Here is a 71934-nt window from a genome sequence, read left to right on the forward strand (position 1 = left end):
GCCCAGTGACAGTGCGGTGGGGTGGCAACAGCATGAGAAGTGAACACAGTGGCCCAGTCACAGAGTGGTGAGGGTGGCAACAGCATTAGGAGTGAACACAGTGACACAGTCATAGAGTTTCGAGGGTGGCAACAGCATAAGTAGTCAACACAGTGGCCCACTGACAGAGTGGTGAGGTGGCAACAGCATGAGCAGTCAACACAGTGGCCCAGTCACAGAGTCAAGTGGGTGTCACCTTCATGAGGTGTCAACACATTTTCCCAGTGGCGGATTGGTAAGGGTGGCAACAGCATAAGGAAACAACACAGTGGCCCAGTCACACAGTGGTGAGGGTGGGAATCGCATGAGGAATCACATGAGGAGTCAACACAGTGGCTCAGTCACAGAGTGGTGAGAGTGGCAACAGCATGAGGAGTCAATGCAGTGACCCAGTGACAGAAGGGTGAGGGTGACAACAGCATGAGGCGCAACACAGTAAGGAGTCAACACACTGACCCAATGACAGAGTGGTGAGGTTGGCAACAGCATGGCACAGTGACCCAGTTACAGAGGGATGTGGTGGCAATGGTATGTGGAGTCAACACAGTGGCCCAGTCATAGAGTAGTAAGGTGGCAACAGCATGAAGAGTCAACACAGTGACGAAGTCACAGAGTGGTGAGGGTGGCGACAGCATGAGGAGTCAACACATTGGCCCAGTGACAGAGTGGGGAGGTGGGGGGCAAAAGTAGTGGCAGTAACAACACAAGATGGTGGGTGGAAGTAAGAGCACATGGCAGCAGGTGTGTGGCATCAGGCAGGTGGCAGCATCTGAATAGTGGCTGAAGCAGGTGGCCAGAAGAGACTGCTGGTACCTGGGGGAAACCCAGGAATGGGGAGGGAAGGGCAGAACCAGACCCTCAGGCCCCTTTGCTCATCAACTCGTCGAATAACCACACGGACACAATCTTTAACTTAATCAACTCTTTACTGGGTGATGATTGGCCACAGCTACAGATTACACGGCAATAATCGTCATACCACCCTCCCCCACCAATCATTTCTCCGCTGCGGTGTGCCAACCTCTGCTCCCAGAGTGCACGTACGCCCAATATCACTTCTTCCGAACCGTTTTGTTATAACCTTGCCGCCAGCTGTGACTTCAAAAACCGTCCGAAGCCCTCGAACCTCAATAAAAGAAAGAGAACATGAACAACAAAGTACAACAACCACAATCCCGGTATACAAAGGGAGGGTGGGCGGGGCCAGCACTTCCCATGCCGTCGAGAGGAAGTACAGAGGGAAGGAAGGGGGTATATATCCACTACTTCCCCCTCCCCTTCCTGTCCCTCGGCCCTCCCTCCACAGCCTCTTTTCCGTCACCCACTGCTTGCACTATTACCCCTTTAGCCCCCACTATCCACCTGCTGCCACATTAACCCTTCCTGCAACACGGAAACCCGGAAAAAAGGGGGCCCTAAACTACCCCATAAAAGATAGGGGGGGGAACAAAGGGGAGGGGGTGGGGGGAAACCATCAGTCCCTCATCCCCCTCCCTATACGGTCGGGGGCTCTCCAAAAAGGTTTGTTTTGACAAAGTTTAGGTGTGTCACGCAATACCGAAGAAAACTGGAACTTGGTAAAAGGAGACCCATCACAATACACAAAAAAGTTCTCCGCCACCGGCCACACCATCAAGTATTCCGACACCAGCTGGACTGGGCAAGCTACACCCGAAACTGGCTGGATAGGCAGCCAAACACCGTTCCCAAACTGATTCGTTTTGGACCGATGAATCCGAACCTGGAGCGCATTATTACCGACCACTACGTCAGAACCAAGCAAACCCCCCGCCTTCCTGCTAGAAGGCGCCAAAAGCTCCCCTACGCGCAAAGCCCCGAAAAAAGCAACACTAAAACTGGCCGCCACCAAGGCCCGCTTGAACGCCGAGGAACACACCCCTTCACAATGATGCACAAGTCGGCACAACAAAGCGAAGGAAATGGGACGTCTACTATCCTGAACCACATAACCTCTCAACCAACCCCGCATCGCTAAAAACTCCTTAGTGACATCCGCCCAACCACAGAGTTTAAAATAAAAGGCAACCCCCGCCAAGCGCTTACGAGCCACCGGTGCTGAAACCCCTTGAGCCCGCAACCTCAAAAGCCACTCGATAGTGACCTCAAGGTGCAGATCTTCCCGCCGGGCAACATCCCTGGAACCCCTTACTGACAACCAATCCCCCCATGCCTTACCATGAGCATTCCACATAGCCGGGGACACAGAGGAACTCACGAGAGACATCAGCTGTTGTCCATCAGACGCCACAGGTATCCACCTCCGCCTCCGGAAGGAGCTCCCAGAAAACCTGCCAGTTGAAACGAGAAAGAGCGTCAGCGATTCTATTGTCAACCCCAGGCACATGTCGGGCCCTAAAATAAATATTACGTTCCAAGCACCGAAGCACCAGGTGCCGAAGAAGGGACAAAACCGGAAGGGAAGAGGATGAAAGAGAATTAATACACTGAAGTTAGACAACTTATCCGAAGGGAGGCGAAAAACCATTTCAACTGTATCAATCTCTATCCCCAGGAAGGAAAGCCTCGTAACCGGGCCCTCCGTCTTCTCGGCTGAAATGGGAACAACAAAAACCGACATCAAATGCAAAAAGGTGGAAAGGAGAACCCCCCCCCCCCTTCGCCCCGAGAAACAAAATAAGGAAATCGTCTAAATAATGGATTCTGGCTGATGATCCCGTCTCAAAACGCACCGCCCATTCGAGGAAGGAACTAAACATTTCAAAATAATGGCAGGAGATAGAGCACCCCATCGGCAAGCACGTATCATAATAGAACAACCCCTCAAAACATCCCCCCAGGAGGTGAAAACAATCCGGGTGAATAGGAAGAAGCCGAAAAGCAGGCTCAATATCGTATTTTGCCAAGAGAGCCCCGCGACCCGAATCCCGCACTAAGATCACCGCCCTATTAAACGACACGTATGAGACAGAAGCCTCCTCTGGCAAGATGGCATCATTAACAGACGATCCCCGCGGGTAGGACAGGTGATGGATTAAGCAAAACTTCCCCGGCTCTTTCTTAGGAACGACCCCCCCACGGGGAAACCCTTAAGTTAGGGAAGGGCAACGAAACAAAAGGACCGACAATCCTGCCCACCGACACCTCTTTCAGCAGTTTCGACCTAAGCACCTCAGGGTGTTCCCGCACCGATTTCAGGTTGTCAGAAAAAAACGGAGACCGATTCAAAACAAAAGGGATGAAAAAACCCTCAACAAAACTACAACGTAAAGCAGACGCAGCTTCCCTATTGGGGTACCGATCTAGCCACGGGCCCATCCCTTCCATGCTGACCGGCGTCCTTCTGTTCTCCGGGAGTGGAGCCTTTGGCGGGCCTAACTTTGTGTCTGGTACAACGACCTGCAGGATGAGGACCTCCACAAGCCGAGCACTCGTGCTTGTACTTGCACAGCCTGGCGTATTTACAATGCCCCTCGTTAAACAGCCAGCAAGCTTCAGGGCGGCGGGCGGCCACTGGGACCTGGGCTCCGGTGACCCCAGTCCCAGCGGCCGCCCCTTAAAAGGGAGGGGACCGAGGCGACGTCATTAAACGCAACCAAACATCAGTTGCCTTGACCCCCCAACCCCTTATGGATACCCGCCAGTATCGGAGTGGGCCTAACCGCAGGTGAACTAACTTCCCCGGATCCCGACACCGGAGTGGAAGGGGGCAACCCTGCCGAAGGGGTCAACCGGTCTCTAAAGTAAAGCCTCAACGCCAGTAGTGGGCCCACCCCCTCCCCAGCATATTGGTACTCACCAGTCGTTATTGTAGCCGGCATCCCCATCGCAGTTACAGGCATGCCCTCCCCGTGAACTGCTGCAGGAACCAGGCTGGAGGCCCTGGGAACTTCACTCGGCTGAAGTCGCTCCCGTCTTGAACGCGGTGTCTGCACAGACTCCTCCGATCAGCCAGAAGACCCGTCTGAGGACGACGGGGAGCACCATCTGGAGGATCTGGACCGCCGGCTGTATCTGGACGACCTGGACCGACGATTGGATCGACGTCTGTGGCGGCTCCGTCGGCTCCGGCTCCTCCCCTCCACCGACGAGGACGGGGACATGGACCACTCCCTGCTCCTGCTGTGGTGGGAAGCGGCTTCCGTGTGAGGGGGGGTGGGGGGATTGGGAGCAAAGGCAAAGGGGGTTCCAAAGCAGGCCCATCCAGGGGTCCCTCTTCTAGCTGTGCCACATCAGTAGTGGGGGCAGACACAGAAAGGGGAGTGTCTATATGAGACAGCTGGGGGACTAACACATCCCCTGGAGGGGAAAACATGGGGGGCTGTGAAGGTGGGGGGGGGTCAGAGGGCGGTCCTCCGCCTCCACTGTACTAATGCTGGCACCCATACTAATATTTAAACACGGCCACACTGCTCTGAGTGCAGCGGCCGGGAGCTGCGGAGGAAGGGGCGGGGCTATCGTCTGTGGAGGAGGAAGGGGCGAGGCTACTGCCCGTGGAGGAGGCCGGGCCGCAGGCCTGCCAGAAGCGGCCCTATTCCTGCGGATCCTCGGCTCTACCGACACAAGAGAAACAGGAGGGGGACTATGGCCCAAGCAGGAGGGAGGGCGGTGAGGACGTCGGGACCGCCGCTCCCCCCGCACTGCCGCAGCACCACCAGGCTCCTGCGGACCCACGGAAGGGACCACAACTGCAAGCAGAGGAGGAAGAGGAGGAGGGGGGTGCTCAAGCTGCCGAGGAAGGAACGCAGCCACCCTTCACCCTCCTACTGAAATCTTGCAAGCAGCACCCAACAAAGCTCTGCGTCTGCCATTCTTGGAGGGTCAGGAAGCGGTAAGTGACACCAGCACTTCCTACGCCGTCAAGAGGAAGTACCGAGGGAAGGAAAGGGGTATATATCCACTACTCCTCCCTCCCCTTCCTGTCCCTCGGCCCTCCCTCCACAGCCTCTCTTCCGTCTCCCACTGCTTGCACTATTAACCCTTTAGCCCCCACTATCCACCTGCTGCCACATTAACCCTTCCTGCAACACGGAAACCCGGAAAAAAGGGGGCCCTAAACTACCCCATAAAAGAGAGGGGGGGGGAACAAAAGGGGAGGCGGTGAGGGAAAACCATCAGTCCCTCATCCCCCTCCCTATACGGTCGGGGGCTCTCCAAAAAGGTTTGTTTTGACAAAGTTTAGGTGTGTCACCCTAAATTATCTAGTCTGATGCATCAGGCACTGGCTTGTGGAAATCCTGGCTGATCCATGCCTGATTCATTTTCCAAAAGGTCAGTCTCTCAATATTTTGGGTTGATAGGCGATTTCTCCTTGGGGTAACTATGCCCCCAGCTGCACTAAACACCGTCTCTGATGCCACACTACTGGACGGCAGGAATGCTTGTCCAGAGAAAACTTGGCCAGTTGCGGCTACAAATCATGTTTGGCTGCCCAGTTGTCCTGGGGATCTTCGAGGTGGGGTGGCAGGGTGCAGTCCAAGTATGCCACCACCTGCTTGTTAAGGTTCTGCTCCATGTCTTGCTGCTGCTGGTGGTTTGTTTCTTCACTAGGCTACTTAAGTTGCTGCTGATGAAGCTGGTACTGCTCCTGCCCCCCACCCCCCTCCACAGGCCATGGCAGTGGAATGTGAGTGCAGATGCCCCCCCCCCCCACTCATACCTTCGTGAGGATGGGCGATGGTGCACATAGGCAGCGGTCAACTGACTATAGGATGTCTCGATAATAGTTCAGTTTATCCTCCCTCTAAGCGGGTGGAACAAAAGCCCCCATTTTGAACCGGTAGCGAGGGTCTAACATGGTGGAGACCCAGTAGTCATCCCTCTGCTGAATAGTGACAATTCGACTGTCACTACGCAAGCAACTGAGCATGCATCAGGCCATTTGCGCAAGGGACTCGGAGGGACTACCTGCTTCCATCTCCACTGCATACTGCCACAGTGTGTTGGGGTCATCTGCCTGGTCTACACATTACCCTCTAGTTTCTCCTGCTCCTCCGCTCCTGTCACTTGTGCAGAAAAAACACCCATTTCTTTATAAATTGCTTGTTCGGGAATGTCCTCTCCCTCCACCAGTTCAGCCCCCACAGGGCTCAGGTGGCCGTGAGATATAGGCGCCACATCTCCTGTCCCATGGCCAGCCAGATTTAGCAGCATCTGTTCCAGGACATGACGCAGTGGAATGACATTGTTCATCCCTTATTCTTGGCAACTGACAAATAAAGTGGCCTCCTCAAAGTACCTGAGAAAATGGCAGGTGTCACGCATAAGCTGCTACTGGCTAACGTCAAAGTTACACAGGGGAATGCTTCTGTCAGGTAAGATATATGGAGTTCGGACCGCGCTTCTGATCCAGGTCAGTATATAAGTTCTTATTCTTTCTTCCTTCTTCCTTTACCAAGAGAGCTGAGGGCTGCAAATATCCTTTGGATGGATATCCTGCAACTAATAAGGATTATAATAGTGTGAGTCCGTATGAAAAAGTAACCTGCACTGCACAGATTATACTCACACAACGTTGTAAAAGACAAGGCGTGAATACGGTCCCTCCGTAGCAAGTTGTTCCTGTTCTATCAGAACAGCCACGTTCTCATGCAATCCAGCAGGATCCCCACACGGACTCAGATAAGGTATACCTCAGACGAATCTACAGTTATTGCCCGGGCAAAAAGCAGCAGACGCTGGGAGTTTTAATGCTTTTTTAAAAAAGTTGTCTTGTAAGTATGGACAAATAAAAACTTTTAAACAAATATCAACGGAGCTTCACTATTGCAGAAGCCACTCTTGTTCACAGAAATATCTAGGAATCCGAAGAAAATAACTGTAGATTCGTCTGAGGTATACCTTATCTGAGTTCGTGTGGGGATCCTGCTGGATTGCATGAGAACGTGGCTGTTCTGATAGAACAGGAACAACTTGCTACGGAGGGACCGTATTCACGCCTTGTCTTTTACAACGTTGTGTGAGTATAATCTGTGCAGTGCAGGTTACTTTTTCATACGGACTCACACTATTATAATCCTTATTAGTTGCAGGATATCCATCCAAAGGATATTTGCAGCCCTCGGCTCTCTTGGTAAAGGAAGAAGGAAGAAAGAATAAGAACTTATATACTGACCTGGATCAGAAGCGCGGTCCGAACTCCATATATCTTACCTGTTTAAAGTGTGATTGATCCCACATCACTTTTCGGACCTGCTGCATAACATTACTGCGGACTGGTGACAAATTTATTTTAGAATGCTCCTGTCAGCTTGCATCATCAAGAAATCGTTTATGGGCTTCCTCTGCTAATATAGTCAGTCCAACATTTGGAGGGTGGAGTTCCAACAGGTGGAAACGTTGCATATGAGCCGGTGTTGGGGAATGCCATTCTGCCTTTGCAGCTCAAGAAGCGTGTGCTTTACAGTGTAAGAGTGGCTTAAGTGCATTCACAGTTTCCTGGTCATTTTCAAGATGTCTTGCAGATGGGTGGAAGACTTCAGAAACCGCTTTACAACCAGATTGAACAAGTGCACCATGCAGGGCGCATGGCTCAGCCCTCTGTGACGCAGCACCGACATGATGTTCTTCCCATTGTGGGTGACCATGGTTCCAATTTTCAGTTGGCGAGGAGACAGCCAGGATTCAATTTCTTGATGGAGGACGCAGAGCAGTTCCTCCCTTGTGTGATTCCATTTTCCCAGGCAAACTATGTGCAGGACAGCGTGACACCACCGTGCCCTGAACATGTGGTATGCTGGAGGAGCACTCTGAATTATGCCTGCAGTGGAGGCTGAAGACAAGGTGGAGGATGAGGAGGACATTGGCGCAGGACCCAAATCTTGATAACATGGAGGCGGCAGTGCTGTCACCTGGTCAAGTTGCTGGTGTGACTGGGCAGGAACCACATTTATCCAGTGGGCCAAAAAGCACATATATTGTGCTTGCCCGGAGTTACAGCTCCACACATCAGCCCTGCCGTGCACTTTATCAGACACCAACAGGCTCAAGGACTGGCCCACCTTCTGTTCCACATAAGTGTGCAGGGCTGGTACTGCCTTTTTTAGGAAGTAATGACGGCTTGGGATGCTCCACCTTGGCTCGGCACAAGCCATCAGTTCTCTGAAAGGTGCAGAGTCAACCATATGGAAAGGGAGGGACTATATTACCAGCAACTTGGTCAGGAACACGTTCACCTTCTGCGCTGTTGGATGAGTGCACGCGTACTGTTATCTATTTGCAATTGCTTTGGTGATCGATTGCTGATGAAATGAGCGATGGGGAGTAGGAGGAGCAGGAGTATCAGGACCAGTAGATGATGGGAAGGAAACACTCCCTTCTGCTGAGGTGGTGGAGCCTTGACTGTAGGTAAAGGGGTTCGGGCCACTGGGTGATGCAGCAGTTGCTGCATCAGGCTGTACCACTAAATTTGCGCCATGGTTTTCCCAGGCCACTTTGTGGTGATGCTGCATGTGTTGACACAAGCAACCTTGGCCATGCTTCATCTTCTGCCCAAAGAGTCTGCCAATAGCCATGCTGACCTCCTCAGGCGGCTTGATTAAAAATTGCCACACCACCGAATATGGAATTTTACCCCCACCACTCCATGCTGACTGCCTGCTACCGCTGCCTCCATGAACCCCTGCACCGCTACTTCTTTCCGAACAGGTAGGCTTCTGCGAAGCGGGCGGTCTACCCCGGGCGTGTTTGGCCCCCGACCTCCCACTGCTGCCACCCTCTTCTCCTGATCATGATGAAGCCCCCTTTTCACCCGGCTCCCACATGTGATCGGCCACATCATCATCATCATCGGCTACTGTCTGCACGTCACTGATGTCACCCTCACCAGTCTCAGGGCCATGTGCCGGACCACTCGCAACACCAGCTCCCACTCGACTCTTATCGCCGCTACTTGCCTGCCTACCGGAGGAAGCAGCGGATCTCTCCTCCAGATCTTAGCTGGGCAGTAGCTGCTGATGTCCTCTAGAATCTCGTCCTCACTGCAAAATGGAGCAGAGCTGACGGCATACAATACTTCTCGAGCTGAGGGAACAGAAAATGACAGAGGCAGGTTCAGGACAGTTGGGGGCACAGGGCCTACTCCCGGGCCATGCCAGCTAAGCGTGGTGTCAGAGGAACCCACCGATTCCTGGCTGGAGGTGTCTTATGTCACTTGAGATGATGTTGAAGACAAAGTCAACCATTCAAGGACCGCTGGGTTGCTGGTCAAGACATGACCGCTAGATGACACTGGCAGCTCAGGCCTATTGCTGCGACTTCTGCTGCCATCCCTCCTTCTTCTGCTACTTCTTCTGCCTGCGCCTGAAACATTTTGGCCACTGCCACTCACTAAGATCTTGCATTGATGATGATAGAGCCTGACCGCTGCACAAAGTCTTCTCCAGCACATCCCAAAGATTCTCAATCGGGTTAAGGTCTGGACTCTGTGGTGGGTGGTGGCCAATCCATGTGTAAAAATGATGTCTCATGCTCCGTGAACCACTCTTTTACAATTTGAGCCCAATAAATCCCGGCATTGTTATCTTGAAATATGCCCGTGCCATCAGGGAAGAACAAATCTATTGATGGAATAACCTGGTCCTTCAGTATGTTCAGGTAGTCGCTGACCTCATTATTGGAGCACATACTGTTGATGAACCTAGACCTGACCAACTTCAGCAACCCCAGATTGTAGCACTGCCCCCACTGGCTTGTACAGGAGGCACTAGGCATGATGGGGGCATCACTCCATCTGCCTCTCTTCTTACCCTGATGCGCCCATCACTCTGGAACAGGGTAAATCCAGACTTATCAGACCACATCACCTTCTTCCATTGCTCCAGAGTCTAATCTTTATGCTCCCTAGAAAAGTGAAGCCTTTTTTCTGGTTGTCCTCACTGATTAGTGCTTTTCTTACGGCTACACAGCTGTTCAGTCCCAATCCCTTGAGTTCCCTTCGCATTGTGCGTGTGGAAATGCTCTTACTTTCACTATTAAACATAGCCCTGAGTTCTACTGTTGTTTTTCTTCAATTTAATTTCACCAAACGTTTAAGTGATCGCCGCTCACGATCATTCAGGATTTTTTCCCCCACCACATTTCTTCCTCGAATACGATGGGTCCCCACTATCCTTCCAGATTTTATTAATGCGTTGGACAGTTCTTAACCCAATTTTAGTGGTTTCTGCAATCTCCTTAGATGTTTTCTCTGCTTGATGCCAATGATGTGACCCTTCTCAAACAGACTAACATCTTCTCCACGACCACGAGATGTGTCTTTCGACATGGTTGTTTAAGAAATGAGAAGCAACTCATTGCACCAGTCGGGGTTAAATAACTTGTTGCCAGCTGAAAGATAATCGCGCCCCGTGCAGTAATTATCCAATAGGAGGATCAGAACTATCTGCTTAGTTACATCCAGGTGGCGACTTTTTTTGGGGATAGACAGTGTATCATAGAATGCAAACAACCTAAAATCTGTAGGAATAGAGCACTTTTAGTAACCCCAATTAGTGCAGCAAGGTGGAGTAGAATTGCTCCTATTACCCAAGCTGTACACTCCCCTATTGGTTCCTGCTCTCTCCCTATAGAGTGGATAATGCCTCCATATTAGGGATGAGCGGACCTGTGGATGTTCGGGTTTGGCCGAACTTTGGATCAAAGTTTGGGTTCGGGACCCGAACTTGACCCGAACCCCATTGAAGTCAATCGGGACCCGAACTTTGGTGCACTAAAATGGTGTCAGGGAAGGTGTACAGAAAACTAGAAGACACAAAATGAAGATCCGACTGACTGGATCCAAAACTAAGGAACCAAAGGGTTAGCCCTGCAACAGACCTGGCTTTCTCCCTAACTGCTCAGCCTATGCAAAAATCTCAATGGTAGATGATCGCATATCCTCGTACCTCGACTGTATAACACCTGAACACCCTATAATAGTGAGGGGACACAACCAGCGGCTCCCTACACTTGATACGGAGGGAGTCAGGGTCACCTGGGATCCAGCAAACAGGAAAACACAAATGAATGAACAAAACTTATCTGTAGAAGACACAGTAGTAGCATCCAGCATGCACACACTCCAGGAAGTTGTATAAACTGCAAAGTGATGCAGTATGGGAAAGGATTTAAAGGGATGCAATCAGTGCAACTACATGACAGCTGAGAGAGGCTAACGAGATGAGAAAACGAAAGCAAAACAAAAGGAACCTCAAGGAGGAGGTTGTGAAGAACGTCTGTCAGAGCTTCTCAGATGTCTGGTGGTGACAGTACCCCTCCTTCTACGAGTGGACTCCAGACACTCAGAGCCCACCTTCTCAGGATGGGACCTATGGAAAGCCCTGATGAGACGAGTGGCCTTAATGTCCGTCACTGGGACCCACATCCTCTCCTCAGGACCATAACCCTCCCAATGAATGAGGTACTGGAGAAAACCATGGACAACACGAGAATCCACAATCCTAGAGACCTGAAATTCAAGATTACCATCAACCACAATCGGAGGAGGAGGCAAAGACGAGGGTACAATGGGTTGGACATAAGGTTTTAATAAGGACTTATGAAAAACATTATGGATCTTCCAAGTCTGAGGAAGATCAAGACGGTAGGCAACAGGATTGATGACGGACAAGATTTTGTAAGACCCAATAAACTTAGGACCCAACTTCCAGGAGGGAACCTTCAATTTGATATTCTTAGTAGACAACCACACCAGATCACCAACATTCAGGTCTGGACCAGGCACACGTCTCTTATCCGCCACACGCTTATATCTCTCACTCATGCTCTTTAGATTATCCTGAATCTTTTGCCAAAGAGATGACAAAGACGAGGAGAATCTGTCCTCATCAGGTAAACCAGAAGACCTCTCTCCAGAGAATGTCCCAAACTGCGGATGAAACCCATATGCACCAAAAAATGGTGACTTATCAGAGGACTCCTGACGACGGTTATTTAAAGCAAACTCAGCAAGGGACAAGAAAGAACGTCAATCCTCCTGTTCTCCGCCACAAAACAGCGCAGATATGTCTCCGGGATTCTGATTGACGCGCTCTGTCTGACCATTCGACTGCGGGTGGAAAGCAGAAGAGAATGACAACCGAACCCCCAAGCGAGAACAGAAAGCCTTCCAGAATATGGAAACAAACTGTGTGCCCCTATCAGAGACTATGTCTGAAGGAATACCATGCAATTTGACAATGTGATCAATAAATGCCTGCGCCAGCGTCTTAGCATTGGGCAAGCCAGGAAAAGGAATGAAATGCACCATTTTGCTAAAACGGTCCACCACCACCAGAATCACAGTCTTCCCCGAGGAACGAGACAGGTCCGTAATGAAGTCCATGGACAGATGTGTCCAAGGACGGGAAGGAATGGGTAACGGAAGGAGAGGACCTGATGGCCGTGAATGAGGGACTTTGGCACGAGCGCAGGTCTCGCAGGCTGCCACAAAACCCTCAACCGACTTACGAAGCGCCGGCCACCAGAATCTCCGAGCGATGAGATCCACTGTGGCTCTTGCCCCCGGGTGCCCAGCAAGGACAGTATCGTGGTGCTCCTTAAAAATCTTGTGCCTCTGACTGGGCTACCTGAAACTCTGCCTCCAATTCAGGATAAAGAGCAGAGACCACCACACCTTCAGCCAAAATGGGACCCGGGTCTTCAAAATTCCCACCTCCCGGAAAACAATGAAACAGGGCATCCGCCTTCACATTCTTAACCCCAGGGGCGGAACGTGACAACAAAATTAAACCTTGAAAAGAACAAAGACAATCTGGCCTGTCTCGGGTTCAGACGCTAGGCTGACTCCAAGTAGGCCAGATTCTTATGGTCAGTAAAAACTGTAATAGGGTGTCTGGCTCCCTCTAGCCAATGGCGCCATTCCTCAAAAGCTAACTTGATGGCTAACAACTCCCTATCTTCCACATCGTAATTTCTCTCTGCGGAGGAGAGTTTCTTCGAGAAAAAAGCACACGGTCGCCATTTGGCAGGAGAGGGACCCTGAGACAAGACCGCACCCACACCCCCCTCAGAAGCATTAACCTCAACTATGAAGGGTAGAGAAATATCAGGTTGTACCAAGATGGGAGCGGAAGCAAAACTCTCCTTGATATTAGAAAAGGCCTTACACGCCTCTACCGACCAGGAGGAAAAATCTACCCCCTTTCTAGTCATATCAGTGAGTGGTTTAACAACAGAGGAATAATTCAAAATAAACTTCCTGTAATAATTGGCAAAACCCAAAAAACGCATCATCGCCTTCTTATTCTCAGGAAGCTCCCACTCAAGCACAGCGCGGACCTTCTCGGGGTCCATGCGAAAACCAGAAGCGGAGAGAAGAAACACCAGAAATTGAATTTCTGGAACCGCAAACACACATTTTTCCAGTTTAGCGTACAATTTATTCTCCCGCAGGATGAGCAAGACCTGACGTAAGTGTTCCTTATGAGTTTTGAAATCAGGAGAAAAAATATAAATGTCATCTAGATACACTAATACAAATTTCCCCATCAAATGATAAAAAATGCTGTTTACAAAATGCTGAAAGACGGCTGGAGCATTCATCAAACCAAAAGGCATGACCAAATTCTGAAAATGGCCCTCAGGGGTATTGAAGGCCGTCTTCCATTCGTCTCCTTCTCTGACCCTGACCAGGTTGTATGCCCCTCTTAGATCCAACTTGGAAAAAACTTTAGAGCCCACAATCTGGTAAAACAGGTCCGGGATCAGAGGAAGCAGATAAGGGTCACGAATTGTGATACTGTTCAGCTCCCTGAAATCCAGACATGGTCTTAAAGAACCATATTTTTTCTTAACAAAGAAAAAAACTGCGGCAACAGGTGACTTCGAGGGTCGTATGTGTCCCTTTCTCAGACTCTTAGAGATATAAGCACTCATAGCGACCCTTTCAGGTTGGGAGAGATTGTATAAACGAGATTTAGGCAGCTTGGCGCCTGGGGTGAGATTAATAGGGCAATCGTACTCCCTGTGAGGGGGCAAGTCCTGAACACCACTCTCAGAAAACACATCCGAAAATTCAGAGAGAAAAGATGGTACAGTCTTAGTAGAAACCTCTGAAACAGATGTCGTGAGGCAATTCTCTCTGCAAAAGTCACTCCAACCATTTATTTGCCTCGCTTGCCAATCAATGGTGGCGTTATGTTTAGTGAGCCAGGGTAACCCCAACACTAGAGGAGTAGGCAACCCGCTTAGGACGAAACATGACACATCCTCAACATGAGTATCACTCACAATCAAACGGATATTGTGAACTATGCCCTTTAACGATTTCTGAGAAAGTGGAACGGAATCAATAGCAAAAACAGGTATATCCTTTCCCAAAGTGCATACCTGGAAACCATGAGTTATAGCAAATTGATTATCAATGAGATTGACAGCTGCTCCAGTATCTACAAAAATATCACAAAAAATGTTCTTGCTCTCTAGCGCCACCCTGGCAGTTAGGACAAAACGGGAACTACAAGCAAACGGAAAACCTTCAATTTCCGCATCAACATTGCCAATAGTAACAGATGGAACATTTTTAGAGGATTTTTTTCTTTTTGTTTCTTTATTACTCTCAAAAAAACTGCCTGAATCTCCTAGAGGGACAAACATTTGCCAAATGATTTATACCTCCACAACAGAAACAAACCTTCTTATGAGAGCTGAATCTTCTATTGTCAGAGGCAAGCAAACCCAGCTGCATGGGCCCCTGCTCAGAAGGGATTGAGAGCGACTGAGACCCCTGTGCACTGAATGAGACCGCCGCACTGTCCTTGGACTGAGTATGACAGGAAGAAGTGAACTCTCCTCTCTCTCTAAGACGCCTGTCAATACGAATGGCCCGAGACATGGCAGAGTCCAAGGAGGTAGGTCTCTCATGAAAGGCAAATGCATCTTTCAATCCCTCTGAAAGACCATGGCAAAATTGACTTCGGAGTGCAGCATCATTCCAACCAGTATCAGCTGCCCATCTCCGAAATTCTGAACAGTATATCTCTGCGGACTGTTTACCCTGGCATAAAAGATGTAGTCTAGACTCAGCCAGAGCAATACGATCCGGATCATCATATATCTGACCCAGGGCTAAAAAAATTCATCCGCTGAACAGAGGGGCCGTGCCCCCACCGGCAGAGAAAAGGCCCAGGACTGAGCGTTATCCCTGAGCAGCGAGATGATGATCCCCACCCTCCGCTCCTCATCACCAGAGGAATGGGGAAGTAGGCAAAAATGGAGTTTGCAAGCCTCTCTAAAACGAACAAAATTCTCACTACCCCCGGAGAACGTATCCGGAAGTGAGATTTTAGGCTCCCGACTGACTGGATCCAAAACTAAGGAACCAAAGGGTAAGCCCTGCAACAGACCTGGCTCTCTCCCTAACTGCTCAGCCTATGCAAAAATCTCAATGGTAGATGATTGCATATCCTCGTTCCTCGACTGTATAACACCTGAACACCCTATAATAGTGAGGGGACATGACCACCGGCTCCCTACACTTGATACGGAGGGAGTCAGGGTCACCTGGGATCCAGCAAACAGGAAAACACAAATGAATGAACAAAACTTATCTGTAGAAGACTCAGTAGTAGCATCCAGCATGCACACACTCCAGGAAGTTGTATAAACCGCAAAGTGATGCAGTATGGGAAAGGATTTAAAGGGATGCAATCAATGCAACTACATGACAGCTGAGAGAGGCTAACGAGATGAGAAAACGAAAGCAAAACAAAAGGAACCTCAAGGAGGAGGTTCTGAAGAACGTCTGTCAGAGCTTCTCAGATGTCTGGTGGTGACAAATGGCTGTAAAATAGTCATAGTAAGGGCTAGAGGGCTGCAAAAGGAAGCAAAATGGGGGTAAGAGAACAATTGCCCTGCAAACAAATGTGGATAGTTAAATGAGTTTAGTATATAAAAAAATTAAAAATAATCATCTTAAACTAGGAGGCGGAGGTCAAAGTGGAGTATGGGGTTGAGGAGGCGGTGTAGGTGGAAGCATCAGTGGTGGAGGAGGAGATAGCCAAGACTGTTTTAGTTTTTTTTTGTTTTTTTCTCCTTCATTTCTTTATTTATTTTTTATAAATTTGGGAAGGCCCCAAAACATTGGGAAATGGAAAAGAGAACGCAAAGAGCAATTGCGCTGTAGTATAACAATGGCTGGTTAGTGCCGGTATACATGTCTATTCTGCACAAGGTACGGACAAGTCCTGTGGGGTCCATGCCTGGTTCATTTTATTGAACGTGACATTGTCCACATTGGCTGTAGACAGGCGGCTGCGCTTGTCTGTGATAACGCCTCCTGCCGTGCTAAACACACGTTCAGATAATACACTGGCTGCGGGGCAGGCCAGCACCTCCAAGGCGTAAAGGGCAAGCTCAGGCCATGTGCCCAATTTGGAGACCCAGATATTGAAGGGGGCAGACCCGTCATTCAGTACGTGTAGGCGTGTGCACACTTACTGCTCCACCATGTTGGTGAAATGTTGCCTCCTGCTAAGACGTTCCATATCAGCTGGTGGTGCTGGTTGTTGTGGCGTGCTGACAAAGCTTTTCCACATTTCGGCCATGCTAACCCTGCCTTTTGAGGTGCTGGTGGTGCCCCAGCTGCATTGGCGACCTCTTCCTCCTTCTCCTCTACCTTAGCCTTGTGCTTCCACTGTGCCCCCGCTGTCAGGTGGGAATGTCATCAGCAGCGCGTCGACCAGCGTGCGCTTGTACTCGTGCATATTCCGATCACGCTCCAGTGACGGAAATATGGATGGCACATTGTCCTTGTAGCGGGGACCCAGAAGCGTGGCCACCCAGTAATCAGCACTGGTTAGAATGTGGGCAACTCGGCGGTCGTTCCGGAGACACTGCAGCATGTAATCGCTCATGTGTGCCAGGCTGCCCAGAGGCAACGAAAAGCTGTCCTCTGTGGGAGGTGTATCGTCTGTGTCCTCTGTATCCCCCCAGCCACACACCAGTGATGCCCATGAGCTGCTTTGGGTGCCACCCTGCTGTGAACATGGTTCCTTCTCATCATCATCCTCCTCATCCTCCAGAACTGTGTCCTGGCTGGACAGTTGTGTTCCTGGCCTCTGTTGGTGCAGGAACCCACCCTCTGAGTCACTTGTGAATGACTGGGCTGATAACCGTGGAAATGATCCCTCTTCCTCCTCCTCTTCCTCCTGTGCCACATCCCCTTCCATCATCACCCGAAGTGTTTTTTTCAAGTAGACATAGAAGTGGGATAGTAACGCTGAGGACGGCGTTATTGGCACTGGCCATGTTGGTGGAGTACTTGAAACAGCGCAACAGGGCACACAGGTCTCGCATGGAGGCCCAGTCATTGGTGGTGAAGTGGTGCTGTTCCGCAGTGCGACTGACCCGTGCGTGCTGCAGCTGAAACTCCACTATGGCCTGCTGCTGCTCGCACAGTCTGTCCAGCATGTGCAAGGTGGAGTTCCACCTGGTGGGCACGTCGTAACACAGGCCTGGCTGTTACTAATAGCCGGGCCCCTGTTGCATCCGCCGGCATTGCTGTAAGATGCTGACAGTTCAATTCAGTACAATACATTTTTTTGTCACTTAACATCAATAAAAGTGCAAGACCAAGCAATCAAAAAGGCACATGCCCCCCAAAATAGTACCAATTTACCGTCACCTAAACCCGCAAAAAAGTGACCTCCTACCTAAGACAATCGCCCCAATTTTTTTTTTTACTATTGCTCTCAGACTATGGAGACACTAAAACATGATATTCTTTTTGTTTAAAAAATGCTTTTATTGTGTTAAATGTAAAAATAAAATAAAAAAGTAGACATATTAGGTATCACCACGTCCATAAAAACCTGCTCTATAAAAATACAACATGACCTAGGTGAACACTGTAAAAAAAAACAAAAAAAACGTGTCAATAAAGCCATTTTTTGTCACCTTAAATCACAAAAAGTGTAATAGCAAGCGATCAAAAAGTCATATGCCTCCCAAAATAGTACCAATCTAACCATCACCTAAACCCGCAAAAAATGAGACCCTACCTAAGACAATTGCATAAAAAAAAAAAACTATGGCTCTTAAAATATAGAGACACTAAAACATGATTTTTTGTTTCAAAAATGCTGTTATTGTGTAAAACTTAAAGTATACATGTTAGGTATCGCCGCGTCCGTAAGAACCTGCTGTATAAAAATATCACATGACCTAACCCCTCAGATGAACACCGTAAAAAAAAAAGTGTGTAAAAAAAAGCTATTTTTTGTCACCTTACATCACAAAAAGTGTAATACCAAGCGATCAAAAATTCATATGCACCCTAAAATAGTACCAATCAAACCATCATCTCATACAGAAAAAAATTAGCCCCTACAAAAGACAGTCGCCCAAAAAAATAAAATAAACTATGGCTTTCAAAATATGGAGACACTAAAACAATAATTTTTTTTCCAAAAGTAGTCATATTTGGTAATGTCGCATCCGTAACAACCTGCTTTATTAAAATACCACATAATCTAACCCAGTGTTTTCCAACCAGTGTGCCTCCAGGTGTTGCAAAACTACAACTCCCAGCATGCCTGCAAAGCCAAAGGCTGTCCGGGCATGCTGGGAGTTGTGGTTTTGCAACAGCTGGAGGCACGCTGGTTGGGAAACACTGATCTAACCTGTCAGATGAACATTGTAAATAAGAAATAAAAACGGTGCCAAAACAGCAACTTTTTTGTTACCTTGCCTCACAAAAAGTGTAATATAGAGCAACCAAAAATCATATGTACCCTAAAATAATACCAACAAACTGCAAACTTATCCCGTAGTTTCCAAAATGTGGTCTTTTTTTGGAGTTTCTACTCTAGGGGTGCATAAGGGGTTCTTCAAATGTGACATGGCAACTTAAAATTATCCCAGTGAAATCTGCCTTCCAAAAACCATATGGCATTCCTTTCCTTCTGCACCCCGCCGTGTGCCCGTACAGCAGTTTACGACCACATATGGGGTATTTCTATAAACTCAGAATCAGGGTAATGAATATTGAGTTTTGTTGGGCTGTTAACCCTTGCTTTGTTACTGGAAAAAATGGATTAAAATGGAAAATCTGCCAAAATAGTGAAATTCTGAAATTTCATCTACATTTTCCTTTAATTCTTGTGGAACACCTAAAGGGTTACCAAAGTTTGTAAAATAAGTTTTGAATACCTTGAGGGGTGTATTTTCCAAAATAGGGTCACTTTTTGTGGAGTTTCTACTCTAGGGGTGCATCAGGGGGGCTTCAAATGTGATATGGCAACTTAAAATTATCCCAGTGGAATCCGCCCTCCAAAAGCCATATGGCGTTCCTTTCCTTCTGCACCGTGCCGTGTGCCCGTACAGCAGTTTACGACCACATAGGGGGTGTTTATGTAAACTACAGAATCAGGGTAATAAATATTGAGTTTTGTTTGGCTGTTAACCCTTGCTTTGTTAATGGAAAAATTTATTAAAATTGAAAATCTGCCAAAAAAGTGAAATTCTGAAATTTCATCTTCATTTTCCTTTAATTGTCGTGGAACACCTAAAGGGTTACCAAAGTTTGTAAAATCTGTTTTGAATACCTTAAGGGGTGTAGTTTCTAAAATAGGGCCATTCATGGGTGGTTTCTATTATGTAAGCCTCACAAAGTGACTTCAGACCTGAACTAGTCCTTAAAAAGAGGGTTTTGGAAATGTTATGAAAAATTTTAAGATTTGCTTCTAAACTTCTAACGTCCCAAAAAAGAGAAAATGTAATTTACAAACTGATCCAAACATGAAGTAGACTTATGGGAAATATAAAGTAATAACAATTTTAGGAGGTATCACTATCTGTTTTAAAAGCAGAGAAATTGAAATTTTGAAAATTGCAAATTTTTCAAAATTTTTGGTAAATTTGGTATTTTTTTATAAAAAAAATAAAACTGTTTAACTCAAAATTACACTGTCATGAAGTACAATATGTGACAAGAAAACATTCCCAGAATGGCTTGGATAAGTAAAAGCGTTTTAAAGTTATCACCACATAAAGTGACACGTGTCAGATTTGCAAAAAATGGCCGGGTCCTTAAGGTGAAAAATGGCAGGGTCCTGAAGGGGTTAACTATATTAATTTCCCTATCACGGATGCAGTGCAGGTGTACTTCACACCAAAAATGGGTATATGTCACCCACCGATCTAACAGAGAGATTAACTATTATATTTTTGTGTCAGGGGTACAAAGATAGTGCATTGCACCCACAAAAAGATCGCTATAGGTCACCCACAGATTAATAGCCAGATGAGATTCCTAACCCTCTCCCTCACTTCAGCTGCCTGCTTCCTGTCCCTGCACTACCCAGAGCTGATGGGCGGTGCTACATGTGATCCAGCTTGTATAGAGGCTGGGTCACATGATGGACCGGCCAATCACAGCCATGCCATTACTAGGCATGGATGTGATGGCTTCTAAGTGCCCAGAGCTTAAAAGCTTGTTGATTGGCTGTCCTGCAGACTTTCAACAAGCTTTATTACATACCCGAACACCGAACCCGAACTTTTGCAGCAAAGTTCGGGTTCGGGTCCGGGTACTTGAACTCACAAATTTCGGTACGGACCCAAACTTTGCAGTTCAGGTTCGCTCAACGCTACTCCTTATCCTTTCCCTACACTATAAATGATCTTTCCATTAACTGCTAAATAGTTTTTTTGTGTGAATAAAGTCTATCATGATCACAGTCCCTAGCGCCTGTCACGTCTCTCTCTGCACTAAGTTCACTGGAAAATGGCAGACACCGAGCAGGCTGAGACTTTTTATAGGGCTGGGACATCACAGGGCTGGCTGGCTGCTGATTGGCTGCATGCATGGCATTGTGGGTGGTCCCTCGTTCCCAGAGTTCTTACTTCCTCGTTCTAACATGTGCAGCAGCCATTTTAGAAAAAATGGGATTCATTACCACGAAGCGTGAGGAAATTAGACTTCGGGACAAATCAAATTTTTCCTGAAATCCGGATCGAATTCCACTTTGTCAACTTCGATTCACTCATCTCTATTAATGACCAATCCTGAGGAAAACCCCTTTGGAGCAACATTGAGGTCAAAGTCGAAGAGCAACCCTGAAGAAAAGTCTGAAGATCAACCCTGAAGGAAAGTCTGAAGAGCAACCCTGAAGGAAAGTCTGAAGAGCAACCCTGAAGGAAAGTCTGAAGAGCAACCCTGAAGGAAAGTCTGAAGAGCAACCCTGAAGGAAAGTCTGAAGAGCAACCCTGAAGGAAAGTCTGAAGAGCAACCCTGAAGGAAAGTCTGAAGAGCAACCCTGAAGGAAAGTCTGAAGAGCAACCCTGAAAGAAAGTCTGAAGAGCAACCCTGAGGTAAAGGGCTCATGCACAATTTGCGGTCCAGAATGCATGGGCAAAATCCGTACGGATTCTGCAGACGGATCAACTTGAATGGGTCCGTGATCTGTCCGCACTGCCAAAAATAGAACATGTTTTTTTGAGGTGCGTAGGCACGGAGAGAAACCCCACAGAAGCACTCAGTAATGCATCCGTGATGTTCCGTGCCTCCGTTACGCACCACTCCTTGCGGACCAACTCAAGTGAAAGGGTCTGCATCCGTGATATGGTGAGCACACGGCCAGTGCCCGCATATTGTGGACCCGCTGTTTGTGGGCCGCAATACAGGCACGGCCGGGCAACGGCTATGTGCATGAGCCCAAACGCTGAGGAGCAACGCTGAAGTAAAGGCTGAGGAGCAACCCTGAGGTAAGAACTGAAGAGCCACACTGAAAAATCGCATTCCAAGAGCTATAACCTTTTAGTTTTTTCATCAATGTACCTGTATGAGGGCTTATTTTTTGCAGGACAAGTTACAGTTTTTAATGCACCATTTTGGGTACATGTAACAATTGATTAAGGCCAGCTGTCTAGCTTACACCCCTATGTTTACGTCAGTAAAAAGGTGTTTTAGTGGCCACTTAGGGTCCATTCACACGTCTGCAAAATGGGTCCGCATCCGTTCCGCAATTTTGCGGAACAGGTGCGGACCCATTTGTTTTCCATGGGGCCGGAATGTGCTGTCCGCATCCGCATTTGCGGATCCACACTTCCGTTCTGCAAAAAAAATAGAACATATCCTATTCTTGTGCGCAATTGCGGACAAGAAAAGGCATTTTCTATGAGAGTGCGGGCAAAATTTGGAACGCACATTGCCGGTGTCAGTGTTTTGCGGATCCGCAAAACACATATGGACGTCTGAATGGACCCTAAGGAGTTAAAGAACAACCATAAAGTAAAGGCTGAAGAGCAACTGCAAGATAAAAGCTGAAGAGCAACCCTGAACTAAAGGCTGAAGAGCAACCTCGAAGTAATAGCTGAAGAGCAACCCTGAAGTAAAGGCTGAAGAGCAAACCCTGAAGTAAAGGCTGAAGAGCAACCCCGAAGTAATAGCTAAAGAGCAACTGTGAAGAAAAGGCTGAAGAGCAACCCTGAAGTAAAGGCTGAAGAGCAAACCTCAAAGTAATAGCTGAAGAGCAACCCTGAAGTAATAGCTGAAGAGCAACTGTGAGATAAAAACTGAAGAGCAACACTAAAGGAAAAGCTGAGGAGCAACCATGAAGTAAAGACTAAAGAGCAATGTAAAGACTGAAGAGCAATCCTGAAGTAAAGGCTAAGGAGCAACCCTGAAGTAATGGGGGTGCACAACCTTTTCTGGTCTTTCATTGTCAACCTGCACCCCTCCCAACAATGACCATGGTAAAACTTAAAGCGGTATTCTTGTCTGAGACAATGATGGCATTTTTCAATGATTGACAGTCACAAGAGTGAATCCAGGAGTCTGTTACCGATCGCCTGCCACCCCCCCCCCCCCCCCCCCAGAGATGACACAACACCACCACATCTCTGTAGCCTTTTATTACATGCTAGATTTAGAGTTTTTTTTTAATAAAATCTGAAAATTACATGGAGGAGCTTCTGAGGAGAACCCCGATGGCGGCCAGGGCTGCGGCGAGGACGGTGTAGGTGGCCTTGATGCTGCTGGTTCCGCTGGTGTTGCACAGGTCAGTGTTGCAGCAGGACACTTTTGTTGAGACCACAACAGCGTTAAATCCGGTTTCTGCACAGACTGCGGTACAAGTCTTAGTAATGGTGGCGGCAGAGAGACTCCCTACAGGAGGGGAGAGAAGACAATCAGGAGATGACCACAGAACGGAGGTCTCTACTGTAAGAGTGGTCACACTGTGGAGGTCTCTACTGTAAGAGCGGTCACACTGCGGAGGTCTCTACTGTAAGAACGGTCACACTGCGGAGGTCTCTACTGTAAGAGCGGTCACACTATGGAGGTCTCTACTGTAAGAGCGGTCACACTGCGGAGGTCTCTACTGTAAGAGCGGTCACACTTTGGAGGTCTCTACTGTAAGAGCGGTCACACTGCGGAGGTCTCTACTGTAAGAGCGGTCACACTGCGGAGGTCTCTACTGTAAGAGAGGACACACTGAGGAGGTCTCTACTGTAAGAGCGGTCACACTGCGGAGGTCTCTACTGTAAGAGCGGTCACGCTGTGGAGGTCTCTACTGTAAGAGCGGTCACACTGCGGAGGTCTCTACTGTAAGAGCGGTCACACTGCGGAGGTCTCTACTGTAAGAGCGGTCACACTGTGGAGGTCTCTACTGTAAGAGCGGTCACACTGTGGAGGTCTGTACTGTAAGAGAGGTCACACTGTGGAGGTCTCTACTGTAAGAGCAGTCACACTGTGGAGGTCTCTACTGTAAGAGCGGTCACACTGCGGAGGTCTCTACTGTAAAAGCGGTCACACTGCGGAGGTCTGTACTGTGAGAGCGGTCACACTGCGGAGGTCTCTACTGTAAGAGCGGTCACACTGCGGAGGTCTCTACTGTAAGAGAGGTCACACTGTGGAGGTCTGTACTGTAAGAGCGGTCACACTGTGGAGGTCTCTACTGTAAGAGCGGTCACACTGTGGAGGTCTCTACTGTAAGAGCGGTCACACTGTGGAGGTCTCTACTGTAAGAGCAGTCACACTGCGGAGGTCTCTACTGTAAGAGCAGTCACACTGTGGAGGTCTCTACTGTAAGAGCAGTCACACTGTGGAGTTCTCTCTATCCCTCTCTCTCTCTCTCTCTCTCTTTCCCTCCCTCTGTCTCTCTATCTGTCTCTCTCTGTTTCTCTTCTTCCATCTCTCTCTTTCCCTCTCCCTCTCACCCTCTCTGTTACTCTCTGTCTCTCTCGCTGTCCCTCTATCTGCCTCTGTCTATCCCTGTCTCTCTCTCTCTTTCTGACCCTCGCTCTGTCTCTCTCCCCCTCTCTTCCTCTGTCTCTCTCTATCCCTCTGTCTCTTTGGCCCTCTCTTACTCCCTCTATCTCTGCCCCTGTCTCTCTCTCCCCCTCTCTCCCTCTTCCTCTGTATCTCTCTATCCCGCTGTCTCTTTGGCCCTCTCTTTCTCCCTCTATATCTCTCTCTCTATTCCTCTCTCTGTCCCCCTCTCTCTCCCCTGTCTCTGTGTCTCTCTCCCCCTCTGTCCCTCTCTATTCCTCTCTTTCTCTCTCTCTCTCCCTCTCTGTCTCTCCCCCCCTGTCTCTCTCTGTCTCTCCCTCTCTGTCCCTCCCTCTGCCCCTGTCTCTCTCTCTCCCTCTGTCTCTCTGCCCCTGTCTCTGTCCCTCCCTCTGTCTGTCTCTCTCTCTCTGCCCCTGTCTCTCCCTCTCTTTCTCTCTCTCTCTCTCTCTCTCTGTCTCTCTCTCTCTGCCCCTGTCTCTGTCACTCTCTCTGTCTCTCTGCCCCTGTCTCTGTCCCTCCCTCTGTCTCTGCACTCTTCCTGGTCGCAGCCCCCTGGATGCTATACTGTGGACCCCAGATTGCGGCACTCACCGATTCCGCCGGACACCACGGAGGTCATGCAGCTGGTGTCCGTGGCGCTGCAGTTGGTCGCCGTCATGCAGTTGGTGTTGCTGCTCTGAGATGCGCACGTGTAACAGGTCAAGGAGTAAACTGCAAGAGACAAGCAGGACTGCATAAAGTATCCATGGAGGCTGGGAACTACAACCCCCAGCATGCTCTCTCAACCCTTGCAGAACCTGGAACAGGTGTGGCCCTTGGGGCCCTGCCAGGATGAAAAGGTTGCAATAAAAACAATAGAGACACGTTCACAAGTCACATGATAGTTATATCTCTTTCTGGGAAAGCTGGGTGACAGTCAGTGACCCTGGCAGCTCCCCCAGTGGTCGTCACCCAGCTCTGCCAGGGGTCGTCACCCAGCTCTGCCGGGGGTCGTCACCCAGCTCTGCCAGGGGTCGTCACCCAGCTCTGCCGGGGGTCGTCACCCAGCTCTGCCGGGGGTCGTCACCCAGCTCTGCCAGGGGTCTTCACCCAGCTCTGCCGGGGGTCGTCACCCAGCTCTGCCAGGGGTCGTCACACAGCTTGATGTAACTCTGTCTGATGTCACTTCCTCTTTAAATCAATATAAAGAAATACATAAAAAGCTATTTAAAAATGGCACGAAAAAGTGCAACACATGTGGACACTTGCAAGTTTTCAAGCAAGGTCAAAAACAGCAAAAAAAAAAATATCTGTGAGACGCCAGAAAAGGAGACAAAAACACCAGACCTGGAGCACGTCGTGGTTGCAAATATTTATTTATTTTTTAAATTAAAAAAATGCATTTTTGAGTTGAATTTAGCCTTCCCCATAGATTAGTAGCCGACATCTAAAGGTGACTTTTTTTTTTGGCCTAAATCACTGCAAAAAGCACCCCTTAAAATACCCCAAAGAAGCTGCCTTGACACAAAAATTTTTGTTTTTTTGTGTTTCATATGACTTTTTTAACCCAACACTTCAAGATGCTGCATTAAAACATAGACTAAAAAATGCATTAAAAACACCACTAATAATAAGACGCTTCAGCAAACATCTGGAGTTGCCGCATTTCCCACTTACCTGCACCAGTGCAGAGAGCAGCGACCAGGAGGAGGCTTGTGTAGGCGGCCATGGCTGTGAGGCGGCGGAGGTTACAGGTAACTGCAGACACGTCTCAGCTGCTCCTTATATACGGTGTCCAGACCTGTAATTAGGGGTCAGTTTGCCGCAGCTTGTTGTGGTTACCCTATTGTAGTTGCCGTAGTAGCACAAGTCTGACTGGACACCAGTGACCACTGGGCTGTATTCACACAATAGGACGACACAGTGACGGGGGGGCTGATGTACGAGGTGTCGGCACGTGATCTGTACAGTCCGCAGCCACAGGATGATGTCCGTCCGCTGTATCATGGAAATCGTCACATAAAGTTTACTTTGATTTCTATTTTGTTACAATGTTACAGTAATAATAGAACAATGTATCTATAGCATCGCCCGTGTCCTGACCGCCCTGCAGAGACCGGAGGGGGGGGCGGAGAGGGGGGGGGACACTTTGGCCTCTCATTCGGTATTTTCCACTAGTTCTGTGCGCGTCTCCTGATCCCCCCGAGCACTGACTCCTCCAGAGGACACGTTCATGTGTTTGCACGGCGGCTTTAGTCCGACCGATCATCGGTATATTAACCGGGTTGTGGCCGGATCTCCACCGCTCTCCATTATGGTTAAGACATTCAGGCAGCGTCCGACCATGCTGGGTCCACAAGCTCCAGCAGGCGGTACCGGATCTCTGAACGCTAGTGTGAAACTAAAAATACTGACCAAAGCCTTCCGGCTTGTCCTCTAGACCAGTGTTTCCCAACCAGTGTGCCTCCAGCTGTTGCAAAATTACAACTCCCAGCATGCCCGGACAGTCTTTGGTCGTTCGGGCATGCTGGGAGTTGTAGTTTTGCAACAGCTGTAGGCACACTGGTTGGGAAACACTGCTCTAGACTCCTCCTGACACCTTCTTACATTTCCAGAATCCTTTTGACTCCTCTAGAGTCCTCCTGAAAACTTTATATACCTTCTGAGTCTGACATGACACCTGACTTACTTCTCTAGAGTCTTCCTGACACTAACTCAACCCTCCAAAGTCCTCCTGACACCCAATGACTCCTCCATAGATCGCCTGACACCCTCTGACTCTTTATGACTGCTCTATAGTCCTCCTGACAGCCCCCGACTACTCCACCTTTTTGATAACATCGACTGATAAAGATGATGGTGGTGATGATGAGGGCAGGCTTGGACTGGGCCACAGGGGAGCAGGTGTATCCCCTAGTGGGCCCCTCAGGCGGAGTGGCCCTTCAGCCCCCACCCAGAGCACCAGTGGTGCGTGGCACATTACAGTCTACCCTACATACAGACAGGCAGCAGACGGACTCGGCCTCCATATTATAAACAGGTAGATTATACACAGTCGAGTCCCATTATCATGACCACCAGATAATATCCACAGTGACCGCCGTGTACAGCACAGACAGCAGCTAGACGGGCCCGGAGTGACTCCATAAGGTCCTGGTCGGTTGTCACAGGTTTTTGGAGCCATGCTGACTGCAGTGCATCCCACAGCTGCTGACTCAGCAAAGAAGACGACCCTCTACCAATCAGGGGAGTCCAATCCAGATACTGCCTGGAAAATTTAAAGCCTTTTCTGCCGACACAAGGTCATAGAGGAGCAGTGACCGTCTGTGTGCTCCGGAACCCAATACCCGGTACTGGGTTCTCTGAAGACCCTGAGGGCCTGCAATACAAGGTGTTCAAGGAACATCACGATACTGTCCTCGCTGGACATCCTGGTGGTAAGTCCACCTGTGATCTAGTATCCCGGAGGTTCTGGTGGCCAGGGTTACATAAGAGCATTGAGAATTGCGTGACAGCTTGTGAAACCTGCGCTCGGTCAAAGGTTGCTCATACTCGACCGGCTGGTTCACTTCTTCCATTGTCTATTCCGTCTCGTCCTTGGACGCATTTGTCTATGGACTTTATTACGGACCTGCCGAGTTCCTCCGGGAGAACAGTGATTTTGGTGGTAGTTGACCGTTTCTGTAAAATGGCTCACTTTATACCACTAACTAGTTTGCCTAACGCTAAGACTCTTGCGCAGATTTTTGTGGATAATATTGTGAAATTGCATGGCATTCCCTCGGATGTGGTTTCTGATAGGGGCACGCAGTTTGTCTCCAGGTTTTGGAGGGCGTTCTGCTCTCGGCTTGGCATTCAACTTTCATTCTCTTCGGCTTTTCATCCGCAGTCGCATGGTCAGACGGAGCGAACTAATCAAAACCTGGAGACCTACTTGAGGTGCTTTGTGGCTGAGAATCAGGAGGACTGGTCCTCATTCTTGTCCTTAGCAGAGTTTGCGCTGAATAATCGCAGGCAGGAGTCCACGGGTAAGTCGCCATTTTTTGGCGGTTTCCATCCTCAGTTTGGTACCTTTTCTGGGACTATGATATGCAAAATCCCTTTTAGAGACCCTCGGGATATCAATATATATTCCTACTCCAATGGTCAAGAAGACCTAGAATCCCTTTGGGGGTCTCTAACTAATGTTAAAATTAATATTTTTATTGGTATGTATTAAAAGAAGATTTGTACTTCACACAAAAATTATCAGTGTCTGATGACAAGTGAGCTGATTCCTCTTATGGTGACTGCCACGGTCACTAAATATGTATATCGGTTACCACGGACAGCATAGGGGTAGGTGTGTCATTAGGAGTCGTGTTGATGCTTCACATCTACAGGTCCTTCTCAAAAAATTAGCATATTGTGATAAAGTTCATTATTTTCTGTAATGTACTGATAAACATTAGACTTTCATATATTTTAGATTCATTACACACCAACTGAAGTAGTTCAAGCCTTTTTCTGTTTTAATATTGATGATTTTGGCCACAGCTCATGAAAACCCAAAATTCCTATCTAAAAAAAATAGCATATCATGAAAAGGTTCTCTAAACGAGCTATTAACCTAATCATCTGAATCAACTAATTAACTCTAAACACCTGCAAAAGATTCCTGAGGCTTTTAAAAACTCCCAGCCTGGTTCATTACTCCAAACCGCAATCATGGGTAAGACTGCCAACCTGACTGCTGTCCAGAAGGTCATCATTGACCCCTCAAGCAAGAGGGTAAGACACAGAAAGACATGTCTGAACGAATAGGCTGTTCCCAGAGCGCTGCATCAAGGCCCCTCAGTGGGAAGTCTGTGGGAAGGAAAAAGTGTGGCAGAAAACGCTGCACAACGAGAAGAGGTGACCGGACCCTGAGGAAGATTGTGGAGAAGGACCGATTCCAGACCTTGGGGGACCTGCGGAAGCAGTGGACTGAGTCTGGAGTAGAAACATCCAGAGCCCCCGTGTACAGGCGTGTGCAGGAAATGGGCTACAGGTGCCGCATTCCCCAGAAACAGCGGCAGAAGCGCCTGACCTGGGTTACAGAGAAGCAGCACTGGACTGTTGCATGTCATTCGGAAATCAAGGTGCCAGAGTCTGGAGGAGACTGGGGAGAGGGAAATGCCAAAATGCCTGAAGTCTAGTGTCAAGTACCCACAGACAGTGATGGTCTGGGGTGCCATGTCACCTGCTGGTGTTGGTCCACTGTGTTTTATCAAGGGCAGGTCAATGCAGCCGCTATCAGGAGATTGTGGAGCACTTCATGCTTCCATCTGCTGAAGCTTTATGGAGATGAAGATTTCATTTTTCAGCACGACCTGGCACCTGCTCACAGTGCCAACACCACTGGTAAATGGTTTACTGACCATGGTATTACTGGGCTCAATTGGCCTGCCAACTCTCCTGACCTGAACCCCATAGAGAATCTGTGGGATATTGGGAAGAGAAAGTTGAGAGACGCAAGACCCAACACTCTGGATGAGCTTAAGGCCGCTATCGAAGCATCCTGGGCCTCCATAACACCTCAGCAGTGCCACAGGCTGATTGCCTCCATGCCACGCCGCACTGAAGCCTCCTGGGCCTCCATAACACCTCAGCAGTACCACAGGCTGATTGCCTCCATGCCACGCCGCAGTGAAGCCTCCTGGGCCTCCATAACACCTCAGCAGTGCCACAGGCTGATTGCCTCCATGCCACGCCGCACTGAAGCCTCCTGGGCCTCCATAACACCTCAGCAGTGCCACAGGCTGATTGCCTCCATGCCACGCCGCATTGAAGCCTACTGGGCCTCCATAACACCTCAGCAGTGCCACAGGCTGATTGCCTCCATGCCACGCCGCATTGAAGCAGTCATTTCTGCAAAAGGATTCCCGACCAAGTATTGAGGGCAGAACTGAACATAATTATTTGAAGGTTGACTTTTTTTGTATTAAAAACACTATTCTTTTATTGGTCGGATGAAATATGCTAATTTTTTGAGATGGGAAATTTGGGTTTTTATGAGCTGTAGCCAAAATCATCAATATTAAAACAATAAAAGGCTTGAACTACTTCAGTTGGTGTGTAATGAATCTAAAATATATGAAAGTCTAATGTTTATCAGCACATTACAGAAAATAATGAACTTTATCACAATATGCAAATTATTTGAGAAGGACCTGTATATCACATGGATCCGGGTGAACAGTACGGGTCTCATCCACCCGTCTGTCACAACCATTCAAAGACACTCAGTTGATATTTTGTGGCGGTCTCTAAACAGAGGCACGCCACCTGCTACATGCGTGCACTACTGTCAGGGCCTACAATCTCTATGCCCTGCCAGGGATAAACGTGCTGCAACAATGTTGCCGCGTCTCGCCACTCGCTACAATTGAATATGGTCCTCAGCTGCACTTTCGCTGTGGTCCTGCATCTATTGCTATTGGTAGAGGTCTGGGCAGTGGCCTAATCCCTCAGTCTCCAACGCCCCTGACACACTTGCTGTCCCTCGTCCTAACTATAATCCGATCCTCACTGCCATACACCTGTCTAAAACTTGATCACGCTTGATCACGCTTGGTATAGCGTGATCAAGTTTTAGACAGGTGTATGGCAGTGAGGATCGGATTATAGTTAGGACGAGGGACAGCAAGTGTGTCAGGGGCGTTGGAGACTGAGGGATTAGGCCACTGCCCAGACCTCTACCAATAGCAATAGATGCAGGACCACAGCGAAAGTGCAGCTGAGGACCATATTCAATTGTAGCGAGTGGCGAGACGCGGCAACATTGTTGCAGCACGTTTATCCCTGGCAGGGAATAGAGATTGTAGGCCCTGACAGTAGTGCACGCATGTAGCAGGTGGCTTTTCTGGGACTAGTTCCTCTGGGATGCCAGATGAGGAGAGATTCTCTTCTGCCTTATCCTCCATCTGGCGGAGGATTCAAGGGAATTTGGAGAAGATGGGTGAGAGGTATAAACGAATGGCTGACAAGAGACGTGTGACTGGTCCAGACCTGTGTGTGGGTGATCTGGTGTGGTTGTCCACTAAGAATATCAGATTGAGAGTGCCGTCTTGGAAACTGGGTCCAAGATTTATTGGTCCGTATAAAATGTCTGCGGTGATCAATCCTGTAGTGTGTCGGTTGGATCTTCCGCAGACTTGGAGGATCCATGATGTGTTCCACAGGTCTTTACTAAAAAAAATACGTGAGACCAGTGGAACCATCGCCATTGCCTCCTCCTCCTGTTCTAGTCGAGGGAAACTTGGAGTTTGAGATCTCCATGATTCTCGACTCTAGAGTTCTTCGGGGTTCCCTTCAATACCTGGTGCACTGGAGGGGATACGGCCCTGAGGAGAGGATATGGGCTGCGGCGTTGGATGTCAATGCCAGCCGACTGGTGAGGGCTTTTAATAGGTCCCATCCGGATAGGGTTGGTCCGGGGTGTCCGGAGGTCACCCGTAGAAGGGGGGGTACTGTCATGCCCCACTCTGACGATGTGCGGAGGGCGGCCAGGATAGCAGCACAAGTTTAGTGTTTGTTTTGGAGCCGCGCTGGATCCGCCTCTCATCAGGTGCACTGGGTGGGGTCATTAGTTTACATAGCACACCATCCCAGTGCTCTGAGCGGATTATAGGAATCATTGTGGTCTTGGAAGCTAGCAAGGAAGGTTGTCTGTTCCAGCTCAGAAAGATAAGTGTGATTTCAAGTTTGGTTGTTTTGTGTAATCTCTCCCATCCAGGTTCTGTGCGAGCAGGCTGCTCCTTTTTCCCCTCTTCACCATCTCATGGAATTTAGGGTGTTTTCAGCCCAGGCACGGGGACACATCATACCTACCATAAAGGTCTGCATGTGGGCTGAGCAGTGCAGGGAAAGATGTCAGGGATTAGCTAGGAGGTGACCCTTCTCCTGTCTCTCGCCCAGATCCTGGTTGGAGGGTTCTCTGTGAGTCTGAGTGCACGCCCGCCGTGACATTATAATCCGCCATACTGTGACTGCCATTACTCTGCGGTTTTTTGATGGCGTCAATTAAAGCACTGGTTGACCGCTTGCAGGGGCTATCCCTAGAGGTTGTGGAGCTAGGTGGTTCGGTCACACAGTGTCAGAATGCCCTGGCAGCTGGTGCAGGTCAAATTTGTGTGGAGCCTAAAGTGGCTCTTCCTGATCGATTTTCAGGAGGTACGGATGACTTTATCCGTTTAAGAGAATCCTGCAAATTGTACTTTCGGCTGCGTCCATCGTCGTCAGGTGATGAGAGTCAGAGGATAGCTATAATTATTTCTCTGCTTAAAGGGGACGCGCAATCCTGGGCCTTTTCTCTGCCACCCGGTTTCGGGCCCTCCGGTCGGTGGAGGAATTTTTTAAGGCTCTGGGATTAATCTACGATGACCCAGATCGGGTCTCGATGGCAGAGTCGAGGTTACGTAATTTGTTTCAGGGGGATCATACTGCAGAGGCTTACTGTGTTGAGTTTAGGAGATGGGCTACTGAATCAGAGTGGAATGATCTCACGTTACGTAGTCAGTTTTGTCAGGGGTTATCTGAAAGATTGAAGGATGCCCTTGCTTTTCATGAATACCCAGACTCTTTGGAGAACGCCATGTCTTTAGCAGTACGGCTAGATAGACGTATCAGAGAGAGGTGTAGGGCTCCACCCGCGCGAGGTATCCCTTCTGTGAGTGGTTTCGTCTCTACTGCCTCCCCGGGTGATGCTACAGGTAACTCTGGGATAGCGGAGGATCCCATGCAGTTAGGTCAGGTTTCTTGCCATTCTGATAGTAGAGAGGGGTCATTTTATTTTTTCTTGTCCTTATGTTAAACCACAGGTGGAAAAGAAAAAGAAAAAAGAAAAAAAAACCTTCCCTGACACTTGGTAGTATGAATGGTGTGGTGGAGCAGGCAGGTATGCAAGCTCCCTGCAGTTCCCGTTTTCTCCTTCCAGCTATGGTAGCGCTAGAGTCAAAAATAAATTTTGTTGAAGTATTCCTTGATTGTGGTGCTGGGGTAAACCTAATTGACTTTCTTTTCCTTCAAAATCTAGGACTAAGTACTTGCACTTTAGAGAACGAGATTTGTGTTTTTGCAATTAATTCTTCCCCTCTTTCTAAAGGAGCCTTACTCACATTGTTCATGGTATTCACTTAAGGATGGGTGATTCACATGTTGAAATTATTTCTTGTTTTGTCATGAAGGATTTGCCAGCTCCTATAGTTTTGGGGTTGCCATGGTAGACTAGACATAACCCAATTATAGACTGGCAAGCGAGACAAATCATTGGTTGGAGTGAGTTTTGTTCGGATAATTGTCTTGGCACAACTATCTCTGGTGTGTCCATTACGGCTTTACCTCAGTATCTCTCAGATTTTGCAGATGTCTTTTCGGAGGGTGGGGCTCAGGAATTGCCCCCTCATCGAGACTATGATTGTCCAGTTAATCTCATTCAGGGGGCTAAGTTGCCAAAGTCTCGGCTTTACAACCTCTCTCAACCCGAAAGAGAGGTCATGCGAAAGTATGCCGAGAGTTTGGCAAAGGGTCATATTAGACCATCTAAGTCTCCAGTGGCAGTAGGTTTGTTCTTTGTGAAGAAAAAGGATGGATCACTGAGACCGTGTTTGGATTTCCGGGAATTGAACCGTATTACAGTCCGGGATCCATATCCCCTGCCTTTGATCTTTGATCTTTTTGATCAGATTGTTGGAGCCAAGGTGTTCTCCAAGTTGGATTTGAGAGGAGCCTACAATCTGATCAGAATCAAGGAGGGGGTGAGTGGAAAACGGCCTTCAATACGCACGAGTGTCATTTTGAGAACCTGGTTATGCCTTTTGGGTTGACGAACGCGCCAGCAGTATTTCAGCGATTCATCAATGACATTTTTCATCATTTGGTGGGGAGGTTCATAGTAGTTTAGCTGGATGACATTTTAATTTATTCTCCTGATCTGAAGACCCATCAGAATCATGTGAGACAGGTTTTGACGATCCTTCGGGAGAATACATTATATGCCAAATTGGAGAAATGTTTGTTTGCGGTGCAAGAGCTTCCGTTCTTGGGATACATGCTTTCTGATTCTGGTTTTTGTATGGACCCCCGAAAAGGTCCGGGCGGTTCTGGAGTGGGACCGACCAGAGAATCAGAAAGCTTTGATGCGGTTCTTGGTGTTTACGAATTATTATAGAAAATGTATTTCGAATTATTCTACCATAGTAAAACCTCTCACTGATATGACCAAGAAGGGCGCCGATGTCTCTGTCTGGTCGGATGAGGCATTGCAGGCCTTTTCGGCTATTAAGGAATGTTTTGCGTCTGCTCCCATTCTGGTGCAGCCCGATGTGTCTCAGCCATTCGTGGTGGAGGTTGGTGCATCAGAGGTGGGGGTTAGAGCGGTGCTGTCACAGGGTTCATCTCCTGGCAAGTGGGTCCCGTGTGCCTTTTTCTCCAAGAAGCTCTCGGTCGCCGAGAGGAATTATGATGTTGGAGATGGAGAGTTGGCTATCAAGTTGGCCTTTGAGGATTGGCATCACTGGTTAGAGGGGGCATCTCACCCCGTTACGGTATATACAGACCATAAGAATTTGGCTTACCTGCAATCTGCCAAGCGTCTGAACCCTAGGCAGGCCAGATGGTCACTGTTTTTTACCAGGTTCAATTTTGTGGTTACCTTTCGCCCAGGGGTCAAGAACGTCAAGGCAGATGCCTTGTCTCGCAGCTTGTCCCCCAGGGAGGTTGTTTGTTCCTGAGGGCCTGCGATACAAGGTGTTCAAGGAACATCACGATACTGTCCTCGCTGGACATCCTGGTGGTAAGTCCACCTGTGATCTAGTATCCTGGAGGTTCTGGTGGCCAGGGTTACGTAAGAGCATTGAGAATTACGTGACAGCTTATAAAACCTGCGCTCGGTCAAAGGTTGCTCATACTCGACCGGCTGGTTCACTTCTTCCATTGTCTATTCCGTCTCGTCCTTGGACGCATTTGTCTATGGACTTTATTACGGATCTGCCGAGTTCCTCCGGGAGAACAGTGATTTTGGTGGTAGTTGACCGTTTCAGTAAAATGGCTCACTTTATACCACTAACTAGTTTGCCTAACGCTAAGACTCTTGCGCAGATTTTTGTGGATAATATTGTGAAATTGCATGGTGTTCCTTCGGATGTGGTCTCTGATAGGGGCACGCAGTTTGTCTCTAGGTTTTGGAGGGCGTTCTGCTCTCGGCTTGGCATTCAACTTTCATTCTCTTCGGCTTTTTATCCGCAGTCGAATGGTCAGACGGAGCGTACTAATCAAAACCTGGAGACCTACTTGAGGTGCTTTGTGGCTGAGAATCAGGAGGACTGGTCCTCATTCTTGTCCTTAGCAGAATTTGCGTTGAATAACCGTAAGCAGGAGTCCACTGGTAAGACGCCATTTTTTGGTGCATACGGTTTCCATCCTCAGTTTGGTACCTTTTCTGGGACTAGTTCCTCTGGGATACCAGATGAGGAGAGATTCTCTTCTGCCTTATCCTCCATCTGGCGGAGGATTCAAGGGAATTTGGAGAAGATGGGTGAGAGGTATAAACGAATGGCTGACAAGAGACGTGTGACTGGTCCGGACCTGTGTGTGGGTGATCTGGTGTGGTTGTCCACTAAGAATATCAGTTTGAGAGTGCCATCTTGGAAACTGGGTCCAAGATTTATTGGTCCGTATAAAATGTCTGCAGTGATCAATCCTGTAGCATTTCGGTTGGATCTTCCGCAGACTTGGAGGATCCATGATGTGTTCCACAGGTCTTTACTAAAAAAAATACATAAGACCGGAGGAACCATCGCCATTGCCTCCTCCTCCTGTTCTAGTCGAGGGAAACTTGGAGTTTGAGATCTCCAGGATTCTCGACTCTAGAGTTCTTCGGGGTTCCCTTCAATACCTGGTGCACTGGAGGGGATACGGCCCTGAGGAGAGGATGTGGGTTCCGGCGTTGGATGTCAACGCCAGCCGACTGGTGAGGGCTTTTCATAGGTCCCATCCGGATAGGGTTGGTCCGGGGTGTCCAGAGGTCACCCGTAGAAGGGGGGGTACTGTCATGTGCGGAGGTCGGCCAGGATAGCAGCACGAGTTTAGTGTTTGTTTTGGAGCTGTGCTGGATCCGCCTCTCATCAGGTGCACTGGGTGGGGTCTTAGTTTAAATGGCACACCATCCCAGTGCTCTGAGCGGATTATAGGAATCATTGTGGTCTTGGAAGCTAGGAAGGAAGGTTGTCTGTTCCAGCTCAGAAAGATAAGTGTGATTTCAAGTTTGGTTGTTTTGTGTCATCTCTCCCATCCAGGTTCTGTGCGAGCAGGCTGCTCCTATTTCCCCTCTTCACCATCTCACGGAATTTAGGGTGTTTTCAGCCCAGGCACGGGGACACATCATACCTACCATAAAGGTCTGCATGTGGGCTGAGCAGTGCAGCGAAAGACATCAGGGATTAGCTAGGAGGTGACCCTTCCCCTGTCTCTCACCCAGAGCCTGGTTGGAGGGTTATCTGTGAGTCTGAGTGCACGCCCGCCGTGACATTTGGCTTCTAAGTGCCCACAGCTTAAAAGCTTGTTGATTGGCTGCCCTGCAGACTTTCAACAAGCTTTATTACATAACCGAACACCGAAACCGAACTTTTGCAGCAAAGTTCGGGTTCGGGTCCGGGTACTCGAGCTCACAAAGTTCGGTACGGACCCAAACTTTGCAGTTCAGGTTCGCTTAACACTACTCCTTATCCTTTCCCTACACTATGAAAGATCTTTCCATGAACTGCTCAATAATTTTTTTGTGTGAATAAGGTCTATCATGATCACTGTCCCTAGCGCCTGTCACGTCTCTCTCTGCACTAAGTTCACTGGAAAATGGCAGACACCGAGCAGGCTGAGACTTTTTATAGGGCTGTGACATCACAGGGCTGGCTGGCTGCTGATTGGCTGCATGCATGGCATTGTGGGTGGTCCCTTGTTCCCAAAGTTCTTACTTCCTCGTTCTAACATGTGCAGCAGCCATTTTAGAAAAAATGTGATTCATTACCACGAACCATGAGGAAATTTGACTTCGGGACAAATCCAATTTTTCCTGAAATTCACATCGAATTCCACTTTGTCAACTTCGATTCGCTCATCTATATTGATGACCAATCCTGAGGAAAACCCCTTTGGAGCAACATTGAGGTCAAAGTCGAAGAGCAACCCTGAAGGAAAGTCTGAAGAGCAACCCTGAAGAAAAGTCTGAAGAGCAGCCCTGAAGGAAAGTCTGAAGAGCAACCCTGAGGTAAAGGGCTCATGCACAATTTGCGGTCCAGAATGCATGGGCAACATCCGTACGGATTCTGCAGACGGATCAACTTGAATGGGTCCGTGATCTGTCCGCACTGCCAGAAATGGAACATGTTTTTTTCCGGTGCGGAGGCACGGAGAGAAACCCCACAGAAGCACTCAGTAGTGCTTCCGTGATGTTCCGTGCCTCCGTTACGCACCACTCCTTGCGGACCAACTCAAGTGAAAGGGTCCGCATCCGTGATATGGTGAGCACACGGCCAGTGCCCGCATATTGTGGACCCGCTGTTTGTGGGCCGCAATACAGGCACGGCCGGGCAACGGCTATGTGCATGAGCCCAAACGCTAAGGAGCAACGCTGAAGTAAAGGCTGAGGAGCAACCCTGAGGTAAGAACTGAAGAGCCACACTGAAAACTCGCATTCCAAGAGCTATAACCTTTTAGTTTTTTCATCAATGTACCTGCATGAGGGCTTATTTTTTGCAGGACAAGTTACAGTTTTTAATGCACCATTTTGGGTACATGTAACAATTGATTGAGGCCAGCTGTCTAGCGCACACCCCTATGTTTACGTCAGTAAAAAGGTGTTTTAGTGGCCACTTAGGGTCCATTCACACGTCTGCAAAATGGGTCCGCATCCGTTCCGCAATTTTGCGGAACAGGTGCGGACCCATTTGTTTTCCATGGGGCCGGAATGTGCTGTCCGCATTTGCGGATCCGCACTTCTGTTCTGCAAAAAAATAGAACATGCACTATTCTTGTCCGCAATTGCGGACAAGAAAAGGCATTTTCTATGAGAGTGCGGGCGATGTGCGGGCCGCAAAATTTGGAACGCACATTGCCGGTGTCAGTGTTTTGCGGATCCGCAAAACACATATGGACGTCTAAAAGGACCCTAAGGAGTTAAAGAACAACCATAAAGTAAAGGCTGAAGAGCAACTGTAAGATAAAAGCTGAAGAGCAACCCTGAACTAAAGGCTGAAGAGCAACCTCGAAGTAATAGCTGAAGAGCAACCCTAAAGTAAAGGCTGAAGAGCAACCCTGAAGTAAAGGCTGAAGAGCAACCCCGAAGTAATAGCTGAAGAGCAACCCTAAAGTAAAGGCTGAAGAGCAACCCTGAAGTAATAGCTGAAGAGCAACCTTGAAGTAAAGGCTGAAGAGCAACCCTGAAGTAAAGGCTGAAGAGCAACCCTGAAGTAAAGGCTGAAGAGCAACCTTGAAGTAAAGGCTGAAGAGCAACCCTGAAGTAAAAGGCTGAAGAGCAACCCGAAAGTAAAGGCTGAAGAGCAACCTTAAAGTAATAGCTGAAGAGCAACCCCAAAGTAATGGCTGAAGAGCAACCCCAAAGTAATGGCTGAAGAGCAACCCCAAAGTAATGGCTGAAGAGCAACCCCAAAGTAATGGCTGAAGAGCAACCCTGAAGTAATAGCTGAAGAGCAACTGTGAGATAAAAACTGAAGAGCAACACTAAAGGAAAAGCTGAGGAGCAACCATGAAGTAAAGACTAAAGAGCAATGTAAAGACTGAAGAGCAATCCTGAAGTAAAGGCTAAGGAGCACTCCTGAAGTAATGGGGGTGCACAACCTTTTCTGGTCTTTCATTGTCAACCTGCACCCCCCCCACCAATGACCATGGTAAAACTTAAAGCGGTATTCTTGTCTGAGACAATGATGGCAGAGAGGACACAACACCACCACATCTCTGTAGCCTTTTATTACATGCTAGATTTAGAGGTTTTTATTTTAAATAAAATCTGAAAATCACATGGAGGAGCTTCTGAGGAGAACCCCGATGGCGGCCAGGGCTGCGGCGAGGACGGTGTAGGTGGCCTTGATGCTGCTGGTTCCGCTGGTGTTGCACAGGTCAGTGTTGCAGCAGGACACTTTTGTTGAGACCACAACAGCGTTAATTCCGGTTTCTGCACAGACTGCGGTACAAGTCTTAGTAATGGTGGCGATAGAGAGACTACCTACAGGAGGGGAGAGAAGACAATCAGGAGATGACCACAGAACGGAGGTCTCTAATGTAAGAGCGGTCACACTGCGGAGGTCTGTACTGTAAGAGCGGTCACACTGCGGAGGTCTCTACTGTAAGAGAGGTCACACTGCGGAGGTCTCTACTGTAAGAGAGGTCACACTGTGGAGGTCTCTACTGTAAGAGCGTTCACACTGCGGAGGTCTCTACTGTAAGAACGGTCACACTGTGGAGGTCTCTACTGTAAGAGCGTTCACACTGCGGAGGTCTCTACTGTAAGAACTGTCACACTGTGGAGGTCTCTACTGTAAGAGCGGTCACACTGCGGAGGTCTCTACTGTAAGAGCGGTCACACTGCGGAGGTCTGTACTGTAAGAGCAGTCACACTGTGGAGGTCTGTACTGTAAGAGCGGTCACACTGCGGAGGTCTCTACTGTAAGAGAGGTCACACTGCGGAGGTCCCTACTGTAAGAGAGGTCACACTGCGGAGGTCTCTCCTGTAAGAGCGGTCACACTGCGGAGGTCTGTACTGTAAGAGCGGTCACACTGCGGAGGTCTGTACTGTAAGAGCGTTCACACTGCGGAGGTCTCTACTGTAAGAGCGGTCACACTGCGGAGGTCTGTACTGTAAGAGCGCTCACACTATGGAGGTCTCCACTGTAAGAGCGGTCACACTGTGGAGGTCTGTACTGTAAGAGCGCTCACACTATGGACGTCTCTACTGTAAGAGCGGTCACACTGTGGAGGTCTGTACTGTAAGAGCGGTCACACTGTGGAGGTCTCTACTGTAAGAACGGTCACACTGTGGAGGTCTCTACTGTAAGAGCGCTCACACTGCGGAGGTCTGTACTGTAAGAGCGGTCACACTGCGGAGGTCTCTACTGTAAGAACGGTCACACTGTGGAGGTCTCTACTGTAAGAGCGGTCACACTGCGGAGGTCTCTACTGTAAGATCGGTCACACTGTGGAGATCTGTACTGTAAGAGCGGTCACACTGCGGAGGTCTCTACTGTAAGAGCGGTCACACTGTGGAGGTCTCTACTGTAAGAGAGGCCACACTGTGGAGGTCTGTACTGTAAGAGCGGTCACACTGCGGAGGTCTCTACTGTAAGATCGGTCACACTGCGGAGGTCTGTACTGTAAGTGTGGTCACACTGCGGAGGTCTGTACTGTAAGAGCGGTCACACTGTGGAGGTCTCTACTGTAAGAGCGGTCACACTGTGGAGGTCTCTACTGTAAGAGAGGCCACACTGTGGAGGTCTGTACTGTAAGAGCGGTCACACTGCGGAGGTCTCTACTGTAAGATCGGTCACACTGCGGAGGTCTGTACTGTAAGTGTGGTCACACTGCGGAGGTCTGTACTGTAAGAGCAGTCACACTGTGGAGGTCTGTACTGTAAGAGAGGTCACACTGTGGAGGTCTCTACTGTAAGAGCGGTCACACTGCGGAGGTCTGTACTGTAAGAGCGGTCACACTGCGGAGGTCTATACTGTAAGAGAGGTCACACTGTGGAGGTCTGTACTGTAAGAGAGGTCACACTGTGGAGGTCTCTACTGTAAGAGCGGTCACACTGCGGAGGTCTGTACTGTAAGTGTGGTCACACTGCGGAGGTCTCTACTGTAAGAGCGGTCACACTGCGGAGTTCTTTACTGTAAGAGCGGTCACACTGCGGAGGTCTGTACTGTAAGAGCGGTCACACTGTGGAGGTCTCTACTGTAAGAGAGGTAACACTGTGGAGGTCTCTGCTGTAAGAGCGGTCACACTGCGGAGGTCTCTACTGTAAGAGCGGTCACACTGCGGAGGTCTCTACTGTAAGAGCGGTCACACTGCGGAGGTCTCTCCTGTAAGAGCGGTCACACTATGGAGGTCTCTACTGTAAGAGCGGTCACACTATGGAGGTGTCTACTGTAAGAGCGGTCACACTATGGAGGTCTGTACTGTGAGAGCGGTCACACTGCGGAGGTCTGTACTGTAAGAGCGTTCACACTGCGGAGGTCTCTACTGTAAGAGAGGTCACACTGCGGAGGTCCCTACTGTAAGACCAGTCACACTGCGGAGGTCTCTCCTGTAAGAGCGCTCACACTGCGGAGGTCTGTACTGTAAGAGCGGTCACACTGTGGAGGTCTGTACTGTAAGAGCAGTCACACTGCGGAGGTCTCTACTGTAAGAGCGGTCACACTATGAAGGTCTGTACTGTAAGAGCGGTCACACTATGGAGGTGTCTACTGTAAGAGCGGTCACACTATGGAGGTCTGTACTGTGAGAGCGGTCACACTGCGGAGGTCTGTACTGTAAGAGCGGTCACACTGCGGAGGTCTGTACTGTGAGAGCGGTCACACTGTGGAGGTCTGTACTGTAAGAGCGGTCACCCTGCGGAGGTCTCTACTGTAAGAGCGGTCACACTGCGGAGGTCTGTACTGTAAGAGCGGTCACACTATGGAGGTCTCTACTGTAAGAGCGGTCACACTGTGTAGGTCTCTACTGTAAGAGCGGTCACACTGTGGAGGTCTGTACTGTAAGAACGGTCACACTGTGGAGGTCTCCACTGTAAGAGCGGTCACACTGTGGAGGTCTGTACTGTAAGAGAGGTCACACTGTGGAGGTCTGTACTGTAAGAGCGGTCACACTGCGGAGGTCTCTACTGTAAGAGCGGTCACACTGGAGGTCTCTACTGTAAGAGCGGTCACACTGTGGAGGCCTTTACTGTAAGAGCGGTCACACTATGGAGGTCTGTACTGTAAGAGCGGTCACCCTGCGGAGGTCTCTACTGTAAGAGCGGTCACACTGCGGAGGTCTGTACTGTAAGAGCGGTCACACTGCGGAGGTCTGTACTGTAAGAGCGGTCACACTGTGGAGGTCTCTACTGTAAGAGCGGTCACACTGCGGAGGTCTGTACTGTAAGAGCGGTCACACTGTGGAGGTCTCTACTGTAAGAGCGGTCACACTGTGGAGGTCTCTACTGTAAGAGCGGTCACACTGTGTAGGTCTCTACTGTAAGAGCGGTCACACTGTGGAGGTCTGTACTGTAAGAGCGGTCACACTGCGGAGGTCTGTACTGTAAGAGCGGTCACACTGTGTAGGTCTCTACTGTAAGAGCGGTCACACTGTGGAGGTCTCTACTGTAAGAGCAGTCACACTGTGGAGGTCTGTACTGTAAGAGCGGTCACACTGTGGAGGTCTGTACTGTAAGAGCGGTCACACTGTGTAGGTCTCTACTGTAAGAGCGGCCACACTATGGAGGTCTCTACTGTAAGAGCGGTCACACTGCGGAGGTCTGTACCGTAAGAGCGGTCACACTGCAGAGGTCTGTACCGTAAGAGCGGTCACACTGTGGAGGTCTCTACTGTAAGAGCAGTCACACTGTGGAGGTCTGTACTGTAAGAGCGGTCACACTGTGGAGGTCTGTACTGTAAGAGCGGTCACACTGTGGAGGTCTGTACTGTAAGAGCGGTCACACTGTGGAGGTCTCTACTGTAAGAGCAGTCACACTGTGGAGGTCTGTACTGTAAGAGCGGTCACACTATGGAGGTCTCCACTGTAAGAGCGGTCACACTGTGGAGGTCTCTACTGTAAGAGCGGTCACACTATGGAGGTCTCCACTGTAAGAGCGGTCACACTGGCGGTCTCTACTGTAAGAGCGGTCACACTGTGGAGGTCTGTACTGTAAGAGCGGTCACACTGTGGAGGTCTCTACTGTAAGAGCGATCACACTGCGGAGGTCTGTACTGTAAGAGCGGTCACACTATGGAGGTCTCTACTGTAAGAGAGGTCACACTGTGGAGGTCTGTACTGTAAGAGTGGTCACACTGTGGAGGTCTCTACTGTAAGAGCATTCACACTGTGGAGGCCTTTACTGTAAGAGCGGTCACACTGCGGAGGTCTCTACTGTAAGAGCGGTCACACTGCGGAGGTCTCTACTGTAAGAGCGGTCACACTATGGAGGTCTCTACTGTAAGAGCGGTCACACTGTGGAGGTCTGTACTGTAAGAGCGGTCACACTATGGAGGTCTCTACTGTAAGAGCGGTCACACTGTGGAGGTCTGTACTGTAAGAGTGGTCACACTGTGGAGGTCTCTACTGTAAGAGCATTCACACTGTGGAGGCCTTTACTGTAAGAGCGGTCACACTGCGGAGGTCTCTACTGTAAGAGCGGTCACACTGCGGAGGTCTCTACTGTAAGAGCGGTCACACTATGGAGGTCTCTACTGTAAGAGCGGTCACACTGTGGAGGTCTGTACTGTAAGAGCGGTCACACTGTGGAGGTCTGTACTGTAAGAGCGGTCACACTATGGAGGTCTCTACTGTAAGAGCGGTCACACTGTGGAGGTCTCTACTGTAAGAGCGGTCACACTATGGAGGACTCTACTGTAAGAGCGGTCACACTGTGGAGGTCTCTACTGTAAGAGCGGTCACACTGCGGAGGTCTCAACTGTAAGAGCGGTCACACTATGGAGGTCTCTACTGTAAGAGCGGTCACACTGCGGAGGTCTCTACTGTAAGAGCGGTCACACTGTGGAGGTCTTTACTGTAAGAGCGGTCACACTATGGAGGTGTCTAATGTAAGAGAGGTCACACTGTGGAGTCTCTGCTGTAAGAGCGGTCACACTGTGGAGGTCTGTACTGGAAGAGCGGTCACACTGTGGAGGTGTCTACTGTAAGAGCGGTCACAGTATGGAGGTCTCTACTGTAAGAGCAGTCACACTATGGAGGTCTCTACTGTAAGAGCGGTCACACTGTGGAGGTCTGTACTGTAAGAGCGGTCACACTGTGGAGGTCTGTACTGTAAGAGCGGTCACACTGTGGAGGTCTGTACTGTAAGAGCAGTCACACTGTGGAGGTCTCTACTGTAAGAGCGGTCACACTATGGAGGTCTCTACTGTAAGAGCGGTCACACTGTGGAGGTCTGTACTGTAAGAGCGGTCACACTGTGGAGGTCTCTACTGTAAGAGCGGTCACACTGCGGAGGTCTCTACTGTAAGAGCGGTCACACTGTGGAGGTCTCTACTGTAAGAGCGGTCACACTATGGAGGTCTCTAGTGTAAGAGCTGTCACACTGCGGAGGTCTCTACTGTAAAAGCAGTCACACTATGGAGGTCTCTACTGTAAGAGCAGTCACACTATGGAGGTCTCTACTGTAAGAGAGGTCACACTGTGGAGGTCTCTACTGTAAGAGCAGTCACACTATGGAGGTCTCTACTGTAAGAGCGGTCACACTGTGGAGGTCTGTACTGTAAGAGCGGTCACACTATGGAGGTCTCTACTGTAAGAGCGGTCACACTGTGGAGGTCTGTACTGTAAGAGCGGTCACACTGTGGAGGTCTCTACTGTAAGAGCAGTCACACTATGGAGGTCTCTACTGTAAGAGCGGTCACACTGTGGGGGTCTCTACTGTAAGAGCGGTCACACTATGGAGGTCTGTACTGGAAGAGCGGTCACACTGTGGAGGTCTCTACTGTAAGAGCGGTCACACTATGGAGGTCTCTACTGTAAGAGCGGTCACACTGTGGAGGTTTGTACTGTAAGAGCGGTCACACTGTGGAGGTCTCTACTGTAAGAGCGGTCACACTGCGGAGGTCTCTACTGTAAGAGCGGTCACACTGTGGAGGTCTCTACTGTAAGAGCGGTCACACTATGGAGGTCTCTAGTGTAAGAGCGGTCACACTATGGAGGTCTCTACTGTAAAAGCAGTCACACTATGGAGGTCTCTACTGTAAGAGCAGTCACACTATGGAGGTCTCTACTGTAAGAGAGGTCACACTGTGGAGATCTCTACTGTAAGAGCAGTCACACTATGGAGGTCTCTTTTATACAGACTGTCACAATTAATTGAATTTGGTAAAAAATAAAAATCTGGAGCAGAACATTTAGTAAAAATTGTAAGTTACTGCAAGAAAACTGCAATATCAATGATATCTGATGGCACTCTCTCTGTCTCTTCCTCTCTCTGTCTCTTCCTCTCTCTGTCTCTTCCTCTCTCTGTCTCTTCCTCTCTCTTTCTCTTCCTCTCTCTGTCTCTTCCTTTCTCTGTCTCTTCCTCTCTCTTTCTCTTCCTCTCTCTGTCTCTTCCTCTCTCTGTATCTTCCTTTCTCTGTCTCTTCCTCTCTCTGTCTCTTCCTCTCTTTCCATCTCTTTTCTCCCCTTCTATCTTTCCCTGTTTCACCATCTTTCTCTGTCTCTCTTTCTCTTCTTCCATTTCTCTGTCTTTATCTCTTTCTCCCTCTCCCTTTTCCTCTCTCTCTCTCTCTTTTTCCCTCTCTCTCTATATCCCTCCCTCTGTCTCTCACTATATTTGTCCCTTTTTCATCCCTCTTTGCCTCCAACTCTCTCTTTTTCCATCTCTCTATTTCTCTGTCTCTCTCTGTTTCTCTTGTTCCATCTCTCTCTTTCTCCTATTCTCTTTCCCTCTCTCTTTTCCTCTCTCCCGCTCTCTTTCTGACCCTCGCTCTGTCCCTCTCTCTTCCCCTCTCTCCCTCTGGCCCTCTGTCTCTCTCTCTCTCCCTCTGTCTCTTTGTCCCTCTATCTCTGCCTCTGTCTCTCTGTCCCCCTTTTTCTCCCTCTGTCTCTCTCTTTCTCTCTCTTTCTCTGCCCCTGTCTCTCTCTCTCTCTTCCTATCTCTCTCTCTATATTCCTCTCTCTGCCCCTCTCTCTCTCTCTGTCTCTCTCTGTCTCTCTGTCTCTGTCTCTCTGCCCCTGTCCCTCTGCCCCTGTCTCTCTCCCTCTGTCTCTCTCCCTCCCTCTGTCTCTGCACTCCTCCCGGTCGCAGCCCCCTGGAGGGTGTACTGTGGACCCCAGATTGCGGCACTCACCGATTCCGCCGGACACCACGGAGGTCATGCAGCTGGTGTCTGTGGCGCTGCAGTTGGTCGCCGTCATGCAGTTGCTGTTGCTGCTCTCAGATGCGCACGTGTAACAGGTCAAGGAGTAAACTGCAAGAGACAAGCAGGACTGCATAAAGTATCCATGGAGGCTGGGAACTACAACCCCCAGCATGCTCTCTCAACCCTTGCAGAACCTGGAACAGGTGTGGCCCTTGGGGCCCTGCCAGGATGAAAAGGTTGCAATAAAAAGAATAGAGACACGTTCACAAGTCACATGATAGTTATATCTCTTTCTGGGAAAGCTGGGTGACAGTCGGTGACCCTGGCAGCTCCCCCAGGGGTCGTCACCCAGCTCCCCCAGGGGTCGTCACCCAGCTCCGCCAGGGGTCGTCACCCAGCTCCCCAGGGGTCGTCACCCAGCTCTGCCAGGGGTCGTCACCCAGCTCCCCAGGGGTCGTCACCCAGCTCTGCCAGGGGTCGTCACCCGGCTCTGCCAGGGGTCGTCACCCGGCTCTGCCAGGGGTCGTCACCCGGCTCTGCCAGGGGTCGTCACCCGGCTCTGCCAGGGGTCGTCACCCAGCTCCCCCAGGGGTCGTCACCCAGATCTGCCAGGGGTCGTCACCCAGCTCCCCCAGGGGTCGTCACCCAGATCTGCCAGGGGTCGTCACCCAGCTCCCCCAGGGGTCGTCACCCAGATCTGCCAGGGGTCGTCACCCAGCTCCCCCAGGGGTCGTCACCCAGATCTGCCAGGGGTCGTCACCCAGCTCCCCCAGGGGTCGTCACCCAGCTCCCCCAGGGGTCGTCACCCAGATCTGCCAGGGGTCGTCACCCAGCTCCCCCAGGGGTCGTCACCCAGATCTGCCAGGGGTCGTCACCCAGCTCCCCCAGGGGTCGTCACCCAGATCTGCCAGGGGTCGTCACCCAGCTCCCCCAGGGGTCGTCACCCAGATCTGCCAGGGGTCATCACCCAGCTCTTCCAGGGGTCATCACCCAGCTCTTCCAGGGGTCGTCACTAGTGATGAGCGGGAGGTGCCATATTCGATTTCGCGATATTTCGCGAATATTCGAGTGAATATTCGTTTTATATTCGTCGAAATCAAATATTCGCAATTATTCCAATGTCGCGAATAATTATGCGAATTATCTCCCCCTTTCCTTAGGCAATGTTCCTATGACTAATAAACTATGGCTATGCTATATGTGTGTGTATTTTACGAATATTCGTAATTTGCTCTAACGGCGTCTTATTTAATGATTGGAATATTCTAAAAGACGAATTTAGAGCAATGTTATGAATTTTCGTAAAATACACATATAGATTTTAACTTAGCTAACATGAAGCTATAATCCTTTTTTTTTGTCCTCAAAATTATTTTGCATCTTATGAACTTAACTTTAGTAAAATATGTACACTATTAAAAAAAATACCATTGCAGTATATTAGCTCAATTACAATCTATTATATGTGTATTTTACGAATATTCTTAATATTACTCTAAGGCCTCTTTCACACTACAGTTTTTTGCGTTCCGTATACGGTCCGTTTTTTGCGTTCCGTATACGGTCCGTATACGGAACCATTCATTTCAATGGTTCCGCAAAAAAACGGAATGTGTTCCGTATGCATTCCGTTTCCGTATTTCCGTTTTTCCGTTCCGTTGAAAAGATAGAACATGTCCTATATTTGGCCGAGAATCACAGTCCGTGGCTCCATTAAAGTCAATGGGGCCGCAAAAAAAACGGAACACATACGGAAATGCATCCGTATGTCTTCCGTATCCGTTCCGTTTTTTGCGGAACCATCAATTGAAAATGTTATGCCCAGCCCAATTTTTAATATGAAATTACTGTACACTGTATAGGCCATACGGAAAAACGGAACGGAACAACGGAACGGAAACGGAACCACAACGGAAGCAAAAAACGGAACAACGGATCCGTGAAAAACGGAACGCAAAACACTGAATGCAACATACTGTAGTGTGAAAGAGGCCTTACTCCGTCTTTTAGAATATTCGTAATATTGCTCTAACTTCGTCTTTTATGATCTTCGTAATATTCTAAAAGACGAAGTTAGAGCAATATTAAGAACATTTGCAAAAGACGAAATTGCGATGCGAGTAATATAACACGAAATAATCGCATGAAGATTTCGATTTAGCACTGCTATATTCCATATTCTAGCCTAGTGTGGAATATAGCAGTGCTAAGTTGAAATCTTCATGCGATTATTTCGTATTATATTACTCGCATCGCAATTTCAACTATTGCGAAATTTCGTAAAGTACACATATAGATTAGATTGTAATTTAGCTAATATGGAATATAGCAGTAAGTTGAAGACGCCACTGACTGGAGCAGCCAGGAAGCCAGGAATCCAAAGGACAGGTAAGAACAACTTTAGAGAAGTGGGAAAGAAAAAATTATAATAATAAAAAAAAAAAAACGAATATTCGAATTTGCGAATATATAGAACAATATTCTAAATATTCGCGAAATCTCGAAATTGCGATATTCGAGAAAAAAATTCGCAATTCGAATATTCGCGGCTCAACACTAGTCGTCACCCAGCTCTGCCAGGGGTCGTCACCCAGATCTGCCAGGGGTCGTCACCCAGCTCTGCCAGGGGTCGTCACCCAGATCTGCCAGGGGTCGTCACCCAGCTTGATGTAACTCTGTCTGATGTCACTTCCTCTTTAGATCAATATAAAAAAAAATACATAAAAAGCTATTTAAAAATGGCACGAAAAAGTGCAACACATGTGGACACTTGCAAGTTTTCAAGCAAAGTAAAAAAAAAAAAAATATCTGTGAGACAAAGACGCCAGAAAAGGAGACAAAAACACCAGACCTGGAGCACGTAGAGGTTGCAAATAAAAAAATTTTAAGTACCAGCGATCCAAAAAAACATCCACAAGTGAAGAAAAATAGCACAAAAAAAATGCATTTTTGAGTTGAATTTAGCATTCCCCATAGATTAGTAGCCGACATCTAAAGGTGACTTTTTTTTTGCCTAAATCACTGCAAAAAGCACCCATTAAAATACCCCAAAGAAGCTGCCCCTGACCCATTTCCCACAAAAAAATGCAAAAAAAACTCATGTAAAATAACACATCAAAAAATGAGGCCTCCTGCACACGAGCGCTTTTTTACTGGGCCTTTTGTAAAAAAAGCAAAATGGACAAGAATACGAAAAGTTCTATCATTTACAGCCCAGCTGCAGAAAATGCGGACAGCACACAGATTTTTGGCGGACGTGGCCGCGTGCACGAGGCCTTATATTTTGGGGGGTGCTATCTCCCCTTGCGAAGAGCATCTTAATCGGTGTAAGGAGATGTCATCATTGCCCCATCATGTAATGTAGTGACCCATGCAGGTCTGAACCTAGGACTCTGGACTCATAGAGTCTTAAAGGGGCCGCGCACTTACCTGCACCAGTGCAGAGAGCAGCGACCAGGAGGAGGCTTGTGTAGGCGGCCATGGCTGTGAGGCGGCGGAGGTTACAGGTAACTGCAGACACGTCTCAGCTGCTCCTTATATACGGTGTCCAGACCTGTAATTAGTGGTCAGTTTGCCGCAGCTTGTTGTGGTTACCCTATTGTAGTTGCCGTAGTAGCACAAGTCTGACTGGACACCAGTGACCACTGGGCTGTATTCACACAATAGGATGACACAGTGACGGGGGGCTGATGTACGAGGTGTCGGCACGTGATGTGTACAGTCCGCAGCCACAGGATGATGTCCGTCCGCTGTATCATGGAAATCGTCACATAAAGTTTACTTTGATTTCTATTTTGTTACAATGTTACAGTAATAATAGAACAATGTATCTATAGCATCGCCCGTGTCCTGACCGCCCTGCAGAGACCGGAGGGGGGGGGGACACTTTGGCCTCTCATTCGGTATTTTCCACTAGTTCTTTTTTTTTTTTTTTTTAAAACCAGGTGCGGCTCTAAACACAGAACAGGGGCAGATCTTCCCCTTATACCTTATGTCTGTGGAGGCTCCAATCCCGGTCCCGGCCCACAATCCCTGATGGAAATCACTGACCGAACACCGACGTGTGAATACGGCCCAAATGTGTTGAAATTAAATGTTTCAGAATGAAACCAGCCTAATATAAATTACTACGACTCTCATGATCTTGCACGCTGATTGCCATCTTCTGCTGCACATCGACTGTAGAATTGGGTGGCTCCACATCCTGTCAGAAAATATATTTCAGGGCTGGGATTTATACCATTTCTTACCCACCGCCACCTGGTGACCAATGAATTCATTTTCCCGTCAGCCTTGTTGTCTCAGACGTTGGCTGGTGCACGAATTGCTGATATGCTCATTTACACACATATTCCCCTTTTTTGCAGAAGAACATCTAGAAGTGTTTTTTTTTACCGCTGTGCAATTAAAGGGCATCTGTCAGCAGATTTGTACCTATGACACTGGCTGACCTGTTACATGTGCGCTTGGCAGCTGAAAGAATCCATGCCGGTCCCACGTTCACACGTGTCCGCATTAACGAGAAAATCAAAGCCTTAATACATGCAAATGAGCCTCTAGGAGCAACGGGGGCGCCTTCACCACTCCCAGAGACTCAGCTCCCTCCCCGACCCCCGCTCCCCCCGCCCTCCGACCGACAGGGCTAAGCAGTGTAAACATGATCACGCCTGGCCCTGACTACTGCCAAAGTCAATCAAAGTGCAGAGGGTGCAGCAGCCGCAGAGAGAGCAGAGCCCCCAGGTGCAATGGCAACACCCCCGTCGCTCCTAGAGGCCAACCCGCACACATGAAAACATCACTTTTCTCAGCAATGCGGGCACACATGAACACGGGACCAACACAGACGCCCCCAGCTGCCAAGCGCACATGCAATATTAGGTTTCTGTACACTTATAGAGAGACAGCAGGTAGAGAAGGTGAAGAAGGTGCCACTTTCCTGGTCTAAGATATATTACAATTAATGGGGTTGTGCCAAATTTTAAAGTTATGCTAATGATATTCACCGGAGTTTTTTTTTTTTTTATTGATATACAAAAGATTAATTTACATAATACATTACTAATAAATCATTCCCCATATCCTGGGGGACAGAGGAACTACAATGTTAAGTTTGTGAGCCAAATTGGTTTGAACCGATCTCCAATAGCTGCTCAACATTGGGCAATCCCAAAACAGATGTAAGTGATCTGCCTCGGTGTTGCCGCATCGTGGGCAGTCAGAGGAGGCTCTGTATCCTCTCCTATATAGCCACTTGGGTGTCACATATATTTTGTGAAGAATATTGAATTGTACAACAATGTGATTGAAGTTATGTGAAACTAATTTTAGACTTTCCCCTATGTTATCCCAATCTAGAGGACCCACCTCTGAAAGTAAAGAAGACCAGGATCTTTGTCCTGGAGAAAAAACACCCCAAAAATTTTTTTTCATTAAATGTCTATAGCAATGTGATATTTTTATTCTCGTGGCTGTTTTTTTACTGATTAAATCGTGTAAAAGTTCAGGAGTATCTATAAAAAAAAGATGACTATTCAAAGTGCTAGAAAGTGCCGACCTCAATTGAAAATATGCGTACCAAGCTACCTCACCCAGATTTGCCCTTTGCCTTAGCTCGATCAGGGGCGAAATTTGTCCGCCATTGACCACCTGATGTAGGTACTGAACGTTCTTAGTCCTCCAGTACTGGCAGCAGCTCAAGTCCCCTAGGTTCAAGATCTTTGAGTTATGCCATAATGGGGTGCAAACAAGTGATGCCTTAACTCCACACCAGCTTCTTATAACCAGCCAAGTCCTTATAGCCATTCTGCAAAAAAGTGTGTACCCAATCTGTATATTTGATAGGTAGTCAGACTCCAGTACTGAAAAGAAATCTGAAAGACCTGAGTCTTTCACCATTTTATTGCAGAAATGGCTATTTTCCCAGTCATTAAAAAAGCAAAGTTGAGAGGCCACAAAATAACCCTTAAAGTAAGGGAGGTTAAGACCTCCCTGATTATAAGGCATAGAAAAATACAGTGCCTTCAGTCTGACCCGCTTCCTCCCCCACAGTAGATCGTTGAGCATCCGCTCTATAAGTCTAAAATATTTGTCCGCGATCCATACAGGTGAGTTACGCAGGACATACAGAACCTGGGGCAGCACTACCATTTTTATTAGAGAAATTCTGTCCGCCCTTGCAGGCAGAATTTTTTGCCATATCTTAATTTTGGCCCTCAGCTTTGACAACAGGGGAATTAAATTGAGTTGTAGATATTCCTGAGGTTTAGCAGAAACTGAAATCCCCAGGTACTTTATAAAACCAGAAGTTGTTAACTGGTTATCCCAGTCACCTCGCAACTCATCTATGGGGAGGAGAACGGTCTTCTCCCAATTAATCTCCAAACCCGATGGAGCGGAGAAAGCGCCAACCAAATCCATTATGCGAGGGAGGGTGGTTTCTGTTTGGTGAACAAAGACCAAGATGTCATCTGCATAAAGGGATACGCGATCCTGTCTCCCCATTATGCCAAAGCCGGACACCTGCAGATCCTGCCTTATGCTAGCTGCTAAGGGTTCAATATAGATATTGAACAAGAGGGGAGAAAGAGGACAGCCTTGACGGGTGCCTCTTCCCAAGGAGAAGCTCTCTGTAATCGTATCATTGATCCTGATCCTGGCAACTGGACAGCTATATAATAGCTGAACCATCGCCATGAATCTGGGGCCAAAGCCCATTTTTTTCATCACCTCCCAAAGGAAGATCCACTCCACCCTGTCGAAGGCTTTAGTAGCATCCAGCGACAGGATGAAGCGGGTACCACACCCCGGAGACTGAATATTCATAAATAATCTATGTAAATTATAATGTGTGCCCCTTCCTGGCATAAAGCCATTCTGGTCTGGATGGATAATAGTAGGTATAACCCGAGAGAGCCTCCTGGCCAGAACTTTTGATAGTAACTTAACGTCAGTGTTTAGTAAGGAGATTGGTCTATAGGAGCTCAATTCTATCGGGTCCTTATCCTTTTTAGGAATCAAAACAATGAGGGCCTCCATCATAGAGCATGGCAAGTCCCCTCCCTTCATTGCATGAGAGAAAACCTCTAGCATCTGAGGGAGAATCACTTCACCATTCCTACGATAGAATTCGTATGGGAGGCCATCTAGGCCTGGCGATGAGTTCCCCGAGACAGACCCCAGAGCCTCCTGCAGCTCCGGCAGAGACAACTCCTCCTCTAAACATTCCATTTGGGCTGTACTTAAAGTCGGCAATGGAATCCCATCCAAAAACCGCATCGCCTGGTCAGATGACAGGCCAGGAGAGGATCTATAAAGCTGGGCAAAGTACTGCAGAAAAGTATCCGCAATCCCCTCTGGCTCTACTATAATTTCCCCCTCTGGGTTGCGAATCGAAAGAATAGGTTTATTTTTCTTATCATGTTGTGTGATTATTCTGGCCAGGAGCTTACCGGGGCGTCCCGACTCCGAAAAATACTTTAACCCCTTGAAAAATATTCTATGATTTGCTTTCTCGATTAAATATTTCTCAAGGGAGCAGCTCGCTTTCTGCATTTCTTCCCTGTGGTATTCAGTAGGATGACTCGTGTATCGCTCAGTTGTAAGTGCAGCAATCTTAGCCAGTTCTTCCTCCTCTTCCTTAAATGTTCTCTTTGCTGCAGCAATCTCGCTTATAAAGACCCCTCTCAAATATGCTTTCAAAGCATCCCATACTATATTGATGTTGGCAGAGGGGAGGTTCACCTCCCAAAAGGAGGAGATCAGTATTTTAATAGACTGATAGTTATCCAAAATGGTGAGCCAATATGGATTCAGCTTGAATCCTAGCCCCCTCTTGTCCTTATTCTCCCTAGTGCATACCTCAATTAGTACTGGTGAGTGGTCCGAGACTGTTCTTACTCCATATTGCATTTTCCGGATATTGATCAGTCTCATTAGTAAATGCTAGGTCAATCCTAGACATTGCTCTACCTCCCCTAGAGACACAGGAGTATATTTTCTTTCCTCCGCCAAGATATTCCCATATATCCACCACTCCAGCCTCCAGACAAAACTGAGGCAGCGGCGAATTGCACGGATTCCTCCCCGATTCTGCATCTAATGTAAATCTGTCTCTTTTGGGGTCCATGACCGCATTGAAGTCCCCCATCAAAACTAATCGGCATTCTGGTCTCTTTTCAAGAAAAAACAATAGCTGGATTAGTGGATACATCGAGAATGGCGGAGGTATATAGAAGAAAGCAAGAACATAACTGCAGCCATGCAGCTTGCCATACAGAAATATAAATCTGCCCTGATCATCTATATAAGATTCTATCAGGGTAAAATCTACAGAATTATGGATCAGAACTGAAACGCCCCTAGAGGATCCACTAAAGGTGGAATGATAGGCTTGAGAGTACCATCCCATTGTTAAACGGGACACGGTTTCTTTAGTAAGATGGGTTTCTACTATGCAGATAATTGCTGGAAGATATCTTTTTAGTGCATCCATTATAGCTTGCCTTTTGACCCTTTCCCCGAGCCCTCTGACATTCCATGCTACAATTCTAGTAGCCATCGCTCACAAAAAAGAGAAAAAAAAAACAAACAAAAAAAAACCCGACCTGCAAGGTGAGTTCCCTCTCCCTACTCCCTCCCATCCCCCCCTCTCCGTTGATCCGCCCGAGCTGGTCAGCGAATCTCTAACCTCTGGCCGTTCTCCCCCTCCCTAGCCTTACCCCCCCTCCATCATAATATTGCAGAGTATAATATCATAGACCCATTTGCTCCATCCACTCTAGCACTTGTTGTGGTCTTTCAAAGAATTGTGAAATCCCGTTATGGATCACTCTTAGTTTTGCTGGATACTGTAGAGAGTATTTAATGTCCTTAGACGCCAGACGTTTCTTCATCTCTATAAAATTTCTTCTCTTTTCCTGAGTCTATCGAGCAAAGTCAGGAAAAAAGAGCAATTTGGTACCCTGATATTCAATAGGTGTACATTCTCTTGCTCTTCTCAGTATCATATCTCTATCAACAGACAATAGTAATTTCATTAAGACTGCCCGCGGCGGCCTCCCTGGAGTAGGTTTCCCTCCTGGGATTCGATGAGCTCTTTCTATCTGAAACATAGGGGAGAAATAGTCGCTCCCAAGGTTATTGAAGACCACTTCTTTGAGTTGTTCCTCTAGCTGTCGACCTTCGGCTCCTTCTGGGAAGCCAATTATACGAACGTTGTTTCGCCTGGACCTATTTTCAAGGTCCTCCATCTTATTTTGTAATAATTGATTTTCTGAGGCGAGAAGAGCGGTTTTAGACTTTAGCGTATTTATGTCAGTTTGCAATGAGTCGACTATTTTTTCAACGTTGAAGACTCGGTCACGGATTTTTACCAGATCCTCTCTTATTAAAGTAATATCGCTCTGTACTGAGCCCAGTTGAGTAGACATCCCTTGCACTAGGGTACCATTATTTTCCACAGCACAGAGAATTTTATTAAGTACTGCGGGATCATATTCAACTCTCAATTGTGCAGAGAGACTTTCCTCTACCGCCTCCTGACCTGTCTCTGCTGATCCGTCATCGGATAGTTCATCAGTTTGGGGAGGCTTAACGGATTTCTTCAATTTAGAAGAGAGTTTCGTTTTAACTGAATTATTTTCATTTGAGGGGGGCGGTTTTAAGAACTTGTCAATTTTGTTATCTGGGGTCTTAGATCCAGACTTTGTTACAGAAAGGTCCACTGACCGTCGTTTTGGGGCCATTTTTCTCCCCCTTTTTTTTTCCCTTTTTTTCCTTCCTGCTTTCCTCTCCCTCTCCCTTTTACTTTTTTTTTTCCCCCTTTCCACTTCAATAAAGCAGAAAGGTTAATCAGTGATGGCAAAGGAAAAGAAGGGTAAAATCATATATAACGGTGGTCTCGCGTATCCGATACGCCCACAATCCCAACGCACATCACCAGCCAAGCAGGAATATTTTTTTTCAGGCCCACAGAATGGGAGGACAAATAGGCCTCGCTAATCACCCAAGCAGAGAGTAGTCCAGTTGGCGACCCCTCCCTCTCCTCCTGCCCTTTTATTTTTATTTCTTTTTTTTTCCTTTTTTTTTCCCCCTTTTCTTTATCTCTCTTTCTGTTCTTTTCCCCCTCTTTTTTTTTTTTTTTTCCTTACCCTTTCTCCTTTCTCTTATCCTCTCCCCTTTTCCCGGTTCTTTCTCTTTCTTTACTTTATCTTTGTTTTGTTTTGTTTTTTTTGGTTTTTTGTTTTTTTCTTTTCCTCTTTCCTTTTCACAACACAGAAAAAACCAACAATAAAGAAAGTCAAGGGAGCAATGTTCTCACATATCCGGAGGAGCCTCGGTCCCGGTGCACACACGTCACGATGCAGTGGATCAGAGCCGGAGAGAAAGGAGACAGGAGCTCTCACTAAGCCCCAGAAAGGCAAGCAGTCCAGGTATCGGGCAGATCGAGGAGGCAACAGGCCAAAAAAAAAAACTGCCGCACATCAGCAAGAGCGAAGCAGCAGGCAGAACAGCCAGACCCCAGACCAAGGCATAGGAGGAAACCAACGAGGGAAGAAGGCAGGAGGTCTCCGGAGCAGCGAGACAGCCGAACCAGGAGAAGAGGAGCCAGCACCGAACGAAGAGCAGGCAATCCCGGACCAGACGATCAGGAAGCAAGCACCCACGATCCGCCAGCGAGTAGGACCAGGAACCAAGCCAGGAGCCAAGCCAGGTGTAACGCGGCTTCAAACTCTCAGTTCGTCGGGTTGTTTCGGGTTTTCAAGCTCAGCTGTGCGGCGCGACGCTAGTTGTTCGGCGTCAGCTGTTAGGATCGAGCCGGAGCAGATGTAGAGCGTGGAGGGAGGAGGCCAGCGGGGGGGAGATCGAGACGCGATGCAATCACGTCATCACGCCATGATTTTCCACTAGTTCTGTGCGCGTCTCCTGATCCCCCCGAGCACTGACTCCTCCAGAGGACACGTTCATGTGTTTGCACGGCGGCTTTAGTCCGGCCGATCATCGGTATATTAGCCGGGTTGTGGCCGGATCTCCACCACTCCCCATTATGGTTAAGACATTCAGGCAGCGTCCGACAATGCTGGGTCCACAAGCTCCAGCAGGCGGTACCGGATCTCTGAACGCTAGTGTGAAACTAAAAATACTGACCAAAGCCTTCCGGCTTGTTCTCTAGACTCCTCCATGAACCTTCTGACTCCTCTAGAGGCCTCCTGACAACTTTATATACCTTCTGAGTCTGACATGACACCTGACTTACTTCTCTAGAGTCTTCCTGACACTAACTCAACCCTCCAAAGTCCTCCTGACACCCAATGACTCCTCCATAGATCGCCTGACACCCTCTGACTCTTCATGACTGCTCTATAGTCCTCCTGACAGCCCCTCGACTACTCCACCTTTTTGATACCATCGACTGATAAGGATGATGGTGGTGATGATGAGGGCAGGCTTGGACTGGGCCACAGGGGAGCAGGTGTATCCCCTAGTAAGCCCCTCAGGCGGAGTGGCCCTTCAGCCCCCACCCAGAGCACGAGTGGTGTGTGGCACATTACATTCTACCCTACATACAGACAGGCAGCAGACGGACTCGGCATCCATATTATAAACAGGTAGATTATACACAGTCGAGTCCCATTATCATGACCACCAGATAATATCCACAGTGACCGCCGTGTACAGCACAGACAGCAGCTAGACGGCCCGGAGTGACTCCATAAGGTCCTGGTCGGTTGTCACAGGTTTTTGGAGCCATGCTGACTGGAGTGCATCCCACAGCTGCTGACTCAGCAAAGAAGACAACCCTCTACCAATCAGGGGAGTCCAATCCAGATACTGCCTGGAAAATGTAAAGCCTTTTCTGCCGACACAAGGTCATTATCAGAGGAGCAGTGACCGTCCGTCTGCTCCGGAACCCAATACCCGGTATAGGGTTCTCTGAAGCCCCTGGTTAATTTTGGAGGTGAGCTGCTCCACTGTGGTTTGTCGTCCACTCTTGTGCATCTTCGTAGCCAACATTCACCTCACATCAGTGGCACGTGGTACTCCTGCTCCGCAGTTTCCACATCACTTATTAGCAATGGCGCCATTTGTCCACTCATCATACACTGCACTACAATGGCAGTTTCAGAAATACCGCCAGCTGGGGCCCGGAAATCAATAATTATCCCTTTCACTTATGACCGCAACAAGGGATATCTGTGCAGACAGCCTATCACATACAGTATATACCCACCGAGGGATATGTGTGCAGACAGCCTATCACATACAGTATTTACCCACCGAGGGATATGTGTGCAGACAGCCTATCACACCCCTTACAGTATATACCCACCGAGGGATATGTGTGCAGACAGCCTATCACACACCTTATATACCCACCGAGGGATATGTGTGCAGACAGGCTATCACACCCCTTATATACCCACCGAGGGATATGTGTGCAGACAGGCTATCACACCCCTTATATACCCACCGAGGGATATGTGTGCAGACAGGCTATCACACCCCTTATATACCCACCGAGGGATATGTGTGCAGACAGGCTATCACACCCCTTACAGTATATACCCACCGAGGGATATGTGTGCAGACAGCCTATCACACACCTTATATACCCACCGAGGGATATGTGTGCAGACAGGCTATCACACCCCTTATATACCCACCGAGGGATATGTGTGCAGACAGGCTATCACACCCCTTATATACCCCCAGAGGGATATGTGTGCAGACAGCCTATCACACCTTATATACCCACCGAGGGATATGTGTGCAGACAGGCTATCACACCCCTTATATACCCACGAGGGATATGTGTGCAGACAGGCTATCACACCCCTTATATACCCACCGAGGGATATGTTTGCAGACAGGCTATCACACCCCTTATATACCCACCGAGGGATATGTGTGCAGAAACAGTCCGAGGCAAGGACTAGGCAGCAGGCTACTGACGGGGCCCCCAGGACAGAAATAACTAATATTGTAACTTAAGGAGCCACTGTATTTGCAAGCAGCTGTACACTGGCCCCAAGAATACATTTCACTGGTGGGCCCTAGGTACCCCACTCTGACACTAGATGACAGTAATGGTGGTGGTGCTGATGACAGTGGTGGTGATAATAATGGTGGTGGTAATAATGGTGGTAGTCATCATGGTGGTGGTAATAATGGTGGTGGTGGTCATCACAATGGTGATATCAAGCACTACTTGTCCTAATTCTTTGATGAGATCAGGAGTTTCTATGTGATCAGTGATGTATACAACGTCCTGCTCATTCTCCGAGCTCAGTAACACCACAGTAACCGGTGACAGGAGCGGCTGAGCTGCGTACCTGCTCCATCCATCATGTGTCTTATCGGTAGCTTGTCACCGGCTTCTCTCCTCTGCAATCTCCTTAGATGTTTTCTCTGCTTGATGCCAATGATGTGACCCTTCTCTAACAGACTAACATCTTCTCCACGACCTTGAGATGTGTCTTTCGACATGGTTGTTTAAGAAATGAGAAGCAACTCATTGCACCAGTCGGGGTTAAATAACTTGTTGCAGCTGAAAGATAATCGCCCAATAGGAGGCTCAGAACTACATCGGGATAGACACTCTAGATAAAATGTTAGATAAATAGTCAAATAGGTAGATAGTTAGATATGTAGATAGATAGATAGATAGATAGATAGATAGATAGATAGATAGATAGATATGAGATAGATAGATAAATTGATAGATAAATAGATATGTGATAGTGGCAAGATAGACGGTTAGATAGAAAGATAAATAGATGTTTGATAGAAAGATAAATAGATAGATTGATAGAAGGATAGAAAGATTGATAGATATACGGATAAATTGAGCATTTTAACATTTTTACAGCATATTGTACAACACTTTGAAATTTTGAATTGTGTAAACATTTCAAATGAATACAACTTTGCAACATTGTTGTGTGTAATGACAGAGTGGTGGGGTTTGTCTGTCTATATTGGCGCCGCTATACGGATAAAATGACCATATATAGATAAATGGATAAATTGTTAGATATCTGGATAGCTAGAAAAATTGATAGAAAGATAGATAGAAAGACAGATCAATGGATAAATTGTTAGATAAATGGATAGATTGATAGGAAAATAGAAAGAACGATTGGAAGTTAGATAGATATTAGAAGCTAGATAAATAGATAGCTAAATAGATAGAAAGACATATAGATAATAGATAGAAAGATGGATAGATAATAGATAGAAAGACAGTTAGCTATGTAGATAGATAAAAAGATGTTTGGTAGAAATGTAAATAAATGTTTGATAGATAGCCCTGTTATAGTAGCTAGATGGTTAGAAATAGATAGATAGATAGATAGATAGATAGATAGATAGATAAATGGATAAATTGTTAGATAAATGGATAGATTGATAGGGAAAACAGATCGAAAGACAGCCAGTTAGATAGATAGAAAGATACATTTGTTAGATAAATGGATAGATAGATAGAAAGATAGATACTAGATAGAAAGAAAGATAGAAAGACAGCCAGATAGATAGATAAATAGATGTTTGATAGATAGAAATGTAAATAGATAGATGTTTGATAGATAGCCCTGTTACAGTAGCTAGATGGTTAGAAATAGATAGAAGGATAGATAGATAAATGGATAAATTGTTATATAGATTGATAGGTATATAGATAGATAAAATATTTATCTATTGAAACGTTAGATTGGGATAGATAGATATACGGATAAAATGATCATTTTTACATTTTTACAGCATATTGTACAACATTTTTGAAATTTTGTATTGTGTAAACATTTCAAATTGTGTATTGACAGAGTGGTGGGGTTTGTCTGTCTATATTGGCACAGATATACGGATAAATTGATCATAGATAGATAAATGGATAAATTGTTAGATAGCTGGATAGATAGAAAGATAGATAGAAAGACAGATCAATGGATAAATTGTTAGATAAATGGATAGATTGATAGGAAAATAGATAGAAAGATTAGAAGCTAGATAAATAGATAGAAAGATTAGAAGCTAGATAAATAGATAGAAAGACATATAGATAATAGATAGAAAGATAGATAGATAATAGATAGAAAGACCGACAGATAGGTAGAAAGATAAATAGATGTTTGATAGAAATGTAAATAAATGTTTGATAGCTAGCCATGTTATAGTAGCTAGATGGTTAGAAATAGATAGATAGATATATAGATAGATAGATAAATGGATAAACTTTTAGAAAAATTGATAGATTGATAGGGAAAACAGATCGAAAGACAGCCAGTTAGATAGATAGAAAGATACATTTGTTAGATAGATAGATAGATAGATAGATAGATAGATAGATAGATAGGAGATAGATAGATATGAGATAGATAGATAGATAGATAGATATGAGATAGATAGATAGATAGAGACAGTTGTCTGGATAAAAATGGATTGATAGATAAAATGGATAGATAGAAATAGCTAGAAAGATAGATAGATAGATAATTGTTAGATAGAAGGATAGATAGGTAGATAAATTGATAGATAGACTTTAGATAGATCATAGATGAAGTATATGGCTGTATAGATACATAGATATATAGATAGATAAATGTAAAGATAGACTATAGATAGGTATATAGAAATATAGATAATTGATAGATAGATGGAAAAATAGACTATAGATAAGTAGATAGATAGACTATAGATAGGTAGCTAGAAAGATAGATAGAATTTCGATAGATGGGTATATGGATGTATACAGGGAGTGCAGAATTATTAGGCAAGTTGTATTTTTGAGGATTAATTTTATTATTGAACAACAACCATGTTCTCAATGAACCCAAAAAACTCATTAATATCAAAGCTGAATATTTTTGGAAGTAGTTTTTAGTTTGTTTTTAGTTTTAGCTATTTTAGGGGGATATCTGTGTGTGTGGGTGACTATTACTGTGCATAATTATTAGGCAACTTAACAAAAAACAAATATATACCCATTTCAATTATTTATTTTTACCAGTGAAACCAATATAACATCTCAACATTCACAAATATACATTTCTGACATTCAAAAACAAAACAAAAACAAATCAGTGACCAATATAGCCACCTTTCTTTGCAAGGACACTCAAAAGCCTGCCATCCATGGATTCTGTCAGTGTTTTGATCTGTTCACCATCAACATTGCGTGCAGCAGCAACCACAGCCTCCCAGACACTGTTCAGAGAGGTGGACTGTTTTCCCTCCTTGTAAATCTCACATTTGATGATGGACCACAGGTTCTCAATGGGGTTCAGATCAGGTGAACAAGGAGGCCATGTCATTAGATTTTCTTCTTTTATACCCTTTCTTGCCAGCCACGCTGTGGAGTACTTGGACGCGTGTGATGGAGCATTGTCCTGCATGAAAATCATGTTTTTCTTGAAGGATGCAGACTTCTTCCTGTACCATTGCTTGAAGAAGGTGTCTTCCAGAAACTGGCAGTCGGACTGGGAGTTGAGCTTGACTCCATCCTCAACCTGAAAAGGCCCCACAAGCTCATCTTTGATGATACCAGCCCAAACCAGTACTCCACCTCCACCTTGCTGGCGTCTGAGTCGGACTGGAGCTCTCTGCCCTTTACCAATCCAGCCACGGGCCCATCAAGACTCACTCTCATTTCATCAGTCCATAAAACCTTAGAGAAATCAGTCTTGAGATATTTCTTGGCCCAGTCTTGACATTTCAGCTTGTGTGTCTTGTTCAGTGGTGGTCGTCTTTCAGCCTTTCTTACCGTGGCCATGTCTCTGAGTATTGCACACCTTGTGCTTTTGGGCACTCCAGTGATGTTGCAGCTCTGAAATATGGCCAAACTGGTGGCAAGTGGCATCTTGGCAGCTGCACGCTTGACTTTTCTCAGTTCATGGGCAGTTATTTTGCGCCTTGGTTTTTCCACACGCTTCTTGCGACCCTGTTGACTATTTTGAATGAAACGCTTGATTGTTCGATGATCGCGCTTCAGAAGCTTTGCAATTTTAAGAGTGCTGCATCCCTCTGCAAGATATCTCACTATTTGTGACTTTTCTGAGCCTGTCAAGTCCTTCTTTTGACACATTTTGCCAAAGGAAAGGAAGTTGCCTAATAATTATGCACACCTGATATAGGGTGTTGATGTCATTAGACCACACCCCTTCTCATTACAGAGATGCACATCACCTAATATGCTTAATTGGTAGTAGGCTTTCGAGCCTATACAGCTTGGAGTAAGACAACATGCAGAAAGAGGATGATGTGGTCAAAATACTCATTTGCCTAATAATTCTGCACGTAGTGTATTATACATAGGTAATAGATAGTTGGATAGATAAATGGATAGATAGATAGATAGATAGTTGTCTGGATAAAATCGGATTGATAGATAAAATGGATAGATAGAAATAGCTAGAAAGATAGACTATAGCTAGGTAGCTAGAAAGATAGATAGATAATTGTTAGATAGAAGGATAGATAGGTAAATAAATTGATAGATAGACTTTAGATAGATGGGTATATGGCTGTATCGATCCATAGATAGATAGATAAATGGAAAGATAGATAGATAACAGATAGATGTAAAGATAGACTATAGATAGGTATATAGAAATATAGATAATTGATAGATAGATGGAAAAATAGACTAAAGATAAGTAGATAGATAGAAAACAGATAGATGGATAGATAGACTATAGATAGGTAGCTAGAAATATAGATAGATAATTGTTAGATAGAAGGATAGATAGGTAGATAAATTGATAGATAGACTTTAGATAGATGGGGTATATGGCTGTATAGATACATGGAAAGATAGACAGCAGATAGATGTAAACATAGACTATAGATAGGTAGATAGAAATATAGATAATTGATAGACAGAAATATAGATAATTGATAGATAGAAATATAGATAATAGATAGATAGATGGAAAAATAGACTATAGATAAGTAGATAGATAGAAAACAGATAGATAGACTATAGATAGGGATTGATAGATAAAATGGATAGATAGAAATAGCTAGAAAGATAGACTATAGCTAGGTCGATAGAAAGTTAGATAGATAATTGTTAGATAGAAGGATAGGTAGATAAATTGATAGATAGACTTTAGATAGATGGGGTATATGGCTGTATAGATACATCGATAGATAACACATAGCTGGATATAGATAGATAGTTGGATAGCCCTATGCATGTACGTATACGTATCTCTGTGCTAACCATACACAGACTGTGTCCTGTTTTATATATACGGGTCCTGTTGTAAAACACATGTTGCAACTATTAGCACATTCATTAGTTCATGTCTCTCTTATTTATTTATTTATATATACAGACGTGGACAAAATTGTTGGTACCCTTTGGTCAATGAAAGAAAAAGTCACAATGGTCACAGAAATAACTTTAATCTGACAAAAGTAATAATAAATTAAAATTCTATAAATGTTAACCAATGAAAGTCAGACATTGTTTTTCAACCATGCTTCAACAGAATTATGTAAAAAAATAAACTCATGAAACAGGCATGGACAAAAATGATGGTACCCCTAGAAAACACAGAACATAATGTGACCAAAGGGACATGTTAATTCAAGGTGTGTCCACTAATTAGCATCACAGGTGTCTACAACCTTGTAATCAGCCATTGGGCCTATATATATGGCTCCAGGTAATCACTGTGTTGTTTGGTGATATGGTGTGTACCACACTCGACATGGACCAGAGGAAGCAAAGGAAAGAGCTGTCTCAAGAGATCAGAAAGAAAATTATAGACAAGCATGTTAAAGGTAAAGGCTATAAGACCATCTCCAAGCAACTAGATGTTCCTGTGAGTACAGTTGCACATATTATTCATAAGTTTAAGATCCATGGGACTGTAGCCAACCTCCCTGGACGTGGCCGCAGGAGGAAAATTGATGACAAATCTAAGAGACGGATAATCCGAATGGTAACAAAAGAGCCTAGAAAGACTTCTAAAGAGATTCAAGGTGAACTTCATGCTCAAGGAACATCAGTGTCAGATCGCACCATCCGTCGTTGTTTGAGCCAAAGTGGACTACATGGGAGACGACCAAGGAGGACACCATTGTTGAAAACGAATCATAAAAAAGCAAGACTGGAATATGCCAAACTACATGTTGACAAGCCACAAAGCTTCTGGGAGAATGTCCTGTGGACAGATGAGACAAAAATCGAAGTTTTTGCCAAGGCACATCAGCTGTATGTTCACAGACGAAAAAATGAAGCATATCAAGAAAAGAACACTGTCCCTACTGTGAAACATGGAGGAGGCTCTGTTATGTTCTGGGGCTGCTTTGCTGCGTCTGGCACAGGGTGTCTTGAATCTGTGCAGGGTACAATGAAATCTCAAGACTATCAAGGAATTCTAGAGAGAAATGTACTAGCCAGTGTCAGAAAGCTTGGTCTCAGTCGCAGGTCATGGGTCTTGCAACAGGACAATGACCCAAAACACACCGCTAAAAACACCCAAGAATGGCTAAGAGGAAAAAATTGGACTATTCTAAAGTGGCCTTCTATGAGCCCTGACCTCAATCCTATTGAGCATCTTTGGAAGGAGCTGAAACATGCAGTCTGGAAAAGGCACCCTTCAAACCGGACACAACTGGAGCAGTTTGCTCATGAGGAGTGGGCCAAAATACCTGCTGAGAGGTGCAGATTAGAGTTGAGCGAACACCTGGATGTTCGGGTTCGAGAAGTTCGGCCGAACATCCCGGAAATGTTCGGGTTCGGGATCCGAACCCGATCCGAACTTCGTCCCGAACCCGAACCCCATTGAAGTCAATGGGGACCCGAACTTTTCGGCACTAAAAAGGCTGTAAAACAGCCCAGGAAAGAGCTAGAGGGCTGCAAAAGGCAGCAACATGTAGGTAAATCCCCTGCAAACAAATGTGGATAGGGAAATGAATTAAAATAAAAATTAAATAAATAAAAATTAACCAAAATCAATTGGAGAGAGGTTCCATAGCAGAGAATCTGGCTTCCCGTCACCCACCACTGGAACAGTCCATTCTCAGATATTTAGGCCCCGGCACCCAGGCAGAGGAGAGAGGTCCCGTAACAGACAATCTGGCTTCATGTCAGCAGAGAATCAGTCTGCATGTCATAGCAGAGAATCAGGCTTCACGTCACCCACCACTGCAACAGTCCATTGTCATAAATTTAGGCCCAGCACTAGTGTTGAGCGGCATGTCCCATATTCGAATTCGCGAAATTTTGTGAATATTCGAAAGAATATTCGTAAAATATTCGCGATTATTCAAATTCGTTATTATTTCGCATATGCGATAATTCGAATTATCGCATAATACATATGCTATGCAAAATTCACATGTGCGCTAATGAAATCGCCTTACGAAGATTCGCAACTCAATTCAATCACTAATGTATGAATGCAATGCCCTTTGCCTCTGTTCTGGGACAAGTGTAGATATTCGCATGTGCGCTAATAAAATCGCCTTACGAAGATTCGCAACTCAATTCACTAATGTATGAATGCAAAGCCCTTTGCCTCTGTTCTGGGACGTGCCGATATTCGCATGTGCGCTAATAAAATCGCCTTACGAAGATTCGCGCCTCAATCACTTTCTAGGCAATGTGAGTAAGATCTGAGCTGTTGGACCTTTGGGAAACAATCAATTATATGTGTACTGTAATTTTGTGGGGGGGGGGGGGGGAAACAAAAAACGAATATTCGTTTTTACGAATATATAGCACTATATTCGAAATATTCGCGAAATCGCGAAGTTGCGATATTCGCGAAAAAAATTTGCTTTTCGAATATTCGCGCTCAACACTACCCAGCACCCAGGCAGAGGAGAGAGGTCCCGTAACAGAGAATCTGGCTTCATGTCAGCAGAGAATCAGTCTTCATATCATAGCAGAGAATCAGGCTTCACGTCACCCACCACTGTAAGAGTCAATTTTCATAAATTTAGGCCCAGAACCCAGGCAGAGGAGAAAGGTCCCGTAACAGACAATCTGGCTTCATGTCAGCAGAGAATCAGTCTTCATATCATAGCAGAGAATCAGGCTTCACGTCACCCACCACTGCAACAGTCAATTGTCATAAATTTAGGCCCAGCACCCAGGCAGAGGAGAGAGCTCCCGTAACAGAGGATCTGGCTTCATGTCAGCAGAGAATCAGTCTGCATGTCATAGCAGAGAATGAGGCTTCACGTCACCCACCACTGCAACAGTCAATTGTCATAAATTTAGGCCCAGCACCCAGGCAGAGGAGAGAGCTCCCGTAACAGAGGATCTGGCTTCATGTCAGCAGAGAATCAGTCTGCATGTCATAGCAGAGAATGAGGCTTCACGTCACCCACCACTGCAACAGTCCATTGGCATATATTTAGGCCTAGCACACAGGCAGAGCAGAGAGGTCCCGTAACAGACAATCTGGCTTCATGTCAGCAGAGAATTAGTCTGCATGTCATAGCAGAGAATGAGGCTTCACGTCACCCACCACTGCAACAGTCCATTGGCATATATTTAGGCCTAGCACACAGGCAGAGCAGAGAGGTCCCGTAACAGACAATCTGGCTTCATGTCAGCAGAGAATCAGTCTGCATGTCATAGCAGAGAATGAGGCTTCACGTCACCCACCACTGCAACAGTCCATTGGCATATATTTAGGCCTAGCACACAGGCAGAGCAGAGAGGTCCCGTAACAGACAATCTGGCTTCATGTCAGCAGAGAATCAGTCTGCATGTCATAGCAGAGAATGAGGCTTCACGTCACCCACCACTGCAACAGTCCATTGGCATATATTTAGGCCTAGCACACAGGCAGAGCAGAGAGGTCCCGTAACAGACAATCTGGCTTCATGACAGCAGAGAATTAGTCTGCATGTCATAGCAGAGAATGAGGCTTCACGTCAGCCACCACTGCAACAGTCCATTGGCATATATTTAGGCCCAGCACCCAGGCAGAGGAGAGAGGTCCCGTAACAGACAATCTGGCTTCATGTCAGCAGAGAATTAGTCTGCATGTCATAGCAGAGAATCAGGCTTCACGTCAGCCACCACTGCAACAGTCCATTGTCATAAATTTAGGCCCAGCACCCAGGCAGAGGAGAGAGGTCCCGTAACAGACAATCTGGCTTCATGTCAGCAGAGAATTAGTCTGCATGTCATAGCAGAGAATGAGGCTTCACGTCAGCCACCACTGCAACAGTCCATTGGCATATATTTAGGCCTAGCACACAGGCAGAGCAGAGAGGTCCCGTAACAGACAATCTGGCTTCATGACAGCAGAGAATCAGTCTGCATGTCATAGCAGAGAATCAGGCTTCACGTCAGCCACCACTGCAACAGTCCATTGTCATAAATTTAGGCCCAGCACCCAGGCAGAGGAGAGAGGTCCCGTAACAGAGAATCTGGCTTCATGTCAGCAGAGAATCAGTCTTCATATCATAGCAGAGAATCAGGCTTCACGTCACCCACCACTGTAAGAGTCAATTTTCATAAATTTAGGCCCAGAACCCAGGCAGAGGAGAAAGGTCCCGTAACAGACAATCTGGCTTCATGTCAGCAGAGAATCAGTCTTCATATCATAGCAGAGAATCAGGCTTCACGTCACCCACCACTGCAACAGTCAATTTTCATAAATTTAGGCCCAGAACCCAGGCAGAGGAGAAAGGTCCCGTAACAGACAATCTGGCTTCATGTCAGCAGAGAATCAGTCTTCATATCATAGCAGAGAATCAGGCTTCACGTCACCCACCACTGCAACAGTCAATTTTCATAAATTTAGGCCCAGAACCCAGGCAGAGGAGAAAGGTCCCGTAACAGACAATCTGGCTTCATGTCAGCAGAGAATCAGTCTTCATATCATAGCAGAGAATCAGGCTTCACGTCACCCACCACTGCAACAGTCAATTTTCATAAATTTAGGCCCAGCACCCAGGCAGAGGAGAGAGGTCCCGTAACAGAGGATCTGGCTTCATGTCAGCAGAGAATCAGTCTGCATGTCATAGCAGAGAATCAGGCTTCACGTCACCCACCACTGCAACAGTCAATTGTCATAAATTTAGGCCCAGCACCCAGGCAGAGGAGAGAGCTCCCGTAACAGAGGATCTGGCTTCATGTCAGCAGAGAATCAGTCTGCATGTCATAGCAGAGAATGAGGCTTCACGTCACCCACCACTGCAACAGTCCATTGGCATATATTTAGGCCTAGCACACAGGCAGAGGAGAGGTTCATTCAACTTTGGGTAGCCTCGCAATATAATGGTAAAATGAAAATAAAAATAGGATTGAATGAGGAAGTGCCCTGGAGTCCAATAATATATGGTTATGGGGAGGTAGTTAATGTCTAATCTGGACAAGGGACGGACAGGTCCTGTGGGATCCATGCCTGGTTCATTTTTATGAACGTCAGCTTGTCCACATTGGCTGTAGACAGGCGGCTGCGTTTGTCTGTAATGACGCCCCCTGCCGTGCTGAATACACGTTCAGACAAAACGCTGGCTGCCGGGCAGGCCAGCACCTCCAAGGCATAAAAGGCTAGCTCTGGCCACGTGGACAATTTAGAGACCCAGAAGTTGAATGGGGCCGAACCATCAGTCAGTACGTGGAGGGGTGTGCACACGTACTGTTCCACCATGTTAGTGAAATGTTGCCTCCTGCTAACACGTTGCGTATCAGGTGGTGGTGCAGTTAGCTGTGGCGTGTTGACAAAAGTTTTCCACATCTCTGCCATGCTAACCCTGCCCTCAGAGGAGCTGGCCGTGACACAGCTGCCTTGGCGACCTCTTGCTCCTCCTCTGCCTTGGCCTTGGGCTTCCACTTGTTCCCCTGTGACATTTGGGAATGCTCTCAGTAGCGCGTCTACCAACGTGCGCTTGTACTCGCGCATCTTCCTATCACGCTCCAGTGCAGGAAGTAAGGTGGGCACATTGTCTTTGTAGCGTGGATCCAGCAGGGTGGCAACCCAGTAGTCCGCACAGGTTAAAATGTGGGCAACTCTGCTGTCGTTGCGCAGGCACTGCAGCATGTAGTCGCTCATGTGTGCCAGGCTGCCCAGGGGTAAGGACAAGCTGTCCTCTGTGGGAGGCGTATCGTCATCGTCCTGCCTTTCCCCCCAGCCACGCACCAGTGATGGACCCGAGCTGCGTTGGGTGCCACCCCGCTGTGACCATGCTTCATCCTCATCCTCCTCCACCTCCTCCTCATCCTCGTCCTCCTCGTCCTCCAGTAGTGGGCCCTGGCTGGCCACATTTGTACCTGGCCTCTGCTGTTGCAAAAAACCTCCCTCTGAGTCACTTCGAAGAGACTGGCCTGAAAGTGCTAAAAATGACCCCTCTTCCTCATCCTCCTCCTCCTCCTCCTGGGCCACCTCCTGTTCCATCATCGCCCTAAGTGTTTTCTCAAGGAGACATAGAAGTGGTATTGTAACGCTGATAACGGTGTCATCGCCACTGGCCATGTTGGTGGAGTACTCGAAACAGCGCAACAGGGCACACAGGTCTCGCATGGAGGCCCAGTCATTGGTGGTGAAGTGGTGCTGTTCTGTAGTGCGACTGACCCGTGCGTGCTGCAGCTGAAACTCCACTATGGCCTGCTGCTGCTCGCACAGTCTGTCCAGCATGTGCAAGGTGGAGTTCCACCTGGTGGGCACGTCGCATATGAGGCGGTGAGCGGGAAGGCCGAAGTTACGCTGTAGCGCAGACAGGCGAGCAGCGGCAGGATGTGAACGCCGGAAGCGCGAACAGACGGCCCGCACTTTATGCAGCAGCTCTGACATGTCGGGGTAGTTGTGAATGAACTTCTGCACCACCAAATTCAGCACATGCGCCAAGCAAGGGATGTGCGTCAAATTGGCTAGTCCCAGAGCTGCAACGAGATTTCGCCCATTATCACACACCACCAGGCCGGGCTTGAGGCTCACCGGCAGCAACCACTCGTCGGTCTGTTGTTCAATACCCCGCCACAACTCCTGTGCGGTGTGGGGCCTGTCCCCCAAACATATGAGTTTCAGAATGGCCTGCTGACGTTTACCCCGGGCTGTGCTGAAGTTGGTGGTGAAGGTGTGTGGCTGACTGGATGAGCAGGTGGAAGAAGAGGAGGAGGAAGCCGAGAAGGAGGAGGTGGCAACAGGAGGCAAAGAATGTTGCCCTGCGATCCTTGGCGGCGGCAGGACGTGCGCCAAACAGCTCTCCGCCTGGGGCCCAGCTGCCACTACATTTACCCAGTGTGCAGTTAGGGAGATATAGCGTCCCTGGCCGTGCTTACTGGTCCACGTATCTGTGGTTAGGTGGACCTTGCTACAGATGGCGTTGCGCAGTGCACACTTGATTTTATCGGATACTTGGTTGTGCAGGGAAGGCACGGCTCTCTTGGAGAAGTAGTGCCGGCTGGGAACAACATACTGTGGGACAGCAAGCGACATGAGCTGTTTGAAGCTGTCTGTGTCCACCAGCCTAAATGACAGCATTTCATAGGCCAGTAGTTTAGAAATGCTGGCATTCAGGGCCAGGGATCGAGGGTGGCTAGGTGGGAATTTACGCTTTCTATCAAATGTTTGTGAGATGGAGAGCTGAACGCTGGCGTGTGACATGGTTGAGACGCTTGGTGACGGAGGTGGTGGTGGTGGTGTTGGTGGT

General features: G+C 47.5%; 2 protein-coding genes across 2 annotated transcripts; both read right to left on the reverse strand.

Annotated features, from left to right (window-relative positions):
- Positions 1 to 22916: 22916 nt before the first annotated feature.
- LOC122923733 (lymphocyte antigen 6E-like) lies at positions 22917 to 25958 on the reverse strand. The gene is made up of 3 exons (XM_044274583.1): positions 25907 to 25958; positions 24842 to 24961; positions 22917 to 23125 (listed from the first exon to the last, which is right to left on the reverse strand). Exons 1-3 carry the CDS (start codon positions 25956 to 25958, stop codon positions 22917 to 22919), a joined length of 381 nt encoding a protein of 126 aa, XP_044130518.1.
- A 13318-nt stretch (positions 25959 to 39276) lies between these two features.
- On the reverse strand, positions 39277 to 59793 carry LOC122923729 (lymphocyte antigen 6E-like). The gene is made up of 3 exons (XM_044274580.1): positions 59640 to 59793; positions 46297 to 46416; positions 39277 to 39485 (listed from the first exon to the last, which is right to left on the reverse strand). The coding sequence occupies exons 1-3, from the start codon at positions 59791 to 59793 to the stop codon at positions 39277 to 39279; spliced, it is 483 nt and encodes a 160-aa protein (XP_044130515.1).
- Between the last annotated feature and the right edge of the window lie 12141 nt (positions 59794 to 71934).

Source organism: Bufo gargarizans, unplaced genomic scaffold, assembly GCF_014858855.1.
Source record: "Bufo gargarizans isolate SCDJY-AF-19 unplaced genomic scaffold, ASM1485885v1 original_scaffold_1838_pilon, whole genome shotgun sequence".
NCBI lineage: Eukaryota > Metazoa > Chordata > Amphibia > Anura > Bufonidae > Bufo > Bufo gargarizans.

Coding starts and splice junctions, on each gene's coding strand:
- LOC122923729 (XM_044274580.1), bottom strand. CDS start 59,793: ATGTCGAAAGACACATCTCAAGGTCGTGGAGAAGATGTTAGTCTGTTA. Junction 46,417..59,639: donor ACACATGATGGATGGAGCAG/GTACGCAGCTCA, acceptor TGTCTCTTGCAG/TTTACTCCTTGACCTGTTAC. Junction 39,486..46,296: donor CGTGGTGTCCGGCGGAATCG/GTGAGTGCCGCA, acceptor CCCCTCCTGTAG/GTAGTCTCTCTATCGCCACC.
- LOC122923733 (XM_044274583.1), bottom strand. CDS start 25,958: ATGGCCGCCTACACAAGCCTCCTCCTGGTCGCTGCTCTCTGCACTGGT. Junction 24,962..25,906: donor TGCTCTCTGCACTGGTGCAG/GTAAGTGGGAAA, acceptor TGTCTCTTGCAG/TTTACTCCTTGACCTGTTAC. Junction 23,126..24,841: donor CGTGGTGTCCGGCGGAATCG/GTGAGTGCCGCA, acceptor CCCCTCCTGTAG/GGAGTCTCTCTGCCGCCACC.